The 64,944-nt window shown below is 42.0% G+C and overlaps 7 protein-coding genes, 2 long non-coding RNA genes and 1 other non-coding gene across 26 annotated transcripts; 5 read left to right on the top strand and 5 right to left on the bottom strand.

The window, feature by feature from the left end:
- The first annotated feature begins 4,243 nt into the window (after positions 1-4,243).
- LOC103994089 (RNA-binding protein 1) lies at positions 4,244-12,649 on the top strand. Of its 7 annotated transcripts, none has more exons than XM_065177128.1 (7): positions 4,246-4,474; positions 6,350-6,471; positions 6,549-6,753; positions 6,829-6,890; positions 6,983-7,064; positions 9,475-9,521; positions 12,266-12,649. In XM_065177128.1, exons 1-6 carry the CDS (start codon positions 4,369-4,371, stop codon positions 9,504-9,506), a joined length of 609 nt encoding a protein of 202 aa, XP_065033200.1. In that variant the 5' UTR covers positions 4,246-4,368; the 3' UTR covers positions 9,507-9,521; positions 12,266-12,649. The 7 variants fall into 7 exon arrangements, with proteins under 7 accessions (XP_009412656.2, XP_065033200.1, XP_065033188.1 ...); XM_065177116.1 differs by having other exon boundaries at positions 12,160-12,649; XM_009414406.3 differs by lacking the exon at positions 12,266-12,649 and adding an exon at positions 11,601-11,988.
- Positions 12,650-13,355: 706 nt separating this feature from the next.
- Positions 13,356-20,438, bottom strand: LOC103994124 (pentatricopeptide repeat-containing protein At5g08510). 7 transcript variants are annotated; one of them, XM_065176907.1, is made up of 5 exons: positions 19,457-20,438; positions 17,520-18,674; positions 16,958-17,275; positions 16,835-16,860; positions 13,356-14,426 (listed from the first exon to the last, which is right to left on the bottom strand). In XM_065176907.1, the coding sequence occupies exons 1-2, from the start codon at positions 20,381-20,383 to the stop codon at positions 18,078-18,080; spliced, it is 1,524 nt and encodes a 507-aa protein (XP_065032979.1). In that variant the 5' UTR covers positions 20,384-20,438; the 3' UTR covers positions 13,356-14,426; positions 16,835-16,860; positions 16,958-17,275; positions 17,520-18,077. The 7 variants fall into 7 exon arrangements, with proteins under 7 accessions (XP_065032979.1, XP_009412709.2, XP_065032924.1 ...); XM_009414434.3 differs by having other exon boundaries at positions 13,356-13,761; XM_065176852.1 differs by having other exon boundaries at positions 13,356-13,761; positions 14,231-17,275.
- Positions 20,439-21,353: 915 nt separating this feature from the next.
- LOC135663392 (oligopeptide transporter 7-like) lies at positions 21,354-26,825 on the top strand. The gene is made up of 7 exons (XM_065176827.1): positions 21,354-21,585; positions 21,663-22,165; positions 22,251-22,348; positions 23,748-24,317; positions 24,545-24,800; positions 24,886-25,068; positions 26,051-26,825. Exons 1-7 carry the CDS (start codon positions 21,546-21,548, stop codon positions 26,663-26,665), a joined length of 2,265 nt encoding a protein of 754 aa, XP_065032899.1. The 5' UTR covers positions 21,354-21,545; the 3' UTR covers positions 26,666-26,825.
- LOC135664261 (uncharacterized) lies at positions 22,160-27,195 on the bottom strand. 4 transcript variants are annotated; one of them, XR_010508747.1, is made up of 6 exons: positions 26,868-27,195; positions 24,602-26,676; positions 23,871-24,330; positions 23,699-23,751; positions 23,026-23,139; positions 22,160-22,339 (listed from the first exon to the last, which is right to left on the bottom strand). It is a non-coding gene; the product is annotated as an uncharacterized LOC135664261 (long non-coding RNA). The 4 variants fall into 4 exon arrangements; XR_010508764.1 differs by having other exon boundaries at positions 23,871-24,390; positions 25,990-26,676; XR_010508795.1 differs by having other exon boundaries at positions 25,990-26,676.
- Positions 27,196-27,377: 182 nt separating this feature from the next.
- Positions 27,378-31,503, top strand: LOC135663262 (uncharacterized). The gene is made up of 4 exons (XM_065176802.1): positions 27,378-27,702; positions 27,778-28,053; positions 28,130-28,289; positions 31,134-31,503. Exons 1-4 carry the CDS (start codon positions 27,469-27,471, stop codon positions 31,310-31,312), a joined length of 849 nt encoding a protein of 282 aa, XP_065032874.1. The 5' UTR covers positions 27,378-27,468; the 3' UTR covers positions 31,313-31,503.
- Positions 31,504-32,734: 1,231 nt separating this feature from the next.
- LOC135663115 (protein TILLER ANGLE CONTROL 1-like) lies at positions 32,735-35,283 on the top strand. The gene is made up of 5 exons (XM_065176764.1): positions 32,735-33,177; positions 33,282-33,351; positions 33,435-34,045; positions 34,144-34,256; positions 35,012-35,283. Coding segments are annotated over exons 1-5 (939 nt in total). The 5' UTR covers positions 32,735-33,033; the 3' UTR covers positions 35,013-35,283.
- Positions 35,284-37,518: 2,235 nt separating this feature from the next.
- Positions 37,519-37,591, top strand: TRNAK-CUU (transfer RNA lysine (anticodon CUU)). The gene has a single exon. It is a non-coding gene; the product is annotated as a tRNA-Lys (tRNA).
- A 182-nt stretch (positions 37,592-37,773) lies between these two features.
- On the bottom strand, positions 37,774-39,187 carry LOC135662973 (homeobox-leucine zipper protein HOX6-like). The gene is made up of 2 exons (XM_065176746.1): positions 38,437-39,187; positions 37,774-38,347 (listed from the first exon to the last, which is right to left on the bottom strand). Exons 1-2 carry the CDS (start codon positions 38,806-38,808, stop codon positions 38,012-38,014), a joined length of 708 nt encoding a protein of 235 aa, XP_065032818.1. The 5' UTR covers positions 38,809-39,187; the 3' UTR covers positions 37,774-38,011.
- Positions 39,188-44,534: 5,347 nt separating this feature from the next.
- Positions 44,535-47,717, bottom strand: LOC135662824 (uncharacterized). 2 transcript variants are annotated; one of them, XR_010508037.1, is made up of 2 exons: positions 45,539-47,717; positions 44,535-45,366 (listed from the first exon to the last, which is right to left on the bottom strand). It is a non-coding gene; the product is annotated as an uncharacterized LOC135662824 (long non-coding RNA). The 2 variants fall into 2 exon arrangements; XR_010508051.1 differs by having other exon boundaries at positions 44,535-45,333.
- Positions 47,718-56,334: 8,617 nt separating this feature from the next.
- On the bottom strand, positions 56,335-58,710 carry LOC135662677 (EIN3-binding F-box protein 1-like). The gene is made up of 2 exons (XM_065176697.1): positions 58,542-58,710; positions 56,335-58,437 (listed from the first exon to the last, which is right to left on the bottom strand). The coding sequence occupies exons 1-2, from the start codon at positions 58,564-58,566 to the stop codon at positions 56,570-56,572; spliced, it is 1,893 nt and encodes a 630-aa protein (XP_065032769.1). The 5' UTR covers positions 58,567-58,710; the 3' UTR covers positions 56,335-56,569.
- Positions 58,711-64,944: the final 6,234 nt, after the last annotated feature.

Below are 64,944 nucleotides of genomic sequence, written 5' to 3'. Positions count from 1 at the left end.
TGACCACTTAAGCCTTTATGATTTACTTATGCCTAAAATAACCTATACATTTTCAAAAACATAGTGTATAAGTCCCTCCCGTCAAGTCTGAGTTAACAGACGTTAGACTTTGTATATGTGACATGCTGACTCATAATAAATTATAAATATAATAACAAATATAATTAAAGTTTTAAAAATGATTAAGATCTATATTGTTGAGGAAGAAGAAGCGATGGAGGCCGTAACGACAAACGAAGACATAGAGGTAAAGGTAAAAGAGGCTGGAGGTAGAAGTGAGGGAAAATTATACCACCACCACGTCGTAGGTATGGTGGATGAGGGAGTAAGAGAGGATAAAAATGGGAGGCGATGGGGACGAAGATGCCTAGGAGGAGGAAGAGAGACTACGAGACCATTACGTACATAGCGTCAGATTGATCGACGCACATCTACTTGAGGCATGACTGAAAGCTCATAAGCTCATCGTCAGCACTACAGAAGCTGCGTGCGAACGATGCCTTGCTAGGCAGTAGCGACTTGGTGCTATTGCTGGTGGTCGCTTCTGCTTGAAAATCACGGATCGACATCTCATGTGGAACGGAAAACAAAAACAAAAACAAAACTAGATTTTCCAAAGCTAAGTAATTTGTTGTTGTGCGACGATTGGTGCGCAAGAAAATCATAAAATCAAAAATCGCACATATCATGTGAGAAGTATTACTTAGGGAGATTGTATATCCTTGAAATTTCTATATCTAACGGAGAGGATGAAGGAGAACTCGTATACTTCTCTCTAGCGATGATCTACACGACAGGCACAGTGATGATGCACCTCAAATCGCTATGGGATATCTCTCTCTATGCACACTACAAGGCTTCCGAAGCCAAGGAGGAGAAGAGAAGGTTAAGGAGAATAGGAGGGGTGACCCCTAGAAGTTCTAGCATATGAACTGTGAGGTTTCTCCTATTTATAAAGGTGCATGCAGTTTAACCCATTAATGAATCATATTCTTATTGGATATTAGATCTCTATCCAATTACCTAATCTTATTGGATCTTATCTATAGGATACAAACTAGGGGCTCTGCGGATATCTCAGATCTGCACCTCTACTCGTTGTACCATTTGTTATATGTGTGTGACCCTCTAGGCCTAATATCGAGTTGGCTGTGAGTCGATCCTATTAGAACTCATTCTAACTCAGAACTTCTTATAATACAGTGAATTATTATCTATATAATAATTTACTCGACTTATTGACTATGGACGTACTACGCTATTATGCCATAGTCCCCAAACGATACATAGGATCTAATCGATCAAACATGTTTGTCCTCGGTTACTATGTATCTATAGTCCCTTATCCATCTAATATCCTAGAGATTATATATTGGGCATGGTAATGTCAAGCTTATACAGAATCTTGTCCGAGTCTCGCTCTAATCGGATTCTCCCGGAGAACTCTTTCTCTCTCAATCCGAATGACCCTAGTATGAGATTTTGTTTAAGTGAGCATACATGAGATATGCCTCTTGTGATACCGAGAGTGATGATCTTCTATTGATACTCAATTATCTTCGTAAGGTTGACTGTCATTCCCGAGAACTGGTTATGGCAGATCTAGAACTTTCAAACCTGAAAGTCCGACATCAAAGAATGGAGTACTTATACAAGACATCTATGGTGTCTCAAGTTTAAGTGTCAGACATACAACTAGGACTACGGAATCACTGTCTGACATTAAGTATCATTAACCATCCATTATTTTGTAAGTGGATCAATCAGTGAACTCATTCTCCAATGAGCACCTGCACTATTCCTTTAGTATCTCCACACGAGCGACTATGAGACTAGTTGCCTTCATTATATGGATGAGTATACAGTGCATCGGTCTATCCGATTATCTCGATATCCTTCTCGAGTAACCTATGACCGGGATGATTTAGTGTCTGTGTTTAAAGGTGAATCAATTTCAATATCGTGATCTTATCATAATCCGATTCCCATTACAGAGATTCAAGGACATTACAATATACATTCATATAATATGTGATAAAATATCAGTAATAATAAGCAAAGAGATTGTTGCAACATATCGTAGGTGCCATCACTCATGTGATTGGCTTATAAGGCACTTATAACTAACAACTTCCACGATGATATCTCCTCTCGCCATTGATGAAGGTCTCAAATTTTTTTAAAACTTAAATTACATGCGTCATTGTATTAATGGTTTATTATAAGTGAGCATGTTATATAAGCAGATTCTAATGTATGTTAACTCAGACTTGATGAGACGTGCTTATATACTATGTTTTTTAAAATATATGAGTTATTTTAGACATGAATAAATCATAAAGGCTTAAGTGGTCTATGACCAAAATCATATGTACTAAAATAGATCTTAACATTTTTTTAAACTTAAATTATACTTGTTATTATATTAATAGTTTATTGTGAGTCAATATGTGTAGTCTCTAACATCTATTAACTTAGACTTGACAGGAGGGATCTCTATGTCACGTTTTTTAAAATGTATGAGTTAAGTAAATCATAAGGACTTAAGTAATCTATGACTAAGATCATAGAGGCTAAAATGGACCTTAATCCCATTAATAAATAGATAGACATATTGCTATAGCAATAGAGCATCCTAAGCTACCAAAGATAGCAGCCATCTCAAGCAATTTCCCCATAGATTCTCTGAGCTGACCCAACGTCTATCGGCATGGATATCACACAAATTTATGTCCTCAAACAACCCCCAGCCTCTTGCAATGCGAGCACCGCATTGCAAGAGAAGTTGTGTGCTCTTTTGATACTTCCGAGTCCCAGGGTGATAGCAGCGACGAGGCTTCTTCACTCCGCCAATGGTAGGAGCAGACTTGCGGGCAACCTTAGTAGCAAGTTGTTTCTTAGGAGCCTTCCCTCCCATATGGACTTACGAACCATCTACTTGGGACGAGCCATCTTTGGCTCTCGTCTTTCTCCTTCCCAACCGACGAAGTTTTGAAGCCGAAAACGTCCCTAGCTTTGAACGTTTGATTCATGTTAACTATGCAATGAATCTCCCTAGCATAATTATTTGATATCTCGCATGCATATTACATATGACTAGAACATAAACATTAAAGCTATCATAATTGTACAAAACATCTCATCATGCATGATGTATCCATCTAAGACATAAGTATCAGAACACTTGATGTGCACTAATTAGACAAAAGAATTTTTACTATCTGTATTATATTTGTTCAAAATATGAGTATCAAAACGCCTAATGCGATAAAAATGTTCCGAAATACTCGACCCAATCAATGAGGTAGCAACTTCTCATACATATAACGCATCTATGTGGGATAAAAGCATCCAAAACACTCAACAGTATGAGAATAGTTTTGTTTTATAAGGAACAGTATGAGAAAATAGATGCATACCTTTTTTTGATTTTGAGAAAAAAATATTACTGGATTGAGTCATGACTCTCCAATCACATCCCTATGTTTTTTTTGAATTAGATTTAGATTGGATCAATTTCATCGTATCGGATTGACAACCAAAATTTACCATAATACATATGTATATACATTTCGTCAAAGTAGCAAAGACAAGATCTAATCTAAGAATCTTATTATTATTGTCATAAAAAATCATGATTGTGAATTAAAATTTAAAAAAAATTTAAAAAATCGCTACACTAATGGTTTATGCATAATAATATAAATTTAGTTGAAAAACACATTAACAATATTATAATTAGATTTTGAGATTCAACCCATCATTTTTTTTGAATGTGACAAACAAATAGTTTGATTGGCAAAGATCTTAAACATATGATAAGAATTTGCCATTACAAGAGGGGAACCGAAATCGCTGGGGTTTGGGGTCGAACAGGTGATCTGCATGCCCCATCATCTACGGATGAAGGAGGACAGCTTCTTATCACGTCGGGGTGCAAGATGCTGGGCTGGAACGCCGGGTTTGGGGTCGAACACCTGATATGCACTCCCCATCAGCTCCTGTTAAAGGCGGGCAGCCGCTTATCAGGTCGGGGTGAAAGATGGTGGGCTCAAGTGTAGGGTTTGGGATCGACCAGGTGATAAGCACTCCCCGTCGGCTCTGGCAGGCATCCTCTTGAAGGATGGGGGTGCGAGACCTCGCGGTGGGCAAGGGTTCGCCATCTTAAAAGCTATGCGGTCCGCACCACGCAATATTGTATGCGGTCAAACCCTACTCCTATATAAGTGGGCCTCACAGTAAATAACGAGAATCCGTGGTGTTCTTGGAGCGCACGCCTCCGTCGTCTCAGTCCGAGCTACCGCCTTTCTGCCTCCCTTGGGCGAACCCTAGGCTTGTCGCCTCCTCTCATCCGCCGCCTCCGCGACGATGGCAGACGCATACTGGAGGTACGGCGACGCGCGCCAGCAGGCGGTCGCAGCGGCCATGGCTCCCCCAGCCGCCACCCTTAAGCGGCCGCGTCTGGACTACCACGGTGAGTCTCTTCTCCTGGCGCTCCTCTTTTCTTTTCTTTTCTTTCGATTTGTCTTCTTTTGATGTTTTACCTATGCTACGTATGCGATCGGTTAGGGTTCCGTTTGCTTGCCCTCATTAGGACTCGTCTGTTGGTAATTTAGGCACATCGAAGTAGATCAACCCTGCTGTGCTGTGTTAGGGTCATCCTCGGCGATGATTCGTGAGGTCGCCGTGGTCATTGAAACTAGGGATTTCTTGATTTGTAGAAATGTGTTGTTGTGAGCAGATGCCATATTTAGTTACTATCTTGCGTTGTTTCTTATGGCTCAGGGAGCATTTTGGAAAATTAACAAGTTAGCACGTACACCTGTACCGAAGTAATTTTGTGGTTAGGGTTTGGTACGAGGTTGAATTGCTTCCTGTAGGTCGGCATAAGGAGACGAATGCAATTTTTCACTGCACAATTTTCCCGTTGTAGTCGAACGCAAATTGCTTGATTTCCTACTTGCTTAGGTTCTTTCTGGTATTGGTTATTCAAATTTCCGACTACCGAGATGACAAACTAAATCTAATCACTTTGCGCTGAAACAAAATTTTCCAGAAAAGGGAATCCAGCAAATTCATTACTGGGCTGTCCAATGGTTTTATTTTTTATTGTGCAGGATCTTCTTTGATTTTTTGGTATATACCATAGAGATTTCTGTCTACAGATCTGTTTTCTAAGTAAAGTTGTTTGGAATTATGCACATTAAGCACTGATGTTAATTTCATGACGCCAAAAAAATAAATAAATAAAATGTCACTTTTTTCCCAGAGAAGAAACACTATGTATTACAAAAATGAGTTCATATAGTCCCCAAAAGATCAGATTTAATCAGCAGACTAAGTAATCACTGATGGCTAAGACTCTCACCAACAGGCATCAAGCTTGTTGGTTTTGGCAAGCTAGCCAATTTGCAGTTCTGTTACCTTTCCTATAAACATCTTTATAGACAATGCTACAAAATTTTGAAGCAAACAGACAAATTTTGGTTACATTTAGAATAGACCATGGACGGGTATATTTTTCTGTTCAAAATGTCCACCAAAATTTAGAATCTGATTCCACCATAATAAGTTGAATTCCTTCCTGTAGAGCATGCTTAAGTCCATAGTATACAACGGCAGCCTCACAGTAAAGAGTGCCCCCATTCAACGAAGTACCTACATCCAGAAACTATGCAGTTATCTTCATCATTGTTAATTGTGAATCCTAGACCTCCATCCTAGTGGTGATCTCAAGAACCATAACAGTTAAAGCTTAAACCAGCCATGGTTTTTCCCAACTAACAGAGAGTTGGCTTAGCTCATGGGTGCCTTCAGAGTTGGGGTATATGGAGCTTCATTCGAGTATAAGTAAAAGCTTTATGCACAATAGTATTAGGAGTATGGTTAGCTCCATTGAAGATTCTATTTGTTCTATCTTTCCAAATTAGCCAAAGGCATGTAAGAATAATAGCTTTAACTATAGAAGCAGAAGCATAAGGGCTTCTAAATGGGTCACCCATCTAGGCCCCCTTTTTATCAGAAATTGGCAGTTCAAGCTTAACCCCTAGATTGTGCTCAACAGACCCCCAAATTCTGGCAGCTAAAAGGCAATGAAAAAACACAGTGTCACTTAAGCATGGTTCTTTTGCTCCACCAGATGAACTTTTAACATGTAGGCATCATTTTTGTTCTTTACAAATTTGCAATCATAATGAACAAGAATGAATATCATGTAATCTTACCTAACGTAAAGAGTTGTACTTGACATTTGTTCTACTAGTGCAATTTGCACCTTGAGTGTTATAGAGCTATTACTATTATAATTGATATTTAATGTTCTTATGGACTGATTTTATTTGACTTAAAGATGTACCTAGTGGTTCGGACATGCTTGGTTATTACGTGCTTGAGGATGAAAGAACTGTGAATCATGCAATCAGAGATACTGAATCACTTGGGGCTTCATATGATCGCTACTTACGCGATGGGGTAATTTTAATGGATGTGATATTTTTTTATTCATGTGTTACCATTTTATTGGAGGCTAACTTGAAATTTTCCTCCAGATTTCTTCTTATCCTGCAGGACAGCCTGTTAGGCCTGTGGGTGGAGGAATTAGTAGTCAACCTGTTGATGACCAACGAATGATGACCATTGGGGCCTTGGATGGTCAGGGTGGCAGAAGGCCTGAACCTCCCCTTCCTCCAGATGCCTCAAATACACTATTTGTGGAAGGCCTCCCTGCTGACTGTACACGCCGGGAAGTCTCTCGTATCCTTTTGGCTAATTCTGTCTTGTATGCTATCATGTTTCAGGTTTGTGCTACTCCTTCACTTCCCTTTGCAGACATTTTCCGTCCTTTTGTAGGGTTTGAAGAGGTGAGACTTGTGAACAAGGAATCCAGACAGGTATGTCTCTAACTTCTCATTGGGGAGTTGAGTCTTTGTTATTCACATCAAGCATGAGAAGCCTCAATTCTTTTTGTTCAATGTTATTGCAGCCCAGAGGCGATCCAATTATCTTGTGCTTTGTTGATTTCACTACTGCAGCACAAGCTGCAATTGCACTGGAAGCTCTGCAAGGTGACAAATACATGCTTAATACTTTGATAACTTGCTTGGTTCGATTACAACCATGCTTGATTTCTTGTCTTTCTTACTCTTCCCAGTTTATTATATTATATTACTGCTATGGTCTTCTGCAGTGTTGCATGAGGTACTGTTTTTCAGTACACTGTTGCTTCAAGGTCCCCCTTTCCTGTTTGGTTGGTCAATTCTGTCTAGTATTTCATTGACCTGTCTACTTTATGGTTTAAGTATTTTCTAGATTGCACAAGGAGGAGAAAATGTTCTCATATCTATTGATCTTTTGGTGTTTCAGTTGCAGTAAGTGCAACACAATGGCCTTAAATATGTAGGATTGGCACAAAACATCCTGACTGCTTGTGGTGCCCGAAGCTAACTGTTCTTTTATTTATCAACTTATCTGTGAAGAACTTTTGATCTGATGTGACTGTAAAGAAGATGACAATTTTACCTGTGTGTGCAGTTAGTAACTTGACATGACTGTTATATATGCTAGATTGCCGACTCATTTCCCTCTATCATACAAAGATCAGGGAATGTGGTCAATGGAATTGAATAACAGCTGTCATTCCTTTTCTGGAGTAGATTAAAGCTATTATCTTCTTTTCTGACCATAAATTATATATATTTCACAATTGTGAGTGTCCAGATCATTATAGTGATCATTATTTTGAATTGTTAGTTATACCTTGCAATTGCAAGCAAACACCTTTGTTGATGCTGGGTGATTAATGCAATTTTTGGTGTAGGCTCGATGACCACTAGAAATTCTTTCATTTAGATGGGTTGATTTTATTACACTTGTTTCTACTCATCGTCTCTCAGGTTTGCCTTTTTATTTTTCTTGGGACAGAGAGGAGCCTTCATTGCATGATAGAATTAAACTTCTCATTACTTTGTTTTCTGACATGTTTGATTTTCTAATAACCAAAGCTAAAGGTTCAGTCAGTGAGGGTTGACATCATGGTAAGGTTGCTCCTCTATCATTTAGGTGACAATGTTGGCTGCCTTGTTCAACCATCCTTTTCTACTAGTTAATAAAAGTGCTTAATGCACTGTCATGTCGAGCTTGTTAGAGTATGCTTTAAGTTAAAAGGTTGCTCCTCTGTCATTTAGGTGACAATGTGGCTGCCTTGTGCAATGGACCATCCTTTTCTACTAGCTTGTAACATGCATCGTCAGGTTCAGTATGTCAGAGTATGTTTTAAGCTAATACATTGGAGTTGAAACTGTGAAACTGTCATTAATTGGTTGTTCATTTTGAACTGAGGCTGACAGCACTTGCCTCTCATATCTTTCAACAAACAGAAGGAAATATGATAGTTTCAGATTTTGGGTAAAACTGGAAGAGGCTTTCAAAAGTAGTTTGTAAGATATTGTCCAACTGATTGTTAGTGAAGAAACAGCCTTGAGGGTCGGCAGATGTTGAAGAACTTACGATGCATTAGTGCCTATGTTTTGTCTTCATTGGTTATGCACCTGCAATCACATTCTTTCTAGTGTTACCCTGTAATTTTCCATTCTACGGCAATCCGTTTATCTTCCGTTAACGTATAGCCCCGTCCACAGCGTAAAGTAGTCACGGCTCGATTTTGCAGGTTATAGATTTGACGAAAATGATCGAAAATCAGCCAACTTGAGGCTGCAGTTCGCTCGCTTTCCTGGTCCGAGGTCATTTGGTGGGCCTCGTGGTAGGCAACATTGATAATGGGATTTCCTTTTCCAGGTGACATGCGAAATCTAAGTTTTACTATATCCGCAAGATGTGCTCAAGAAAAGCGTTGTTTTGTTGCGATCTAAACCTGAACTCAATTATTATTTTCCGGTCGTTTTCTTGTAGGTTCTGTCAATACAGGAGGCTTCTGTGACGAGATGCTTAGATAATCCATCTTCAGTGTCCAGTTCGTTAAAATAATTATTATAATAGTCGTAACTGGCATAGTTATAAAGCCGTGTTCCAATTTCACTGCCCGCCTAAGCTTGCTTGTTTGTGTTAAAAGGTGATTACAGGCCATGGACTAAATTACGATTACTTTTAGGGTACTTCGAACGCCAACCTTCTGCTTGATACTTGATATTGGCGACTTGACGGGTTATTATATGGTCATGTAAACTTTTTCATCTGATATATGATTGGAGTTCATCTTCAATTTTATCATCTAATCAGTGACATACGCATATGTTGGGAAATATTGTTCCGGATGTGTGCCACAGTGGTAACTTCATTTCTGATTCCGTTTAGATTTTCGTGGTAGCATCTGGACGGATCACTAAATTTACAGTTTTTTCATGAATTATGCATGTATATACATCTGTGTGGGTTTGTGTGAATCTTTCAAGAGTAATAATTCTTTTGAATTATGGATATTAGTGTTTTATGGTGATATGAAATGCATGGTCTTCTCAGGTACCCAATGCGGTTTGAGACTTGATGTGTAAACCCTGGAACCGGATGTAAGATCCTTGCTTTTGTTCTCCCTTGTTGAGGATTCAGTGCTTAATTCCAGTGTTTGCACAAACCATATTTAGTTACCTTCTATCTCATATCCCAAAGAGGACATATTCCATAAACTGATTCCTTTTGATAGGCGAAGTATCAACATAAACCCTATCAATAATTAGCTAGGATCAATACAAACCATAATTTGTAAGATTGATCAGATTGGATCAATGAGATTAAACTTAAATGAAAAAATAATTTAAAATTGAAGTATAAAAATATAGAATTGGCACGATATCATGAAAAATAATATTACATTTAATGATGAAAAATTCTTATACATCTAATGCACAACCTTTTAAGAATATATGAAATTAAAATGTACTTAAAAGTAAAAGAGAATCATTAGAAAATAGTTATTATATATTTATTATAAAATCACTAAGAAAGAAAATGTTTATCCACAGCAATGAATTTCCATGCAGGTGAAGTATCAGATACTGCAAAGGGACAAGAACAAAATTAACTGTACAGAAATGACACATCTTTTTTTTTTTTAAGAGGTCCAAAGTGCTAGATAATATAAAGTTATCTAGATAATATAAAGTTAAACAAAGAAAACTTTCTTCGAAGAAGAAGTTCATGAAATTATAAGTGAAACTCGTGAAATTTCCCTTCTTTGTTATGACATAACACTTTTCATAAGATGCTATTGGGTTGCTTTTTTGTACTGATTCCTCTCCCAGTGCACTTTCTCTTTTATCTGCAATGGATCATGAATATTGTAGTGTAACAAATAGTTTACCGAGTTGAAGCAACATCTGTTTGTCTCACTATGATAGTAGTATGGTTCTGTTTTGCCTTTCTTCCACTTTGATTTCTTTTCTTTCCACCCGTATCTTCTTTTGATGTATGGCGCCTAGAGTTGGCCAAAATTAGTTAGTGTTGGTTGAGTTTTGATTGATTTTAGTTGATTATGGCTTGATGAGGTCCATCATCTGGACATCACTAATTTGGTCTCAGTGGCTTGTGAGATATTGTCCACTTTGGGTCAGCCTTAATAGGGTTTTGTCATTGGATGTGGATCTCAAGAAGGTGTCTCAAGAGGAGGAGATTAGTGGATACATTTTCTTTTTTGAGGTCTTGGTTCTCCAATTCTAACCAAAAGTGAGACCAAATGTCATCTCAATGGAGCTCCCATTTGGGGAGCCAAATGCATCTCGAACTTGCATGAACCACCATCTGATGAGGTCCATTACCAAGTCAGGCCTAGTGGTGCATGAGGTGTTAAATGCTTTGTGGAAGGCACCTTGAGGGAAAGAGTCGTCTTGGTTCGTTGAGGCTTTTGATTTTCCAACATTCTGATCAATGTGGGAGTAATCTTAACCAATTTGCAGTTAGATCAAGAAATTGCCAATATCAATCATTGGGGTTAGAAATGGGTGCCTGACATGAGGTTATGAATTGAGCTAGCAGGGAACCTTGAATAGAACCTAATCATTGAGGTTAGAAGTGTTGGAACACACGTTGGTGGTGCATGTGATTGCTTTATATGGTTTTATAAGGATACAGGTTTGGGTCCTTTTATGTCAGTTATTCCTGTGACATGGTCCATCTTCTTGTCCATAAAATGCTTTCGTTGAGCTGCTATATTTTCTCATGCTTTTGCCTTAAATCACTCACGAGACAAACTTATTTTCCTAAATACAGTTGTATGATCTAGACAATTTCTTGTCTCATCAACCTCGTATGTTGTGGTTAAATGGTGCACAACGATAACTTACCCACAAGGTAGTTTGGTTAGAGAGCAGAACCCAACTTACACTGTCGGAGATGGACAAACATAAAACATCTGTTTCTGCTGGCACTTAGTCTTGCAAGATAGGTTGATCACAGGTAGCTATCAAGTTGGCCAGGAAATGAGTCTCTTGTTAAGCTAACCATGGAATAGTTTGTTTTTCCTGCATTGCCTAAACTGTTTTGTCGCTTGAATATGTGCACTTAGACTGCTGTTCCAAGTTCCAGCACATGTCTATAAATGTAATCAGGGGTGTGCCGAAAGAGGAGTTATATAGAAGTTGGTGATTTCACAGAATACCAGTGGTTACATCGACAAGTACAGCCTGCGAATGAAACATGAGGAGGCATTTGATATGTAGTTCACTCGATGAAGCTTTGTTATTTACCAAATTAGCTAAATAACTACCAAATCGAGGATGTGATCCTATGAATCTTTTCAGAACGCTAGTGATGCTTCCTTTTGAGAAGCCTAGTGATTGTAGATGTGGAATTAGTTTTGGTGATCTTTGCGATGTATTTAGAACTGTTGTCTAATGTTGTGAGCAAACAGTTGTCTAATGTTTGCTGTATAACTAGATGGCACGGACAGTGATAAACGTGGTGCATCCAGCGATTGTTGCTTTTGTTTGTTTGAAAGAATGACTTCTCATCTAGATGGAATGTATTTGCTTGTGTTTTTAATGGCATTGGTATGTTGTTTCTGAAGCTATCTATCCTTGTCGTAACAATTTTCATCAGCTTTTATTATCCTGTTAATGTTGATCACTTTTAAGATGTGTCGTCTGTTGTTCTTTTCTTTTTCCGTTGAGGCAAGTTGAACTGCAGGATCAACTTCTACAAATTGTGTTTCAGGATTGACTCTTTTGTGCCTTGGCAACAGATAGATATCCTTCGATGGCTGCAAGTTTATATGCGGTGTTGTTTGTTGTTCTCTAATGTTTATTCCTGTTTACGCTAGAATTTTGCAGTTAGGCTATGTCCCCACAAATCGTAGTATGCGACCGGGCAAGTAATTGGTTGATGTTTGCCAAGGCCTTGCACTAGTCTAGTTTCTTGCCATTGCTCGGTTTTTCGCAGCAGGAGCCACGATCCTACATTTGAGCTGTGAGTATGATTCCACTTCTTGATAGTACATTTTAATGGGGGATATTTTAATTTATACATGTGGTTAACCTTCAATGATTAGAACACTATGGCTATCTTGTTTTTTGCAACTAGTTTGGAATGTGAATGATGTGAGCTTCGATAAAAATAAAACAATAGATGTATATAAATGTGTACATGTATATCTTCTTTTCTCTCTTCATATATTATTCATCGTCAAGAAATTAGGGTTTCTCAAGGATGACCAAATCAAGAACCTATGGCTGTGGTTGTATCTAATTGTACAAATAACGAGCAATTTTTTTTTTACTAGATTCATTCTGGACTCCCAGAAGATGTGGAAAAAGAAGTCGTTGATTCTCATGTTATGATAAATTTTTTTTTATAGGCCTCGAATATAAGAAAAATAATAATAAAGTAGAAACATAATAATCATATCAGGCCTCAAATATATGAAAAAATAATAATAAAGAAGAAAATATAATCATATCAAGGCTAATTAGTTAATCTATAATAATAATAAAGAAGAAAATATATGTTCTTCATGTCTTTCTTTCAGGAGAATGATTGATTTTTTTTTTTCAGTCTGGAAAAGAGATTTAGAAACACTCCAAATATTCTCATGTATCGACTTATAAAATTTACAACAAGGAACTTTAAATTAATAAAATTTTATCTAAATAAATTACAACTAAATCATCGAGCACCAGTTGTTTCCACCGTCGAGTTCATATAATTGAAATATAAATAACATTTTTGCTAAATAAAAAGGAAGCTGAAAATTTCTTTTGATAGAGAAATGGAAAAAAAAGGAAACAAAGATAATAAATAACAAACACTAGATTTTAGCTTGAAAAAGAATTCAAAAAAAGGGTGTCCTGATCGCAACTCATCCTAACATGTCCTGGTTGTTGAAGTAAGCGTAGTTAATCTTTGGAACTTAATGAAGTTTCAATATTCTGGTAACACAATAATTTTGATTTATGTTCTATTACATACCAAGGGCAAAATAAATATTCGTATAAAGGATCACCTCGGGACCATCCATCCATAATCCACATATGTCAGTCGGTCCAAAACAACCATGTCGAATGATTCCCCTCACTGCTTCTTTGGTCATCCGGAGCCTCTCTTTTGCCGTCTTTTGTGCCAAGGTACTTTGGAAGCATGCCGCCGCAAAACTTATCGACATCCACAAATGAAAGCGAGGTCGATTAACCCCAGAAGTCCGCATCGCATTAGATCGAGCATGGAAGGACTCCGATTTCATGATTCACCATCATTCTTGTGACTGGTACCAACTTGTGGAAGCTAGAGGCGATCTGCACTGAGACTGCAACAATTCTTTGACTGCAAGAGAGAAACTTCCATTTTAGATGGTAAAATCCAAAGTAAAAGAATTATTAACAGACTAGTAACCATGACGAGCAAAGGTTATATTATCGGAGAAGTCGTGTCTGATAGATGATGTGCAAATGCTCGTGTACTTCTCTAAAGAGGAGTCTCCGATTGCTTAAAACTCATGGCACTTATGGGTAAGACCATCTAAAAAGTGGATTCTATCGTCATCAGCTAAAATATCCCTAATTTCAGTAACAACAGTTCAACAAATTTAGAAACATAAAAAAACAAAATACATTTTTTCCCCTAAAACAACAACACACCTTCATACTATCGAAGTTAATTGCAATACTATCGAATAAAACTCCACACTGAAAAATGACTGCTCATAATGGAACTTAAGAAAAGGTGCTCATAAAATTGGCAAAATAAGGTAATTAGTTTGAATAAATATTGAAGACAAAGGATAATTTACAACCTTCATGTATTGGAGAGAGAAGCAAAGCACTGACTGCTTAAGAGCATGAGGGCATGACTTCTCTTAACAAGGATTTGATGGGAATCCTGTGCCAGATTTTGGAAATCTTTGAAAGTTTGGTCATGGCTTTAAAAACCCATGCAACACATGATCATGGCTTCCACATCTAGCGTGTATCTTTATCTAGATATACCATCTAAAATAGTGAAGTTCCAATAAATTGATAACCCTTTGCAAGTACATTCATGATAATTGACACGTGAGGTAAAAAAATCATACAGGTAAAAAAACTTCACACTATTTTAGCCAATTACGATATCTAAAATGAAAATTACAAAGAAAGTAAATACATCAAAAGCCTGTTTTCCTATATTGCTTGAGCACTTCCAATTCTCGAGTAAACAAGTGGCCGATGAGCAAATTTATATTGTTTTTAACACAAATACAGAAATTCTATTTGTCATTTTCATTTGTCAGAGCCTTCAACATTATCTTGGAAACAAACTTGTAAAACAATAATTTATAGAGCAAGGTCACCATATAGAAATTAGGTAATTTACGCTCCTGTTTCGACATTTACTGCCACATTAACTTCCTTGCTTTCACCATTACAACTATCCAAAAAAAATCAAAATTAAATAAACCATGAACCAAGATGATGTTCTAAGTTCTAACGATGTTCCAGAATTACCTTAATGAAGGTAATGTTTTGGACTAATGACATTATCAATCCCCTTTTTATATATCAATAGTCAATTTAGAGCCTGTATCAAATTTTTGTTCAATCTTATCTTTGACTTTTATATTTGGTCCCTCCATCTTTATGATTATTTGGCCACTTTCTCCTTCAGAAATGTTACATGCAGACACAAGTGTACACTTGAATTTCTTGATATTCTTGGTGCTATCATGGCAATCCACATGGGATATAGTAGCCCACCAAGTTTCATTTTAATATTTTGATGTGCCATGTGATGTCAAGTGGTCAACATGTATAACACATAAGCACCACGATGATGCCACATCATCATCAACCCGACATGAAATCCAAGTTCAGATTTTGTATGCATGAGCAGGATCAGTTTTGTTTTATTGGGGGCTGCAAATTAACATGGCAGAAGTAGCCAGATTAATAACTTTTATTTTAACAATTTCCTAGTCATCAGTGATAAATTGTATCTTGATCGCATGTACGCAGAACTAACAATAGAGGGACCTACAATGTTAAAAAAACATTAATTGTACACGAATAATATTAATCAAAATATTAATTGGACCAATGGCACCATTACTCACTATTATTCCTATTCTTTTTAATCAAATAAACTCTAGGGAAAATGTTAATGTTGATGAACATGGCAATTACAAGACCATATCACAATTTAAACATTGATGAGTACTATTTCTGTAAAAGTTCTTACACAAATGACCATGACATACTTGAATTAATTGTGGAGAAGCTATCTAGAAGATTATTTTGGACTTTTGATTACTCTAGGATGTACATGCGAGCTTGGGGGCTCAGAGAGAGCAGAATAATGGTTAATAGATGCGCATAGACAAATATTATATCAGGCAGAATCATCAACCGTAGATTGGGAAGAGTTCAAGGAGCCATCATGTAGAAGATTTTTGATTTGATGTCTACTGAGGAAATATGAAGTCAAGATAAAGCTAAAAGCAAATGAAGTCAAGAGACCAGAAAGAATTGAAAACAAGTGCAAATGTTTCTATGTAAATGTCAGGGCTGTAATTGTAGAAGAGGACATCACGAAAAGCAACACAACAAGGGTTTCAGTATCTAAAAGTATTGAACTACAAATTGGAGACGAGCACATTAGATAAATTGACCCGAACCAAAACTTACTACAGATGAGTCACAAGGTAAAATGGTGCAACAAAATCAAGAAGTGCTCTCCCAAGAGCCTGTGAGGCATGATTGGCATGAAGCCAAATCCTATATGTGATTCCTACAAACTTGGGTTAGTTCAAGTATTTTTCTCCTCTCTCTTTCTTTGTTGTGATCATCTATCTACCCTCTCATCTTTGTATGTTGGTTTTCAAAACAGTATTCAAAGCTACCACCATAATCCAAAATCATTTTCTAACCACTTATAAGTCTCTAAAACAAAATATCAAACAATTAAAAAAACTCACAACCATGAATTTCAGCATCCATAGAGTTTTTCTAATGCTGATTGAAGCCGACTGATATCTCAAATTTTCGACAAAGCCTCTTGACAGTTCTTATCCTACATCATATTAAACATAGTATTTTATATGCCTATACAACGATAGTTTGTTATTGGTTGGCATAAAGGTATAGATAAAGATGAGGTTTGCATAGCTCATACGAGGACCTGAAACTATTTCTCTAAGACTTTTGTCAGTGGTGATATGTATCATTTTCTTTAGCCTTTTGTAATATGCAAGTAGCATTTTAGTGCATATTCAATTCAAGCAAAATATCATCCAACATCCTATTAGTTATAAAATGTGGAAAAGATGCATCTCTAATTATCATGCAGCTGGAGTTGGATAATGCAAAAAACAAGTAAAATAACCACAAGATTCAGAATTAATTCTGGATATCATGGCATATACCTTCCCTGTCATGTTGTCACTATTGCCTGCAAATGTAAGGAGTCAGTTCCTCTCCTCATTTTAGTTTAATTCTTATATGTTGTTGCTATCATATTTCCTCAAGAAGGAGCTGTTACTTCATACCTTTCCCCTTAACCTCTCCTCTGCTAATGTGATAGCAAAGTTATGACAGCAATGGCAGTTGATGAATGTGACTGTGATGGTGACAAGGAGGTCATAACAATAACAGCAGATGGTGAACACTATAGTAGTGATGTCTTCTCTGTTTCAGTGCTATCGTTGGATCTTTTATGCCTAACCTTCTTCCACGGCTCTCTTCTGTTCCTCCCCCTTGGATGATTGGTTTCTCTGGTAGCAGTTGGCTTCCTGCTCTTGTTAAATATGTTGAAGTTGGCCAGTCTAATTAGCTTTGGTCGAACTCACTGACTTTTTCATCTATATCTGGCAATAAGATGAAGAAATTGACCAAGAACAACTTGGTGTTACGTAATACTGATAGAAATATGGCGATTTGAATTGGATAATACAGTGAAGTACTTTCTTCTCATAAAGGACACACCACCCCATAAATACTTGTCTGATAATTGTGATTCTTTTGAAAGTTTAAAATTTTAAAGCATGTAGTACAATCATTATTGCAATAAAAAATGTTTAAATGACATGAAAAAGTAATCATTCAACTTACCTTAATAGAGAGTCTCGTGTACTATTCATGACAACTTTTTCCTGATTTCAACCTCTATACTACTCCATTAGTAGAATAATTTTTCTTTTCTTGGATAAATGCTAATATCATATAGCTACACGTCAAAAGGTTTCCATCCCCTCTTTGATTAAGACTGGTACCAAATCAATTTCTTGAGCAAACATGAGTTTATATCCAACTGGATGATCCTGTCATGCCTTCTATAAAAAGTTGATAACTCGAGATCCCGCAGAGTTGTCAAAAGTTTCAACCGTTGATCTGAGATTCAGAACACCGTTGTTGCTTTTTATATTCAGGAGGTTCAATAAAATGATTGAAAATGCTTATCAATAGTTGCTTTGCAGTCATTTGGGGTGCTTCTATTATTTTCTTCAACCCATTAAGTCAAACACTAAACAACAAGACCTCCATGACCATAGCCTTCTATTCAGCTTCTTGTGCTCTAAAATTTGATAATGGAACACATTTACGGTTTTGGAGGATTCTGTTCATTTATGTCCTTGAATGGAACACAACCTTATGAATATCCAAATCCCCTTAGCATTCGATCTGGAGATTCAGATTAGGTTTGTAACTAAGGAGTCTCATTCTCATTGTAATCTCATCCAGAAGGGCATATATCTCTTCAAATTGTGAATGCGATTTATCCTCCACGAGGAACTTATGCATATAGCCATCTAACTCAATTATGCTATATCCAGCTGACTTTCTGTGTAGTTTTCCTTTCATCATTTTCCAAATTTTAGCAACAGAATTCCATCTCCCTGATGAAGCATATATATTGGAAAGAATCACAAGGTTTCCTGGGTTCCATGGCTCAAGTTTAAATAGGAACTCGGCAGCAACTTCTGCCAATTGGACGTCACCATGAAAACTGCAAGCACCAAGCAGAGCACCCCATATCACTGAATCTGGCTCCATTGGCATACTTGTTATCAGACTGTAGGCTTCTTTTGTTAGTCCAGCACGCCCTAATAGATCAACCATGCAACCATAATGTTCCAGTTTAGGGGTGATGAAAAAGTCCTTTTCCATGGAATTGAAGATATACTGCCCCTCATCCACCAGTCCTCCATGAGTGCAAGCCAAGAGAACACCTACAAGTGTAATATCATTGGGCAAGATTCCTTTTTCCTAACATCAATGATAAACATGTTAATGATCATTGAACAGAGGTCCAAATAAAACCGCAATAACACCTGCAACAAGTACACTAAGTATACAACAAAGTATTCATCCAAGAACTTTCTTTCATGAATTTTAGAAAAGCAAGAAAAGAAGGTTATTTTATTGCTCTAACATATAATGGCTACGTTTGACAAGTTACTAATAAAACTCTTTCCAATAACGTGAGATTCTTGCCATCTTAATATCATTAGCATTTATGACACTTGAGATTTAATCCCAAATATTACCCTATATATATATATATATATATATACACACACACACATACGTACATATATATACATACATATATACATACATATATATACATATATATGTATATATATACATATATACATACATATATATATTGCAAAGGGCAAGTGGTGAAGAAAGGAAAGCAATATATTGTCAAAGTCTTACTAGCTAACCTAAACAACACATTAAAAAAAAAAAGGAAAGCAATATAAATTGGCTGCATGTCCTTGTGAAACAAGTCATTGAATGCACATATTATAACAAATGGAAGGCAAGTTAAATGATATTTGATTCTTCATTAAAGACTAGTAATCACTTGTAACATATCTCTATCCGTTACGCATCTAAAGACAAAGAAATCTAATTAACAACAAAGGAAAGAATACAACCAATTCAAATGTCACTGAACCACACAATCTTACTTTCTTCTGCTTTAAGTTGAAAAAGACATGGAGTATCTTTTAGAATAAGGCAATGTAGAAGTGGCATACCCTCATTTCATGGAAAAGCTCAAGGCCTTGACACCACATCCCATGCACTGCCAATGCCACTATCATCGAATTCCAAGAGCACAAATTTCTTCTAACACCCATTTCATCGAATACCTTCCTTGCACGATGAATGTTCCCGCACTTTCCATACATCTCCAGTAAAGCATTGCACACGAACACATTCCCTATCAATCCCTTCTCACGTGCATAGTTCTCTATTTTCTCTCCCAGCCCTATCGCCCCAAGGTGGGCGCATGCCGGCAGCACGCTCGCGAGCGTGACCTCGTTAGGCTTCACCTCGGCTTCCTCCCACATCCTCGAGAACGCACGGACGGCCTCCTCATAGCGCCCATTCTGGGCATACCCGGAGACCATGGTCGTCCAAGAGATTACGTTTCTAAAGGGCATCATCTCGAACAACTCCCTGGCCTGGTCCAGCTCGCCCCACCTGGTGTACCCGCCGATCAAGGAGTTCCACATTGCGACGTCCCGGAAGGGCAACTCATCGAACAGGCGGCGGGCGGAGTCGAGGAGGCCGGACTTGGCATAGAAGTCGAGGAGGGAGGTGGCGACGAAGGCGTCGAAAGGGAGACCGGAGAGGAGAAATCGGGCGTGGAGGGCGCGGCCGTGGGCGGGGCGAGCGAAGGCGGTGCAGGCGGAGAAGAGGAAGACGAAGGAGTGGGGGTTGGGGGGCCGACGCATGCGGGCGAAGAGGGCAGCGCAGGGCTCAAACGCGCTCCCGGCGCCGCGGGCGTAGGCCTGGAAGAGCTTGTTGTAGAGGAAGGTGGGCGGGGGGTGGGGATGGGAGAGGAGGAGGGCGTGGGCGTAGGGGAGGTTGGGAACTTGGAGCAGCTTCAGGACGAGGGCTTGGATGTCGTCGAGGCCATTGCGGAGGGTGAAAGCATGGATCTGTTTGATCTGGTTCATCCCACGCCGGGCTCCCCCGAGATGGCCTCTTGCTCGCTTGCTCTCGGGAAGCGTTGGCTACTGATGCAGTGGTTGGAGGATTAACTACGTTATTACCTTTTATATTGGATCATATTAGCATCGTGATTTTTATATTTAAATTTTTATAGGTTAAAAAATAAAATAAACTAAATAATTTTATTTATTCTAACACCGTCTATATAATATGTGACATTATATATTAGATCGATCCAAAAATATTAAGTAAAAAAATAATTTTAATATTCATTTTGTTTCCGACGACTTTTATCAGCAAGAAAATAATTTCAATATCATACGTACAAAAAATGAAAGAAATATTAAAATTATTTTTTTACATATCACTTTCATATCGATCCCGTAATATCATGTATTATGTTTTTCGTCAATACAACTAATGATGTTAAGACAAATAAAATTATTTATTTTATTTTTAGAACTATAAAGATCTCAATATAAATTGTTTTGAAGTATAAGCATCGGATTCAAATACATGTAAAATTCTAACTCACAATAAATCATTAATATAAAAATATTAATAAATAATATATTTATAATTATTTGGAAGAGCGATATACTAATCAAATCTTTATAACTAAATAATTCAACTGAAAGAAATCTTTCTTTTCGATTAGAATTACTTTCGTATAATTAGAAATTCGAGGCAAGAATTTTCACAAGAAGGAACTAAATTCAATAAAATTATATGCATTGACTTCTATCGAAGGACAAGCAAAGGTGGACCCAACTGCACGTTGGTGAACATGTGGAACACATGCATTCCAGATTGCATGCTACCAGCAACGTTGCTATCTATATCATATATTTTCATGATCAATCATTCATCAACTGAGTAGGTAAATTGTGAAAGCATGATTGGAATTATTAAGGCATGCATTCATTAAGTGTATCGAGCAAAAGGTAAATAGAGTAGAATAGGACGGTAGATGCGCCTGCAGTGTGCTGGTTGGTCAAACCCTCTTCCTTCCTGCACACCCTGCAGAACTCATCCGAGACGAAAAAGTAGATCTAGCAGAAATGGGAAGATGCTGATTCCTCTTCCTTCAAGCATATAACTTCCATTTGTTCTTCTCCAGATAGAATCTACAAAGGAGGAGGAGGAAGAAGAACGCAGCTGACCGAAATGGACAGCACTCGAGAAGAAGAGATCTCAGTTTCACTACGTAAGCTTATCGTTTCCCCCTACACCTCTCGTGCCTTCTCTCGTCGAATCCCCTCCTCATTCTACCTCATGATGCAGTCACCCACGAGCTCTCCACCTCTGCGTCATCGGCGAAATCTCCACCGTGGCAAGAGGAGGGAGAGGAGGAGGAGGAGAACTCGCCGATCGAGCAGGTGGCGCTGACTGTGCCTGTGGAAGATGACCCCACGACGCCGGTGCTGACGTTCCGGATGTGGGTCCTGGGAACGGCGTCCTGCGTGCTGCTCTCCTTCCTGAACCAGTTCTTCTGGTACCGGAAGGAGCCGCTGTCCATCACCTCCATCTCGGCGCAGATCGCGGTGGTGCCGCTGGGCCACCTCATGGCCTCCACCATCACCGACCGCGTCTTCTTCAAAGGAAGCCGGTGGGAGTTCACGCTCAACCCGGGGCCCTTCAACATGAAGGAGCACGTCCTCATCACCATCTTCGCCAACTCCGGCGCCGGCAGCGTCTACGCCATCCACGTCGTCACCGCCGTCAAGATATTCTACCAGAAGCACATCACCTTCTTCGTCTCTTTCCTCGTCGTCATCACCACGCAGGCATATATTCTCTTTGCTCCATTGCTCGGGTAGCAGTACTACTGCATGATTCGTTTTGGCTGAGACGTCGCCTCACATGGATCAGGTGTTGGGCTTCGGATGGGCGGGGATATTCCGGCGGTATCTGGTGGAGCCGGCGGCCATGTGGTGGCCCTATAACTTGGTGCAGGTCTCCTTGTTCAGGTAAAGATGACATCAATCACGTCAACTTAACAACCAAATTATTATTTTTATCTAAATATTAATAAATATATTTTATTGTTTTTTTGCTTTGCAAGCTATTTATTATTATTGTCAAACATTGGTCGCCATTGATGAGAGGTCCAACTCTTAATATATGTCTAATATCTGAAAGCAAGTCACACATTCAGCATGTTGTGTTGCGTGAGATCTGTTAACAGGGATAGTTTTATGCAGGAGTACAAGTTAGCATGACCATTATTGATATTGATAGGGATGCACAGATATTGATTCTTGCTTGCAAACCTCATCAATCGTGGGGACATCTGCTATACATTTAAAGTTGAATATTAGCCTCATCTAATAATAATAAGTGGAAAAAATTGTGTTTACACAGATTCTTTTCAAGCTCTCTCTGTTGTCAATCATAAGAAAAGGACACTCCATGAAATCATCCACCTGATGTCAACTGTTGTGTTTTTGATTCACATCTGAAGCTTAATTGTTGGGCTTGATGATAATAATCATTCACATGGCATACAAACTGATCTTACCATGGTATGCTTGTTTACTAAACGGAATCAACTTCGATATGAGTGTAGCAGTAATATAATTGTTAGTGCACCTGAACTGTAAGATCAAAGTGGGAGTATATGACGGCTCAGATCTGAAAAAATTACCTGTGAGTAGATCTGGAAAGAAAGGAAATGGTGGTGTCGGCAGCAGAAAGATCAAACCATAACTCTGGGCAACGGCAATTAAGTAGCAGTACACCCCGTGCTTCCTTAAAGAATCTGAGAAATCACACGAGGGAAACAGAGAACCATGTGATTAAGTGAATATTGACTGGCATCCTTGTTTTTTTTCTTCTTCTCTCTCTCTCTCTCTCTCTCTCTCTCTCTCTCTTGAAAAAGTCAACAACTATGACATGATATTGCTGATGACTGGTTATCAAAATCTTGTTTAATCAAGGCAAAAAGTAGAAGCAATAGCAAATGATTCAGAGATCAATTAGGAATAAAATCTAAGAGTATGAAAAAAATATTTGCCAATTTCTTTATGATAATCCATGACTTAGTCATCTATGATGAAAAATAAAAGCGGAAAATATTTCCCATTAAATAATAAGTTTTTGGATTGTAGAAATGAAAAGAGTTCTTTACTAGTGTTTGGGGTGTAGGAAAAAAAGATGAATTTCGCTTTCATTTTCTGAAGAACACTGAATGAAAATAAAAAAGTTTTCCAGAAGTAGTAGAATTTGTTTTCATTTTGTGAATCTTTTACGAAACATTGTAGAAAGAAATAGGTTTGCTCATGCAACTACTGGGCAGGAGTTTGAGAATTGAGACTTACTGACAAGGTTGCAAGCTACTTCAACTGCTTTCCTTCTATCTGCATGCAGGGCCCTGCACGAAAAAGAAGAAAGGGTCAAAGGTGGCATGACTCGGAACCAGTTCTTCATGGTGGCATTTGTTTGCAGCTTTGCCTACTATGTTTTCCCAGGCTACCTTGTCTCCATGCTCACCTCCCTCTCTTGGGTCTGTTGGATCTTCCCCCAGTCCATCCTTGCCCAGCAGCTGGGTTCTGGTCTCTATGGCCTTGGCATCGGTGCCATTGGCTTGGACTGGTCCACCATCTCCTCATACATAGGTAGCCCCCTTGCCAGCCCTTGGTTTGCCACTGCCAATGTTGCAGCTGGTTTTGTGCTCATCATGTATGTCATCACACCAATTTCATATTGGCTCAACCTCTACAAGGCAAAGACCTTCCCTATCTTCTCGGATGGACTTTTCACATCAACTGGGCAGGGTTACAACATCTCCAGCATCATCGACTCCAACTTCCACCTTGACATTATGGCCTATGAAAAGAATGGTCCACTCTACTTGAGCACATTCTTTGCAGTGACTTATGGTATCGGCTTTGCATCTCTCACAGCTACCATTTCTCATGTTCTTCTCTTTCACGGAAGGTACGAGTCCTCTCTGTGGCACCACCAAAATTGCCCACAAGCCAGTAAGCAGAACTTTTCTAATATCAATTTTCTGCAAATGAAATATTTAAAGCCAAATGTTGTGACCAAACCTAACAAGAATGATAGAATATGAAGATGTATAGAAAACAAAGGAATAGTTTATGACTTATGAGAAAGTGCGGACATTGTACAAACATATAATCTACTTTGCTCCATGCACACAGTGAAATATGGCAAATGAGCAAGTCAGCATTCAAAGAGAAGAAGATGGATATCCATACCAAACTCATGAGCAGATATGACCAGGTGCCCCAGTGGTGGTTTATCGCTGTCCTTATTGCCAACATTGCTCTTACCATCTTTGCATGCGAGTACTACATCGATCAGCTCCAGCTTCCATGGTGGGGTGTATTATTAGCCTGCTTCATCGCCATTTTCTTCACACTCCCCATTGGGATCATCACAGCCACCACAAACCAGGTATTTGCTTGCTGATTTCCTTTATTATGTCCCAAATTCTGGGTTAACTAGCCTGACTGATAATTTCCTGTGTTTGATGAACTAGACACCAGGCTTAAACATTATTACAGAGTATATTATGGGGTACTTGTACCCTGGGCGCCCAGTCGCAAACATGTGCTTTAAAGTATATGGGTACATCAGTATGACACAGGCATTGACATTCTTGCAAGACTTCAAATTGGGGCACTATATGAAGATACCACCCAGAACCATGTTCATGGCTCAGGTTTGTCTATGCTTTAGTCTTTGGTTTAACCGTTCCTTCTTAGACATCAGTTACATAAGCATCTTGGGCCTTGTTTGCTTGAATAAAATACTAAGAAGATGATCTAGGGATAAAACCTTGTGTTCCTAGTCTTGATGTATCTTCCAGGGTTTAACTCTTAATTGCATACCAATCTCAGGTGACCATAAACCTTATTGTTCTAGAGTAAGAATAGCATCAAGATGTTTCCTCATATAGTTAGTTGACAACAAAGGCGTAACAAAAACCAATTAGCAGAAATTTAAAAAGCAGCTAACTTAACAAATTTCTACATTAAAAAAACTACCTCGAGGAAAGATTTTGTGTGTGTGTGTGTGTGTGTAGAGGAAAACCTTTAACTCTTGGACTTGTCAAAGGACAAGCTTTTCCCTTGAAACACAAGTTTGTCCAAGTGCAAACTCTTAACATTCCAGTACTGGCTGCATATATACTCTATTCATCTCATTAAAGCTGATTAAAATTGTATCTTCTTCTTAGCCAACTAAAATATGGTACTCAATGCATAATCACAGTTTCTGCACATGAAAATAGCCTCATAGATATTACATAACAGGAAATAAGCTTGCCACTCCTACTACAATCCTACACCAATTGAAGATCACAGGAAATGAGCTTCTAATAAAGCAGATACAACATATGACCGATACAGTAAGAACATGAAGAAAATGAGCAACATTTACATTGCAAATTAGGAACAGAAAAAGAAAAAGAAAAAGACACCAGCCATGCAGCTTAATTTAATAACTCTACCTATATTTGTTCATTTGAAAGCCTCAATATTTGTGAAAGCAAAGTTAGATCCTCTCTAAGACAACATAAAACTATGTGGCACAGTAAATTATGTCAGCTAGGAAATCTGAAACATCTTTGAGTGAGGCATACCTGTAGAAACCAACTTTTGTTTGGTTGCCACAGACTACTGAGTGTTGGAAAATCAATATAGGTTGTAGGCACTGTAATTGCTGCAATGGTTTATTTGGGTACTGCATGGTGGCTTATGGAGACAATTCCTGACATCTGCAACAAAGAGCTCCTGCCTTCAGACAGTCCATGGACCTGCCCCGGTGACCATGTCTTCTACGATGCCTCTGTCATTTGGGGTCTTATTGGTCCACGCCGGATATTTGGAGACCTCGGCACCTACTCCAACGTCAACTGGTTCTTCCTGGCTGGTGCACTGGCACCTGTGCTCGTCTGGTTTGGACACAAGGCCTTTCCAAACCAGGAATGGATCCGTCTCATAAACATGCCAGTATTGATTGGTGCCACTGGATCCATGCCTCCGGCAACGGCTGTGAATTATATTACATGGATCATTGTCGGCTTCTTGTCAGGCTACGTGGTCTACAGGTACAGGCGAGATTGGTGGCAGCGGCACAATTATGTGCTCTCAGGTGCTCTGGACGCTGGGCTGGCATTCATGGGAGTGTTGCTGTACCTGTGCTTGGGGCTGGAGAACGTCAATCTCAGTTGGCCGGGAAATGACTTGGATGGGTGTCCTCTGGCTTCCTGCCCGACAGCCAAGGGTGTTGTTATTGAAGGTTGCCCAGTCTTTTGATGTTTGTTTAGCTGCAAAACCTTGTGTTGTAGTAAAGTATGCATTCAAGCAACAGTGGAGATAGAAAAGCATTTAATCAAATATGTAAATTGCATACAAATTAGTGAACATGATTTCTCCCTCAACTTATGTGAATCTATGAAATGGCTGCTGTTATTCAGATTTGAAGTGTGTTTAAGCAACAAAAATACTTCCAACTTACCCCAGATCTGAAGCCAATACAGTTCTTTTCCCCAAACTAACAAAATGTTAGGAGGAGATGGGCAGAATACCGGTTGGCAGAACAGAAGGTGATGCTGTTTGACGAGAATCGCACTTCAACTCCGCGTGCACCCACCGGTATGGGCTGCGGGCAGTGTGACATGCGACGTGCTGACGGAGGAGTGCCTCACAGCAGCGAAGCTCTAGCATGGGACGACCATCCCAGCTCGGCATTCCATCAAACATGTGGAGGGCATGGTCGAACCGGCGGAATATTTCTCGTTTGGGTGCATACGTCTGGTTCAAAGAAGGCCCACCTGGACATCAGATTGCGTGCAAGGCTACTTTGATCATACTAATTTATTGTTTTCGGGGGTGGTTGGGGGGGGGCGCTTCACACGTGGCATTACGAGATTTGCTTGAAAAGAGAGTTATTTGTTGTCCACGTGAAATGCGTGCGTTAAATCGAGTCTATCGTAAAGTCGACGTTGTCTGTCTTTATCATGTCACGTGGGCAGCAAGAAATCTCCACAATTACCTCCTGGTCCGCTCTCCTCCCTCGTATCACCACCGACGAGCTCTAAGCCCTCCACCTCATCGTGATGGCTGCCACCGCCACCCTCGGCCTTGTCAACCTCCTTCCGAAGCGTAATGGAAACCGTTCTTCTGGTCTCAAGCCATTCCCTAATCCCCGGCCGCCCTGCCTGGCCCGCCTCCCCTCCGCCCCTCGCCCCCATCTGCCCTCTCCGGCCCTCCCACTCCTCTCCGATGCCCCTTCCATCCTCCCCGCCGCCGCCGCCGTCGCCTTCTCTCTTCCTCTCTTCTTCCACCCTCAGGTTAGCTCCCTGCTTTTGCGCCTCTTTCTTTATCCTTTGATCGCAGTCGAAGTGATGGCTTTTCCTGGTTGGAAGGACGCGCTTGCCCTGGACGGGGAGTTCGGAATCTTGGAAGGGCGGACCTTTGCGTTGGTCCACCCAGTGGTGATGGGCGGCCTGTTCTTCTACACGCTATGGGCAGGGTATTTGGGGTGGCAGTGGCGGCGGGTCCGCACCATCCAAAATGAGATCAATGAGCTCAAGCAGGCGGCCCCAGCTGCCCCCATGACCGTCGCCGCTGGATCTGACGCCGAAGCTTCGCCTCCGGCATCTCCGACTCCTGCGGAGGCAAAGATTCAGCAGCTAACCGAGGTACTTCTCGGTCTTCTTTTTTCAGTCAGAAGATTGGATTTTTAGTCATCCTCGTTGGGATGGTTTGCGTTGTTAGGAGAGGAAGGCGCTGTTGAAGGGCTCATATAGGGAGCGGCACTACAATGCAGGCTCGATACTGCTGGGGTTCGGCGTGTTGGAGGCGGTGGGTGGATGCCTCAATACGTGGATTCGAACAGGGCAGCTCTTCCCGGGCCCTCACTTGTTCGGTGGCGCTGGTGCGTTCCCTCACCTTCTTCCTTACGTTTTGTTGTTTCCCTATCTGCTGGTTTACACTTTGTCCTCCCTTGGAGCTTCTCTTTATAGTGAATGTTTTAAGAACACACCAAAAAATTCGTCTAGTAAACAGATCTTGGTGATTAATTTAAGCTCAAGTATCAGGAAGTGACTAGTTTCTTCTTCTCGACCGAGGTTTACATGATTGAGATTCATGAGGTTTGAGGTTTGAATTGAATAGGATTGCATTGTCATAACCAGTTATAGATCAGATTTCTAACCATCTGATTCTTTATGGAGTTGACCGACATTTAACTGGGAGAGGACTGGAATCAGCAACAGCCGACTGAAGCCAACTAGAATCGAAGTCATTTGGAACTAATTGAGATCATTTCAGTTGATATTTGGTGAAAACTTAGTTTGAACGGCCCGAAAAGATCGAGTAAATTTTCTGTACTGATCAGAGATGTCAGAACTAGAATGGGACCGATACTGATCGGTGTCTGCAGATAATTTCGATTAAATCAAACCAAGTTCCATGCCATAGGACAGAGTTCTACAATCTTCCAACTGTTTGGGAATTTGGTTTTGATGTTGATTGATTCTGAATCATATGTATTTTCTCGAAATAGCCAATCTTGCAAATTGTAGATGACAATATCAACATAAAAGTTCGCGATCGTGTAGCTGTATCATGCATTCTATGTTACACGGATTTCGAAATTCACCTGTGGATCCTTTAGATGTCGATCTGAATGTATCTGATATGCAAGTTCAAGACCCTGCATCTGACCAGTTTACAGTTTACGGTCCTATAATTCAACAAGAAATTGATGTACATGAAGTTCAAGTTGATCAATTTAAATGATGTTTTCTAAAAAAAACCATATTAATATAATATTGTTGCAAAAAAATTCTGATTGCACAAGTTCGAAGTTTGTATGACATCAAATGAACAAACACTCGGAAATTAGGAACAAAGTGATGGGTTGCTATTGTTCTGATGTTGAGTTACCATAGATAATTAACAGAAGATTGATTTTTCAATCATGCTTCAGGAAGGAAATAAGTCAGAGGATCAAAGTGAAGAAAACAAGGATTCTATGTGGACTTGGTTTTCTAGGAGTGAGATCTAGAGATCATACCCATGGCTGTTCGTTTACACCATGGGGGAGCAGAGAAGTTTGGTCTTTTTTATTCCAATAATTTGGCCATCTATTGTATCAAGGGAAAAAAAGACAACCTTTATTTATGCTTTAAATATGTTTGAATTATTTGGAAAATCCTTCAATTCATAACCTTGTGAAACCATATTATAGAGTTATTTAGATTTCCAAAACTTGATTTGGAATTGCTTGACATTTCTTTTACTTATCTATCTCTAGTTTCGGTCTTATTCTTATAACACTACAAGTCAAAATAGGATCCCAAATAACCATTTAAGTAGCCATTAAATGTAAAAAGAAAAGTTCATTAAGAGTAACAAAAATGTAAAAGATAATGACTTGTTGGGAGGACAATCCTGTTGCAAGACCTAGATTACTTTGAGTTCAGATACTCTGTTGTATAGATCGTGAGCACAAGTGCAGCACGCTCCTCCCAATATCCAGACCACCTATCCAGTGGTTTCATGTATCTTAGGGAGATCCGGATAGATGCAGTATGGCAGATGATCGACCTAATCGAGTGTGTCAAATATGCTCCTGCAGTAAATGGTTTCACTGTCCAAGTTCACCCCAACTCCTTGAGCTAAAAGAAAAGATTATTGATTTCCTCGCAAGTCGTCACATAACAGAATTTGTCGATTTAGCAGAGCTTGACGAAACTGAACGAAACACACTGATTTTTATCTTAATCGAAATTTCAACATTGTTTTAGTCAGTAGCACATGGTGAACTTGAGGCGGTAGTCTTAGACACTTTCATGGGGCTTGTGGAATAGGATATTTATAGATACCAGAGACGATCTTTTTTTCTCCAAGGGAGACTGTTGCAAATGAAAGGCATTCAGTTTCATCACAGACGAAAATATATTTTTATCTTTAATTTTGATTAACTATCATTGTTGTGAATGCTGATCAATTTGCTTTTGCTAAGCACTTTTGATTCTAAGTGATCATATCTAGCTTAAACTTAACCCAGCACTTGTAGATGCAGCTGTAAGGAACTCTTCAAATCACTAACAAATGGAAACCGTCATCCATTGTTTTGGAATTTCGACACATGCCAGCTACTGGAAGCACTAAAACAGTTGGGATTTTTCAAAAAATTAGAGCTTTCTTACATTGGAACTTTATATTGATCCAGATATAACGAAGATAAGCAACTTGGTTGTAGTTTAGGGCTCTGAAGAATGAGGTCTCTGAATTTGTTGTCAGTGTAAGGTTCTGAAGAACAAGGTAAATGATAAATAAGATGGTGAGAAGACTTAGTTTATATGTGTAAGTTTGGTTTCACATTGTAAATGTAAAAGATGAAAAGAGAGGTGAATACCCGAAAGGAGTCGAGATTGCTTCAACTATGACAAGGTTAATGCAAAAAGTCATCCATGAATTCCATGATGAACAAAAGACTTGTGCTTCCTTCTGTGGATTTCACCGTGTGGTCAGAAACAGTCAGATGTTAAAGTAGTAGTGATGGGTAATATGGACCATCATGCAAAAGTAGCCTATTCTTAGATACTCCAAGTTGTTCCCATGTCTCATCACATTGAGGGGCCTTTGTTGCTAGTCCTGATTGGAGACATCTCTACTTCTCTGTCGGTATCCAAGGTACAAATTTTAGGATTTTGTGATGGTATTTGTGATCCGTGGATTTCCATGACAACTGTGATTATGTTAATTGCAGGCATAACAGCGCTGTGGGCATTAGCCGCTTCACTTGTGCCGGCAATGCAGAAGGGGAACGATGCAGCGCGGAATCTGCACATTGCGCTCAACACGTTGAACGTCCTACTGTTTGTATCGCAGATCCCGACTGGTATCGACATAGTCTTTAAGGTGTTTGAGTTCACCAACTGGCCTTGAATCGACTCTTCATCTCTCGGCTCTGAGGACATACTCTTGACGATCCATTTAGCTGTGTATCTGTCAGACAGACGAAGCATAGAATGATAGTTTTTTGTCCTCTTGATGATCCCTTTAGCTGTGTACCTGTCAGACTAAGCATAAGATGATTCACGGCCATAAAATATTAGTTTTTTGTTTGTGTGATCAAAGATCAGCTGGGCACAACCACAAATTAATTAGTGATTGGTGTAGATCTTCACAAAAGCAGCAGAATGATACTGCAGACCATCTTGTTGTTGTGTTGTTCAGGTCAGCATCTCAAAAGCTTTTCTTCATAAAAAGGGATCATAATACGGCCCTAAATCAATTGACAGAGAGTTCTCTTTGAATTGACATGGCTGGTTTTGATCACCATAAGCAGGCGATGCGATCTAAGAAAAAGAGAGACTGATCAATGAACGGATTGGGAAGTGTGGAAAGCAAAAACTGATGGTGGATGGCGGAGCGCGTCGCTCTTCCATCATGTTGTTTGGGGTGCCAAAGGCTACACACTACCGAGAAGCAAACAAACATATTCTGCCTTCGTTCTGGCGAGCAGCGCAATAATGGATGGAGCACTGACTCATGCCAACCATTGTCGTCAATGGCGGACCAACAAAACCAGCGATGTAGTGACGTACTCATTGGACGCTTTCGAGCATCCTAAGCAAGTCTGCACCGAAGGGACCCAAGTTTACAGTCTTGGTGTATGCTTCGCTTCAACGAATCGTGTTAATGGCGTACCACAAATTGTATGATGGCTCATATATATCATCCTGTTAATCTGGATAAAATGGGAGTGGATTAAGTCAAATCAGAAAGGAGTGGTGAGATGACAAGAAGGATGGGACGGATGGTTATGGAGTGACCCTTTGTAAGCTTCCCATGGCAGAATCCCCCGTCACAAGATTGGCATTCCATTTAGATGATAACTTCGAAGTAATGCAGCTGAAAACAGTCTCAACATCACTCCTGCATTTGATGATGCAGAAGGCGAGACAGGGTGGAGGCCAACGCCAACAGCCGCTGCTGGTGATCCGTTCATATCCTGACGGCGAAATCAGCGCTAACCTCATTATTGCTGCATTAAACTGTTCATGCTACCTGCATTCTATCTATCTATCTGCATCATCATCATCATCGTCATCATCATCATCAACGTCTCTAGTGCAGTACAGGCTGTAGGGCAAGAAGGAACAGGGATCGTGTCCTCCGCCTTTTGTGCTTTTAGTTGGTGCCTCTCCGAGCTCCTCCCCCACTCGCTGCGCCCCATGCAGGGCGTGGCACAACCGGCCAAAGCCATCTTCTCCTTCACCTCTTCGTGCCTGCCTCTGCTTTGCGTCTCCGTGATCAGGTTCTTCCTCCTTGGGGGGGCCTTCTCTTCTACGGGAGATGCGAATCCGGATCCAACCGGCACAGAAGGATTCGATCCGATAACATGTCGAGCTTGATCACCGAGCCGACATCCAATGGGACGGACCACCGACACATGGCATGTTGACCGAGCCCAAGGACTTTGACCAGGTCCCACCCGTCACATGGCGAAGCGCCGAGGGGTCACACCCCCCATCTGATCGAATCTCTCCGGTTCAATCGAGCCAAATCGGTCCCAACCAAACCGGCAGGACCACCTCCTGTGTAGTATCGCAGCAGGAGTTCCCCAGTTCACTGTTCCTACGTGCCCTTCTTTATAACCCTGTATGGATCTCGGCCCCCCTTCCACACCATCACCACCGTCACGTACACTTGGATCGCCCCCTCCCCCTCCCCAATACCCAGATTCCAAGCTTGCAGTGGGCTTTACACTGGCACTTCCGCGGTTCCCGAGAGAAGAAACAATGAAGGTAAGTGGACAGTTCCCGATCCCGATGCGCTTGCTGATGATTATATATATCTGCTGCTTAACGTTGATCAGCTCGTCGTTTCTTTCGTTTTCGTCGTGGCACAGATCTTCGACTGGATGCATCGCAAGTTGCACCCTTGTAGCGTCAAGTACGCCCAGGTTTCGCAGAAGCGAGGTCCGGGATCTGGTGATTCGCCTTTGGTCCTTCCGTGGGGTTACGAGCACGAGATGATGGCGTCTTTTGGTTTTGATTCGCAGATGTTTTGGGCGAAGACGACGAGGAGAAACGGGAGGTGTTGTTCGAAGGCGTGATGGAGAAGGAAGCGCTACTGCTTCATGATGTCCTCAATGGCATTCTCACCATCGGCACGCTGGGCCACCAGGACAGCTTTGTTTCTCAGCCCTATCCTGCCCAGGAAGATGAACTCCTACAGGAGGAGGAAGAGAATGTGGAGGACGAGGAAAAGGAAGAAGTAAAGGAAGCTGCACCGGCCGTGGCGGCGGCTCGTGAGCCCTTGCCCGCCATTGTCGTCGAGTCGTTCAAGTTCAAGCTACCGGTCGAAGCCGAGGTGAACAGAATGGAGATGGCGGTGCAAGACGTAGAGGAAGCCGAGAAAATCCAGGAGCTGCCACTGCTGAAGGAGGACAAGGAGAAAAGGGAACGTGGAAGGACGACGCTCGCCGACCTGTTTGCTGCCGACGCTTTTGTGGTGAACGATCCGGCCGAGAATGACATCAAGCGAGCCAATGATATCGTCAAGCAACAAGCCAATCCGGAGAGGAAGAAGGCGCAGAGGGATAAGAAAGAAGAGAAGCGGACGCCGGCCACCACCAAAGCCATCACCAACCCCAACAGGAAGCTACAGAAGGTACACCTTTTCCACCGCTCTCCCATGCATGCTTTCCTGTTCCGTGGTAATTACCCTGAGGTTGCGAGTGAGAGTAATTGTTTACTGGTGAATGGCAGCTGATGACGAAGATGCTGAAGAAGAAGATACATCCGGAGATGGCATCAGCGGACACGCAGACTAAGGAGAGAAACAAAGAGGTCTCCGACGGAAGCGGGAGCAGAATCTACTGGTAATCTCCTTCTCTCGGCTTCGCAGTTGCTCTCAGAAACTATAAGGAACAGTCACAGATCTAGATAGAGAGATGGAGAGCGATGATCACGTTGGATCTATACAGATGACTGAATAGGGTTTGCGTTGGATCTCTACAGAAGATTGAATCGGGTTTGAGCAGTGGCTGCGGCTTGCTTGACACGGACCACGGTAACAGTGCTTACCGTTGGCTGCTATAGCGGGCCCCATATATTCGGAGCCAGATCCACAACCTTTTTCCCTAATTCCCTGGCTCGCCCGCGACAACCAAGCAGCGACATTGTGATCCACTTCCTGCTGCTCCCTTCTCTCGACGGCCACGGCAACACAGGGAAAGGGAAAAATGTGACAAGGTTGAGAGGGGTGTGTGTGCGTGATAGAGAGGGAAAGAGAGAGAGAGAGAGAGGAGGGAAACACATAAGCAAGCGATAATAATATCGATTAAAACCAATATGGATGATATCGGGTATAATCGCAATCCACAAAGTTAATCTCCTTAGATTATCAACTTTGATTTGTTTCAAAAAGAAATAATTAGATAATACATCGCTATTTTTTCGACAACAAGTACATGGGGACACGTTGTTTTCAATGTCGTTATTAGGGTCGCCCATCTGAAATTGGACCACATAATAATTGGGTTTCTATATCATGCGTTTGTTGACTAGTAATAGAGATCATAGTACAGCACAATGACATGTCCAGTTGTTCACTCGTCCTTCGTTTTCATTGCAGAAATGGTGCGAGTCTGATGCTCGAATTAGCAGTGCAGTGAGTTCGTGACGGAGATCGTTGATCATCCACTCTAGCCGAGTATTAATCGTATCCATCATCGTAGTAAATGATGCCAAAGTGAAGCAGGAATTATGTGTGACATATTGTGGTACTTTTGTGTTATTTTTATTTTCCAGCTCAATAAATTGTATCATTGTTGTATCCGTCGCTTCAATTTCGTATGACATTTTAGAGAAGAGGAGGTGAACAATTAATATTTGTTTTTAGCTTTATTTCTGCTTAAGTCGACTCGGCCTTCGCCCAACGGGCCCGACTTCAGCCCGTTATATTTTGTGAACCGGGTTCGAACGAACAGAGTGGTTACCTCAAAGCCGCAAAACCCACCCGACCCTCGCCCGCGTCGATCGCGTCCTCCGAAGAGATCGATGGCGATCTCCGTGAGGCTTCGAGTCGGCGCGACCGTCGCCCTGCTCTCTCCGTCCTGCCTCCTTAGATGCGTAAGCTCCCTTCTTCTCTTCGATCGTTCTCCCCTTCGAAGCGATTTTAATGACCTTGCTTCCCTTGATTTGCTTGTTCTCACCGAGGGTTCCATGCTTCTGGCGACGGTTCTTTTCATCTTGATCACTTCGTTAGATGCATCGTCTTTACATATTTCAATATATTGGCAAACATAACTCCGAAGGATTCAGATGATCATCAACTCAGACTATGTGCATATCATGAAAAGAAATAGAAAATTAGCTTAATTTTGAAAATAGAAACCCGACACTGCGTGCTTCTTGACTCCCCTCCGCAACGCCTTGGTGCTGGAGCTCGAAATGGCAGTGGATTGCTACGTTTGGGTCCCCATGGAGGTGGTCAAATGAGTCTCTGATCCTTCAATTTAGGGCCCCTAGGCTTTCCTTGATATTTTTGGCCTAATTGGTGATGGGAACAAGAGTGTTCTAGAGATGTGATCGCCATGAACCAGAGAATCAAAGGAAAGATTGATGGTTGAAGTTAATATCCACGTTTTTAATTAACGAAAAGTGTGGATACTTTATTTATTTAGATATCATGTTTAGAGTTGTGAAATTGATGGTGTTAAATAATTCAACATCGAGTATGAGTATGTTCTGACTAATGTAATTATGTCACATAATATTTAGGATATTTGATGTTCATGTTCATATATATTGCTACTTCATTTTGCTATGCTAAAAGCTGAATTAATGTACAGAGATAGGATTTGGGATTTCTGAATCAAGTTTCAAATTTACTTGATTCCGTAACTTTCTTTTAATCTTGGCGTCGTCTTGTGACAATTATTATGCACATTTTTCCAGCTATATTTGATCTCTAGGAGATTACGAAAACTTCGGAAAATAGTAAAAAAACTTCCGAAAAACTTTCTTTTAATTCCGTAGCTTTCTTTTAATCTTGGCATCCTCTTGTGACAATTATTTTCCTATAATGTGCACATTTTTCCAGCTATAATTGATCTCTAGGAGATTATGAAAACTTAAGAAAATAGTAAAAAGACTTCCGAAAAATCATTTATGGTTGAATGAATCCATTCAAGTTGCGCTACACAGCCCCTCCAGCAAACGGCAGGTTGATAAAGGGCCGGTAGCCAGGCTCGTCGATCACTCCATTGTTCTGATGCTTACACATCATTTTGAGGCCTTTAAACCGGTATTTGATCGATTATTCAAATTCCATAGAAATAGTAGGAATTGGTTCATGACGCAATCAAGCATCTTTTTTGTGTTTCAAAATTTTGCACTTAACGTATGTCTTATTTTTTGGTTCCCCGTTCATTTACAATTTGATTGGAAGTCGAGGCGTATCTTATTGATTGAGGCAAAAATTTGTGTGTATGGTTTGGAGGATGATCATCCAGCCCCAGTTGTTTCATGTTTCTTAATAGGAAATGAGGATTGTGAAAGTTGGGTACTGGTGACATGATAATATTTCGATATCCTCATCTGACAGCAAAAGAGAAATGCTGCCAAATGCATGTAGTTGTGCTTAACTGTCACTTTTGAATCATGTGTTACTGGTGATCAATAATGCCATCTTTTGTCGATTCATCGTAATGCTTTGCCATTGACAAAGTACACAAGTAGAACTGCTGGAACTTGCCAAAACTTTAGTTCCATTCTAGCTTTCATTATCATCATGATTTGGTCCATTTAACTATTTGGTTTTTATATCTACTGTCTCCATACGCTTGTTTCTTTATCCTTGCTAATAGAGCCCTTGAGTGCACCATCTCAGGGGGATTGTTCCTTGATCAAAATAATTCTGATGCTTTTTTAGGTCACATGATCTTTGCACTCTTCAATAAATCCATGTTTCTTTTGCTCTTATTGGAACTCTTATGAGCCTCTTGGGTTTCTATTTGGTTATTCTGTATATGTTGAGATGGCTTCGTTTGTGCAAGCACATAAAACAAATTATGATTGGTATGTTAACTGGAATTGATTTATTTGATGAAATGAATATGTACGGCAGAGTAAATAACAGCCCGTCTAGCTCAGTCGGTAGAGCGCAAGGCTCTTAACCTTGTGGTCGTGGGTTCGAGCCCCACGGTGGGCGTGTTTAACTCTTTTTGATTTAATGCGATTTATTTTTTCTAATATTGGTGAGGTTAGATCAAAAGAATATGTTTTGTCTATAATGGTTCAAATGCATACCTTTTCTCCTACTAGTGTATTTTAGGGTATGTTTCCATGGATCACACAGGCGATCGTCTCGGTGCTGGTCCGGCTGTGCTGAAATGAATCAAATGCTTCCTTAATTGCACTGAATAGCTGTGTATTATCACTACATGTCACTCTATTCATAGAAGTATGCTGATGTACACGACTGTAGATCATCCATAGGGAAGACGAAAAGTTTCGACACAGACACTAGCTATATCCTGCTGAGCTATGTACTGCAGCCTCCTGCTCGCTTCAGCTCTCTTTTTCGTTCTTTGCTACTGCGGGGCTGGTAGCTTTACAGTGGTGGTGGGTTTCATTCGCTCAGCGGCCAAAACTCCCACCACTGTGAATTGTTGCACGACTGGTCCGACGGCCAGCTGGTGGTCAAACAAAACTGTTGCTCGGCCGACGAGGTCAAGGAGGAGATCGCTGGCTGTCCGGCGCACAGGTTTAGTTCGTCCTCGCTGAAGTATCTCGGCTTCTTGTCCTCCTCGTCCGCGCAGACTGCGAACTCCAGATCTGCTTCCTCTTTCAGCGACAGCCTCGAGCTCTGATCCTTTTTTATCTCGGAATCTCGATCGTTTGAGCCCTCGTCGTCTCTGTTGCTTCTCTCCTCTGCCTTGTCTATCAGTTCTGCCAGGTCTTGTAGCTGCGGGTGACGGAGGATGGCTGAGCGGTCGACGGAAGCAGCACGGGAAAAGACGATGATGGTGACACGAGAAGGCGGTGGTGGGTTACCTGCTGGAGCAGCAACTGCTTCTCTTTCTTCAGGGAGTCGAAGCTGGAGAGCAGTGCATCGTAGTCGGCTTTGAGACCGCGGTACTCCCGCTCGAGCTGCTTCGACTTCCACCGCGCCCGCTTGTTCTGGAACCATATGGCGACCTGGCGGGGCTGCAGGCCGAGCTCCCGCGCCAGCTGCAGCTTCTGCCGGGGCTCCAGCTTCGTCTGCGTCTCGAACATGGACTCCATCGACTTGATCTGCTCCTCGCTGAACCTCCTCCTCGTCCTCCTCCTGTCACCCTTGCCCTTGCTGCTCTCCGCCGTCGGGTTCATCCAGCTGCAGCAGTCTCCCTCCTCCGCGGCAGACTGCTCCTCCTCGCTCTCCATCATCTCGCAGGCTGAGCCCTCAGTCAGCCACCAGCAGCAGGGAGAGGAGGTGGGTGGATGGATGGATGGATGGATGTGCTGCTCGATGTCCGCCGCGGATAAATGCTCTTGTAGAAAGCTCGGAGACGAACTGTTCCTGAGGAGCGACTACACCTGTGCGGGATGGATTGCACGCCCGTCTTGTAATTGATTTGATGGAACAACCGATCCAATGGCAGCTGCTGTCGTGGAGAAATCAGCGTCCATACGTCCCTTTCACAGCCGCTTGTTGCTTACGAGCATCCATCTCCCTCTCCCTCTTCTCTTCCCTTCCAAGAACCCTATACTCTTTCGATGTAGTTTAGGATCCATGAACCGTGACCATGTTTGCTTGCTAACGATGACAAAAAGGAGACACCACAAGGACTTTTATAACATAGTTACGGAGGAGACTGTGTGCAGCGTCGGTCGTGACATGGATCAGAGGAAGAAGGGTGTCTCCACCGTCGACCGCGAGGAGGTCGGCTGAACCCTGGATGGGGCGAGACAGGGCGAGACGGACGCGGAGGTGGGGCCAAGTGGGAGAGAGACGCAATCTTGGCAGCCAGCCAGCTGTAAGGGTGGTGGGGAAAGGGGGCGGGGGACGTGTCGGTGGATGCGTGGGTGGACGTGGCAGCAGCCGAGGGGAGTGTGCGGCCGAGCGCCCGTCCACGTCTTGTTTGGTGGGTGGGGCCGGCAGGCCCGCATCCCTCGTTGAAGGGTCGTGAAGAGGAGACGTATAACCTACCACATCGGCAGTAGTTCCTGCGGCAACGACGACACGAAGGAGCGAGCGACCGACCGACTCACCTCGTTCCGTAGGATCGGTATGGGATGGGTTTGGGGGGGAGGGGGGTGCAGAGGAAAGGGAGAGGGCATTCCGGGCGTCGACAGTGGAGGGATTGTCGTGGGGTGGTTCGTCGGGACGCGGGTGGTGGAATTATCTTTCCACGTCCGCACCCTGCACGCGTCGCCGATGGTTGTTGCGTGCCAACTTCGCCTAACGCGGCGGGGCTTCCATGCCCCCACGTCCCGGACTCCTTTTGGAATAAGGAGCCTTGGTGGGGAAGCTCCCCGTCCCAGCGGCGCGCAGCCGACGGGGTTGTTGCCGTGCGCCACGCTGTGTCGACAAGAAAATGTGTAGTGATCTTAACGTATGATCCATAATATCATGTTAACTCTTTCAGGCCAATACAACACCTCACACATTCATTGGCATTAAGGGCATGCTTAGAAGTGGCATGGCATTCCGATAAAGCTGAACTGCACCGATCTGACTGACGTTCTTCGACTCAAACTCAGAGCTCCTCGATTGGCTGCAACTCCAATTTGTTCGATGATATTTTGTAGAGTTAAATTTTTTTTTTAAATAGACATAGAAAACAAATACGTTAGAAAAACCTATATGCAATGATGAATAACATGATAGACGTATCGATACCATAAGACGACACACATGACTGACATGTCGATCATCCAAGGCCACAACAGTTATACATGACTAATATGTGATAATAAGGCTGAGTGGCACATCAGCATCATATGATAATAAATAGCCAACACATCGATCGTTTGTGACCACAACATTCATATGTGGTTAACAAGTGACAATTGGACCAAGTGGTACGTCAACACCATATGATCAACCCATCGACCATCCAAGGGCACACATGTCCAAGACAACGTGTCTATAACTTGGTTCGAGCTAGTCAGGACAAGTGTCAGACTCCAATTTGTTCGATGAGACTTTACAGAGTTATTATTTTTAAAGAAAAAAATTATATATCTAAAATAAATGCCTTAGAAAAATCTATATGTGACGAATAACATGATAGACATATTGATATCATATGACGACACATGACTGATATATCGATCTCTCAAGACCACAACAGTTATACGTGACAAATATGTGACGGTAAAATTGAGTGGCACATCAACATCTTGCGGTAATAAGTAGTCAACATGTCGATCGCTTGCGACCACAACAATCATATGTGGTCAACAAACAATAATTGGACCTAGTGGCATGTTAGCACCATATGATCAACTCATCGACCATCTAAGAGCACACATGTCCAGGACAGCTTGTCTTTAACTTGGATTGAGCCAGTCAGTACGGGTGCGAGACTTGACGGACACAATGCCATGACTTAATCTTAGAATACCGCACCTTCCCCTACGACTACCGATGATCCCAAACGTAACGATCTATAGAGTTATGTATGAAAAGAACATCTCATATGTGTTCCTCAGACTAAATAACTCTCCTCATTAGCACTGTTCGACAAGTCTGAAAGAAATGAAGAGTTTTTATAAGTAAATATATTGACTTGCTTTAATTCTTACCCCTCATAAAAACTTAATAGAAGACCAAAAAAATGCGTATTAATAATCATCAGCTCGATATATTACGTTTGATCTAATCTTATTGAATTTTTTGGGAAGATACAAATTCAAGGGAATATTTTTTTATCTGACGCGATGAACGAAGATCTTGTAACACTAATGTCGAAGTGATTCTTAATGCTCAAGTTAGGATTGATATGATGTGCAAGAAATTACCATTTTATATGATCGAGAGAGAGATTATTGTGTCCTGAGGTGGACTTCTTACACTATTTTGGTCCTGATTTTAGAATTTTTTTGTCGGATCATATATATTTAATCGAGTGAATACTTTCCTATTGTGATTTGTTATTGAGTGATGAACGAACTATCAATTGATGTCATCATATCATTCATTATCTTTGTGACATTAGATATTAGTCCTAATATGTTCTTCATCGATATTGTAATACTTATCAAAATTGTTAATGGAGATATGTAAACTTGTTAGCGAACAGATATGTCGTGGCTGATGAGTCAACACGGCTAGGTCTGCGGATCGATGTCGGGAGCTTCCTGTGAAGTGAGCTAGATGATGAGGTGGCTGCGCCCTCGGGAAGGGGTGCTGGTCGGGATCAGGGCCGATTGACTTCCCTCCTTTGCACGGTGGATTGCGTCCCCTGGGTCGAGACGCTCGCCACTCGCGGGCGATCGTTCGCCTACAAAAATAGTCCTCGCCGGGTGATTCCCAGCTATGGCCCCTCTGACATGCAAGTCGGTAATAGGATCGATTATTTTTCTTTTATTCCCCTCTAGCCAGATGCCGACCAAGGACTTTTATATTATTGTATGAGAGTCGATTGCGTGCAGGTTCGACGTGGCCGTTGACCTTTGAGAGTTGAGATGACACTTCTGACAATCCGTCGTCTCGGGACGCGCGGAGCGACATCAGATGGCGCCGCCCTGGGTTCTCGGGATGGGACATGTTGAACAGCGTCTTAGTATGGATTTTGACGTAGCGTGTAGTTTTAACTTGCGTGTGGCGTGTCTCGAGCCTAAAATCGACCTTATCAAAACTCATACGGGCAATAAAAATTAAAGTGGAGACGATTACAATACCTCAAATATATGACAACACAATCATATAAGCACTTATTTTAAGTATAAAATACATGCGATTTCGATTTCCGATTATATAAAACGATTAATGGCTTGGAAACCTAACACAAAGGATAAAATTGACCGAAGCTCGATTTGCTTCCGATTAAACAATGACAAGAGTTGCGTGTGGCAATGAATGGCGAGACTTTTGACATACCAAATATCACATCAGCGTCGATCATTTCAGGCACTAACGTTTAGTATGCTGACAATGACACTTGAGCTACTTTCCATTTAATCGATCAAGAAAGAGGTAACAAATATGATAAGGAATTCGTGTGTAAAGATGTCGCAATTAATGATGACTAAAGAGTTTATGAACGATCGTTGCATGTGGCCAAATGAATTAGCTACACGCATGGCAATCTCTTCTTCGAGGATGAAGCATATGCTTTGCGAGGCTCAGATCTCTTGGAATATATTCGGTAGAATAATGTTTTCATCACTAAATTGTTCCAAGGATTATGAATATGTAAATAATCTTTTATCGATTAGGATTTATGTGGTCAAAATCTTAATGTCATGATGATGAGAGGGGAGACAGAAAAAACAAACAAACAAAATCTATGATGCTCATAGGCCTATTATCTAATTATCTGAATAACTTGATCGGGCCGGAGACTCTAACCACATAAGTCTTATATAGACTATTTTGATTTATATTTTATAATTAATTTTTTAAATTATCTAGGCCTATTATCTAATATCCGTTTACGTAACAAAGAAAGTAATCATAAATTTTCTTTTCTTCCTTTATAACAAGGAAGACAATCACAAACTCTCTTTTCATCTTTTAAATTATAAACAAACTCTCTTAAACCAAATGCAAATAATTTTTTCTGAACTACGAGGACCTCGGATTACTAACCTAAATATCAAAGAGATCAGGTTGAAAAACTTCTTCCGACTTCAGTCTTCGTACAGGTGGTACCTCGAGAAATTATTATTTCTATCTCAGAGACACCTCGAACATTCCTGCATATATCAATATATATTAAATAGCTTTAGTTTCTTTTTTCTTTTTATATTTCTCAATATTATACTATACCGTAGCACCTCAACGTTTAGAAACCACACGTAGCTCTATCGATGATTGCGTGTGAATTGAGGTGACTAAGACGCATTCGATGGGGCTGTAGCGAGGATCTCTCGTGGCAGGAAGCCGGAAAGCCGCCATCATAACAAGATTTGGTATAAGAGGTTGATCGATGTGTTGCCTCAACTTTAAATAGGTGACTTGTCGACCGGATAGCTCACTCTTGTAGTCTTGTTTGCGGATAACTCAGCATATTTAGTCCCACTTAGAGATGCCACTTGAGATCTAAGAGGGCATACGACATTGCTACATCCATATATAGGAGGAGGGAGGAGCAGCACCATATATAATAAATACAATCTTATCTTTAATAACTCACGTATTTATATTTTTAATATATAATTGAAAACAGAGATTCGAGTAAATGTAAAGTTATGAAATGCTTTATAAATAATAGATTATAATTTAAAATTTTATTAAATATTTTATAACAAAGTTACCCTTCTAATATTTTTAATATTTATTCAAAAATAAATAAATATTTTTATTTAAACAAATATATGTATGTATGTATGTATGTATGTAATCTTGTAAATTTTCGTATGGCCCAAATATACAATAAATAAAATGTATTTTCATATAAATAAATAAATAAATAAATTGATATATTTAAAATTTTAAATAAAATCATAAAATACTTTTAAATTTTTAAAATTACATTAGAATCCCACAAATGCTAATGCTACTATAAGGTTGCATCATTTGAGCTTTTCCAATGCAACATTAAGATTATATAAGATTTAAAAAAAAATATTAAACCCTCCATATACATTTATGTTCCCAAACGAACATTTAGTGTCTCATTAATTGAGTAAAAGATTGAAGATCTCAAAGAGTTTTACGTAGTAAGATATAACTAATTAGGATCCATTTGTGGAACTTCCATGGAAATTGCTTATTGTATCAATAATAAGATCATGCAAAACCCATCATACTTTTATCATATATTTTTTAATCCTTTTCCGAATATTTTATAGCTCCATCGTATTATAAGAATTATTTCTATATTAAAAATTATATTAAATTATCATAATCTTAATTAAGTGAAGCTAATCCCTCAAAGAACTTAAATCACATTCCAATTCCATCAATCACCACATATCAACTCGACGGACAATAACAACAATAACAATGAAATCATAAGTTTCAATTATTTAGAATCGGCTATATGAATCTTCTATCACCATTTAAACCTGTAAGAAGGTAATGACAGAGTGCAAATGCAGTGATTGAAATCACTAACTAGATCTACCATCACTAACTGGATCATGTGGAAATCACTCGATCTACCATCACTAACTAGATCATGTGGAAATGCAATGATTGAAATCACATTTGATGAGGGAATCACCGGAGACCCAACAGCATTACAGTTGGTAACGTTCGCCGTCTGTGGGAACCAGGTCAACCGAAAGGACACCCTCTGATAGAAGCAATAATGGCGACGTGACCTGATTAACATCAGTCACCCTGGATGACGCCTCGCGCCTCGATCGACCCGACAGCACTCGGTCAACTGACCGGAACACCCACTGAGGCGCATTAACACTCTGCTCGGACTTGCCCCTACACGCCACGCCAACGCCACTGCCGGACGTAACCAGAAGTACGACCCTGCTCCCTGCAAACGGTCACATCGGATAACGGTAACCCTTCACTATAAAACCCCTTGCCTGTCGAGGAAGAGGGGGATACACTTCTCCACCGTAAAACACCCTCTACATCATCTAACTTGATCGTCGGAGGGGTCGGGCCGAGCTTCCGACCCAACCTGTGTGCAGGTACAAGGGCGGGGTTGCATCTTTCCGGCGCTGCGGAAAAGCTTCGCTCCTGACCCGACGTCCCGACCGGACCGCCGTAATCAGCCACCTCAGCAAAATCCCCGTGCATTCGGATATGAACCAAGCCGCGTCGGCCCCGATGCCCTAGCATAAAGTTGTTTACATTAACAACATTATCTGCATGAAAAATGTTGCAATAAAACTATCCATCAATGCAAAAAGATTTGGCTAAGGTATAGTCTACATCGTAGTACAACAGGAGAGCATTAAAATGATATTTCAACTCAAACATACAAGAATAAGAGAAGAAATGGTACTCTTAGGAACCCATATAACATGCATTAATTACTTCAGCGGTGAGGAATCCTCGCGACGCTACTTCAATATCATGAACCTGAGGAGGTGGTGGATGATCTGATCCACGCCAAGGAAGATGAGAAAGAAAGGTATGAGTCACCGAGTCCATCATTTCCAATGCTCTTCTCTTCGTGGAACCCCAAAATCAAAGTCAAACATCATCGATTCCCACAAAAGCTTAAGTTGACCTTCAACAAAACATTCAAAATCCATCTCTATCTATAAGAGAGAGAGAGAGAGAGAGAGAGAGAGAAATGTATGAGTCTGTTTAACATTCATAACCTAGATGAAAGGAACGAGAAGAGGATGCAAGCTCGGATGAAGAATGGAAGTGAAGGTTACCGCAAGGAAAGTATTGGGAGTGAAAGGCTGAGGTTTTCTGGTTCCGTGTGGGAGTCTCCGAATCGAAAGCTGCCATCTCTGCCTCCTGTGTGCGAACGAAACCCTAAGCTGTGGTCTGAGCCCCCTCTCTGCCTCTCCCATCCCTCCGTACCTCATTCGGATGGCCACCTTTCCCACACACGTGTTTCCAGATTCATGCTGCGCCTATGCCTTTCCTCCTTCAGCTGCACAAGCAAACTAGGCAATGGGAATGGCAATGACAACTGCTGTTCATGTGATCGTGCATCTTGTTTCCATCAAAGAAGATATCGAGCAGGTTTGCACTTGTAGATTTATGGGAATAAATATGACGTGAAGTCAACATGCGTATGTCAAAGACGACGACGACGACGACGACGACGACACATACATGTCGTGGATTCAGGTTTCAACAAGGCAATATATAGGCAGAAACATGTACTGCCATATAAGGATAAAGGGGGGGTTTCAAGAAGGCAAATGCCATCAACTAATCTCACATTTCCAGCAACTGTGCCCTAATCACCTGTGTATCAAAATGGAAGGGGCACCATATGCTTCCATGTCCAAAGATTCTTCTAGTGTGCTAAGAGGAAAGCATGATGTAGCTAAGAGATAAGCCATATTGTAGCTATCATGGCAGTGGCAGAGTAACATGTAACCACAGATAGAGATAATCTTAGGAACCCTAAACAGTTCCGGCAGACAAGCACGAGAAAATAAGAGAAGAGATGAGCTGAAACGTGCCCCCAAGAAAAAGGGAGAAAAAGAGATCTGAACTCAGTTGACCTGGAAATCTTGCAGGTAACTCAGCATGCAGATTCGCAGGGAGCAAGGAGGAAGGCAGACACGAGAAACCCCTCGGAGGAGGTCATGATGAAAGCTTTTTGGCCTCGTGTCAGGATGAAATCTGGACAAGAAGGTCGCGAAAGAAAGAAAGACAGTCGTAAACCCCCATCATTACGCCAATCTATCTGCTCAACGAGAAGAAAGAAAAGGTGTCAGCCACAGTAAGAGAAGAGGGGAGCCGAAGATAGAGACGCAACCAAGTCGATCGAACGATCGGTGCCGGGGATCGAGAGGTGGAGAGACGGAAGCGATCGTTGGGGGGAATGAAGCCTGGTCCGAGATCTCTTCACATAGATCTGCATAATCTGTAAGAGAAACGAATGACCTCGAGCCAGACAACATTCCCCTCAAGGATAAAGCTTCCTTTTTTCCTTCTCCTTGAGCTGCATGTCCTTCCCTTTCCCGGGTCATCCAGTCTTTGCCGCCTCCTCCTCCTCCTCCTCCTCCTCTCTCCCCCAACACTTCCGCCTCCTTTCATGGGGGAAGGGAGGGCAGTCAAGCTGAGGCAGCAATAGGAGGTGATGATGAAGGAAATGATTACCCTCTCCCGGAATAAGAGATGAGAGAGAGTAGTGGGGTGTGGGTCTGCCATGAACAAAGGAACAGCAACAGAAATAAAGAGAGGAGGCGTATGTGTGGAAAGAGATGGAGTAAAAGACGAGACCGAGCGGCAGACCGCGGCCCTACAGCTGTGCAGTCCTCAGAAATGACCACGAAACCATGCACCCATTCCTCCCCTCTCTCTCTCCGACCCTCTGCACGTGACGCCGGTGAGCCATCCTCCTATAATGAATTCCCACTGCCATGACCGTGGCCTCGAAACTGCTGCCACCGGGTTCACAAACCCTCGCTGTATACATGGACTAATTGCGTCTGGACGACAAGGACGGGGGTTTCGGAGGGAGATGGGAGATGTAAAACATCAGATTTGGATGGAGTGGTTGAGTTGCGCAGACCGAGGCGTACGACAGACGAAGACTTACTGGCCACCACTTTTGTGCTGTGGATTCTTTATATTTGGTACACGCAGTGCAGCTCAGGTTTTATGTTTCTTTATGACTGCACTGCACTGACTGCACCGCATGTGGAGCAAACCCTATCGGCCACTGCGTTGTTACACCTCTCGTCAAGTTCCGACCATCTTGATCGAATGAGTCGGAACCGAAATTGAATCGTTGATTCGAACCGGATTGATCATTGATTAACGATTCAAATGATGGTCTTTAGCAATGGACTTATGATTGTCTTTATAAGTGAATGAAGTTTTCTCACGAATTATTTTGATTTTTTTTACTTTCAATATCATTCAAAGGTGATAAGGATATTTAATTTTATGTTAATTAAGAGTAGGAGTACCAACGGTTTATAAGTTCATCGGGTTACTCTTATTCTTAGAGGCACTTTGTGGAGTTTACGAGCTCCTAAAGGATAAAATTGTGTAGGTACATTCATCGTCCAAAGTGAATAATTTCTTATCGATGTTACACCAATGACCGACTAAATATTAACTTATCAAATTAATGCTAGACGAAGGATCCTAAGCCCTTGGTTCCCCTATAGGAGGGAGCACTGATAAGAACATTTAGTTCTCACGTTAGTTGAAAAGTAGGGGAACTAATAATTCATAAGTTTGTCAGGTCACCCTTATCCTCAAAGACGCTTTTTGGAGCTTATGAAAGAACAAAACCATGAGAGTGTGCCTACTACCTAAAGTAGACAATTTCTCGTGAGCCTACGGGATCGCATTAATGATGATCAAATGTTAATTTATCATATTGACGCTAGAAGAACAATCCTGAGCCCTCAGTTCCCCTATGGTAGAGAGCACTAATAAAGATATTTAGTTTCATATTAGTTGATGAGTAAGGGAACCAATGGCTTATAAGTTCACCGGTTCACCCTTACTCTCAGAGACGTCGAACTCACGAACTTCAAAAGGATAAAACCGTGTGAGTACGCCCATCGCCCAAAGTAAATAATTCTTCATGAACTTACGAGGTCACACTAATGGCTGACCAAATGTTGACTTCTGGAAGGAAGTCCTTGAGCTCTTAGCTCCCTTACGGGAGAAAGCATTGATAAGGACATTTAATCCTACATTAGTTGAGGAGTAGGGAAACCAATAACTCATAAATTTGTCGGGTCATCCTTATCCTCACCCTCAAAGGCATATTTTGGATAAGGATATTTAGTCTCATATTGATTGAGCGGTAGGGAAACAAAGGGCTCATAAGTCCACCAAGTCATTTTTAATCTCAATGATACTTTTTGAAGCTTATGAGTTCTAAAAGAATAAAATCGTTACCTTGAGCCCTAAGCTCCCGGGAGAATAATAATAAAGAGACATATTTTAGAGTTTCAAAAGAGCAAAATCGTATAATATAATTATCGTCTAAAGCAAAGAATTCCTCAGAGCCTATTAAATATTTTATTTATCAAAATTAACCAATTTTATAAGGATGACATAAGATTTAGATAAATTTAATTAAATGATAATATTTCATGCAGCCTATTAAATATGGATTTCGAATTTCTATGAGTTGTTCGAGCCCAAAGACAACCAGTACAAGTTATGGAATTCTGCAGCAGGTGCGCTTGAACGGAGAGGATGAACTTTTTAGGTACTATCTTATGTTCGTAGTTTCACATTGCTTGTGTTCCGTGACAATTTGGCTTTGACTTGCTCGAGTTAGAACTGATACGAGGTATTAATAGATATATTAATAGATATATTAATAGAACGAGTGTAAACTGATAATAGTCAAGATCGATATCAGTCAAGATCTCTGGTGATAACAACCTCAACAACAATCAAGATCTCTCCCAACTACGATATCATAAATCTGTTAAGGAAAATCCTCCGAAATTTTTTCATTCTAAACATTATAAATATAGAGTATTATGTATTATTTCAATCAATATAATTTTTTTTTCTATTTCATTTTTATCATGGTATCAGAGCTTTCGTCATGAAGGCTATTTCTAAACATCTCGCTTGAGTGCAATTGTTTTTGCCGCAGCAGCCCTCGCAGTCGCAGTAGCCCTCTCTACCGTAGCAGTTTGTAGCAGTAATGATCTCCCAAGCTATTGTCCTTTACTTCTTCTTTGCCTCGATAAGCAACATTCTGAACCATTTTCAAGTTTTCAATTATAGAACTGCTGCACAAAGATTGCAGCACGACTGCACAAAGATCTTCTCCCTGGTCATTGTCTCGCTGTAGACTTCTAGTTGCTCCTATATATTGGTACATATCTTTCGTATGTCTTCATCATCTATCTTTGATACTCCCATTACTGTTCCTATAGGGAACCACAGTATTTTTCTACATACAGGACTTATCTTCATAAATGTAGTAACCCTCATTCCCTTCAAATTATCTAAAGGTAGTAACTAGATGTGCTCAATTCTCCAATCTACTATTTGACTATGATCTTTTATGCTATGTCAATGACTCTTTTCGTTGTCCATTGACGATGCTCGATATCCCAGGTGCACCCAGTTTTATACCAAATTCAGTCTACAAATTATGGTTACGCAAGGATCGTCTCGTCTTTTAAGCTATTCAAGCCTCGGTCACTGGATCCCTCGCTCCACTCATTTTTTCATGTGACACTGCTGCCAAGTTGCAAACCACCTTAGCCAATCATTCCCACATTCACCTGTAAATCGTTTTTATCACATCGATCCAAGATCGGGATAGAAGCACCTCTCAATTATAGCTCATTGCGTGATTATCAACTATAATAGATGACATGATACACCCAATAATAATAATAAATTGGAATGAATTGGAGAGAGAATATTTCACTTATACTATAGGAAAAATACTTGAGCCTAGTTTATATATAGACCCATTAATTTTCAGGCTCAAGTTGAACACCCTACTTAACATTGGTCTTCTTGCATGTTCATGAAATTTTTAAATTTCTATACACATAGTTTAGAATTGAGTTGAGAGATTAAGGTGTCCTCCTCCCATCGATAATTGGGTTAGAATAGCTCTAATTCTATCAAGTTTAATTTTGATAGAATCGAAGTTAATTTATTATATGATCAGCAAATGATGTGATTAGTTAAAATAGCTTTAATTTTGGTTTAATTTTTTTTAAATTTAATCATTAATGACTATATAACACTAAGAATTATGGTATTATTGAATCGGATTTGATTGTCTAACACATCAAGAATTTAGATCCGACCTAGACCGGACTTTTGAGCTCATCACAGCGCATGTGTCGAGGAGACAGTAATTCGACGTATGACCCTTCAAAGAATACGTCGGAGGTATGTTTGACAAATATCCTTAAATATTTAAATATATAGAAATGCAGGGATTAGTGGAGCTCGTGCCGACACCCAAGTCAGCATGATCGTGGGACTATCTTTTTGACCGACGTGTCAGGTTGACTTTTTGGGCCGACAGAGATCCGTAACGTGTCAACGTGTTTGAACTCTGTTATCGATGGCTATCCGTTTTGATGTGAGAAAATAGGCATTTATCTCAATTAAACCTGATAAGCAGATAAGATTTCCTCGAGGCAGTTGAGGAAATTTCTCAGTAGTCGAGAAAAATCCTCCATGCTGAATGTGTATAAATGGCTGTCAAGAACTCACTATCAAAATGTATTAGGTAATTATATCTTATACATTTCATAGTTTCTTCTACAATTTCTATCTTTCTATCTTCTTCGCTTAATTTCTATCATGGTATCAGAGCAGTTTGCCTAGAGCAAGCCCTCTTCTCCGGAGTCCAACCATCCCTCTCGTGGCGACGCCTCCGCCCCTCAACCGTAGCCATTCGCTGCAGCCTACTACAGCACTTGCGGCTGCTAATATCAGATCCTAAAGGAAGCACAGTCACGGCCTTTGTTTCTACCGCCGGCTGCTGCTCCCTTGCCAACCGAAGTCTTCCGCTGAAAACTTCGCTGCTCTTCCGGCCACCAAACTCCAATACTGCATTACTGCAACTATCTCCAACCTTGCAGATTTCTCCAGCATCGCTGCAGAAATCGCTGCAAGCTGCAGAGATTTCTTCCACCTCGCTGCAACAATCTCTCCTGCACTCTGAATCGCTGCAGCCTACCAGTGCCTCTGGAAGAAGCCTTCTCTGCAGTTCATCGCGCTGCAGCCTACTCTGCAGTTCATCGCGCTGCAGCCTACTCTGCAGCGCATCGATATGTTTTTCTCCTCCTCCCTTCCTCCTATATCTTTACATCTTCTATAAAGATCACTTGACCCGCCACAAAATATCTGGGATGTCTTCATTTTCCTCTTCCGATATTCTTGTCCCTATTTCTGCAGGGACTCTGAGCACTTCTCAAAGTCTTATCACCATCAATGCTGCAGCACTCATTCCCTTCAAATTATCCAAAGGCGGCAACTACGCATCTTGGCGGGCACAACTTTCTAATCTTTTATTTGGCTATGATCTCTTAGGTTACGTTGATGGCTCTCTCCAGTGTCCACCTGAAATGATCAACATCCCAGGCGAACCCAATCCAGTGCCAAATCCAGCCCACCAACTATGGTTACGTCAAGATCGCCTCATCCTCCAAGCTATTCAAGCTTCCGTTGCTGGATCCATTGCTCCATTGCCCCGCTGATATCCTCATGTACGACTACTGCAGAAGCATGGTGCAAATTACAAACAACTTTGGCAAATCGCTCGCGTACTCGCATGCTCGGACTTCTCTCCAATCTGATGAAAATGAAACAAGAGGGAAGTACTATTGTTGATTATCTACAAAATATCAAAGTTATCATCGATGATTTAGCTTTGATAGGTCATTCTCTCAGCGATGAAGAAGTCCTAATCCATACCCTCAATGGCTTAGGAGGCGAGTACAAAGAACTGACAGCAGCACTTCGGGCACGTGACTCACCAATATCATTCGAAGAACTTTATGATAAGTTGATCGATTATGAGACGTACTTGAAGCGTGATGATAAGTTGCCCGGACCACCTATTACAGCTCAGGTCAATCAAAAATCCAAGAGGAAGAGCAACCAGTACAATAAGCACGTCAACAACGATTTGGCTAAGCTGCCTCCTAGCCTTATGGGGCCCAGACCAAACCCTCCTTACCCATATCAAGGTGGTAACTTTCATAATACTCAGCCGTCGCGTCCTGACTTCACAGGCCGCCAACTAGTTGTTTGCCAACTATGTGATAAAGTTGGACACTCCGCGAAAGTCTGTCGGTCTCGTCCCAGACTCCCTACTCCATCACAGTGGCCTCAGGCGAATTTCATGGCTATTCCAACTCCTACTCAACCTAATTGGATTGTGGATTCGGGCGCCTCTCATCACATCACCTCTGATCTTCAAAACTTGTCCATCCACAACAACTATGATGGAAATGAAGATATCATCATCGGTGACGGTAAAAGAATTCCTATTACTCATTCTGGTTCCTCAACGCTTAGTTCACTTACCACAACCTTTACACTCGATGATGTTTTGTGTGCACCTAATATTAAAAGAAACCTCATTTCCGTTTCTCAATTCTGTAAACAAAATAATACATCAATTGAATTCTTTCCTAACTTTTTTCTTGTCAAGGATTTGAGCACGGGGGCATCCTTGGTCCAAGGCCAGAACAAAGACAACATTTATGAGTGGCCATCCACTTCACAAATTACCCTTCCTACTGCTCACTCCTCAATCGCAGCTCCGGTTGATGTATGGCATCGTCGTCTTGGTCATCCCTCCCCTTTTATTCAGCAAAAATTACTTTCTCGTTATTCTCTTCCTACCTTGAAAAATCAATAGCACTATTAATCATTGTGATGCTTGTCTTTGCAATAAAAGTCATAAACTGCCTTTTGGGACAACCTCCATTTCTTGCTCTAAACCATTTGAAATCATTTATACCGACGTGTGGGGCCCTCCCCCAATTCCTTCTTTTGATAAGTTTCGTTTTTATGTCATTTTTGTAGATTATTTTACTAAGTACACATGGTTATATCCTCTCCATCATAAGTCTGATGTTTCTACTGTATTTACCAACTTTCGAAAGTTGGTCGAGAATTTTTTTCAATCTTCCATTAAAACAGTTTACTCTGATGGTGGAGGCGAATATCAAGCCCTCACATCCTGTCTCTCTGCTTGTGGTATACAACACCTCAAGTCACCCCCACATACTCCCCAATTGGTTGGTTCTGCCGAACGCAAACATCGGCATATCGTTGAAACTGGTCTCTCCCTTCTACATCAAGCATCCATGCCACCATCTTTTTGGTTAGTAGCTTTTCAAACTGCAGTTTATCTCATTAATCGTATGCTCACTCCAGTCTTACAATACCAGTCACCATTTGAAAAATTATTCCACAAACTTTCAAACCTTCATAAACTCAGAGTTTTTGGTTGTTTATGTTATCCATGGCTCCGTCCCTATGCGTCACATAAGCTAACACCACGATCTAAGCCTTGCACTTTTATAGGCTACTCTCTTGAACATAATGCTTTTCGATGCTATGAACCCCAAACTAAAAAGGTCTTTATATCACGTCATGTTATCTTTGAGGAGTCTGTCTTTCCTTTTCAAAATAATCCTACCATGCAAACTACTCCGATAAACATACATCACTGGAATATCCCTCCGATCTCATCACACGAACCTCCAATGACACCGTCCAGTCCTTACTCTCAAGATTCACATACTACTATTACTCCAGTTCAACAACTTCTCACTCCCTCTATTCCTCTACTCCCTTCCTCACAAGTTTCCCCTATTAATGAAGTCATACCCTCGGCAACATTGCCACTGGCTTTACCTTCTCCTAGATCTAGTGACATTGTTGTGCCGACGGTTGACCCGGTCCATGACAGTGACTCGCCCTCGGCTATACCACCAACACAATCTACCACTTCCACCCCCCCTAGACATCCAATGACAACACGCTCCAAAAGTGGTATTTTCAAACCACGTCAAGTCCTTGACTTACATGCTATAACAAATTCCTCCACTGAGGCCAGTGAACCCACTACAATCACTCAAGCTCAAAAATCTTCTCACTGGCGTAAAGCCATGTGTGACGAATATGATGCTCTCCTCCATAACTCTACATGGACCTTAGTACCCTTTCATCACACACAAAATATCATCGGGTGTAAATGGGTCTTTCGAATTAAGCGGAACCCAGACGGATCCGTTGCCAGATACAAAGCACGTCTAGTCGCCAAAGGGTTTCATCAACGACCTGGTGTCGACTTCACAAAGACATTTAGTCCCGTTGTTAAACCCACAACAATCCGTCTTATCCTGAGTTTGGCTATCTCAAAGGGCTGGCACATACGACAATTGGATGTTAACAATGCCTTTTTACAGGGGTCACTTACTGAAGATGTCTTTATGCAACAACCTCCTGGTTTCGTTCATCCTCAATATCCGAGGCATGTCTGCAAACTTCAAAAAGCTATTTATGGACTTCGTCAAGCTCCAAGGGCTTGGTATAACGAACTTGGCTCATTTTTGACCTCAATTGGCTTCATCAATTCAAAGTCTGATACCTCGTTATTCATTTGCCAGCACAATGGAAGCATAATATATCTTTTAGTATATGTGGATGATATTATTGTCACAGGAAATGATCCTTTGAAGACTCAGGCATTTCTAAAGCACTTGGCCGATCGATTCTCCCTCAAAGATCTAGGAACTTTAAGCTACTTTCTGGGAGTGGAAGCAACATTTACATCTTCAGGTCTCTTCCTTTCACAAAGAAAGTATATTCAAGATTTATTATCAAAGGTAAACATGCAGGATGCGAAAGAGGTTACAACTCCTCTCTCTACCAGTGAATCACTTAAATTATGTGATGAAAGTCCTGCTACAGATTCGACTCAGTATCGACAAGTCCTTGGCTCCTTACAGTACTTGGCTCTCACCCGTCCAGATATTTCATTTGCCGTCAATAAGTTATCGCAATTCATGCATCGACCATCTACTATACATTGGTCTGCGGTCAAACGAATTTTGCGGTATCTTAAAGGGACTCTTAATCATGGCATTTTTCTTCGCAAAAATACTTCACTCCATCTCCATGCCTTTGCTGATGCTGATTGGGCAGGGAACTTTGATGATAGAACATCTATGTCCGGATACATTGTCTTCCTTGGAGCTACTCCAATCAGTTGGAGTTCTAAAAAACAAAAGACGGTTGCACGATCTACAACTGAAGCTGAATACCGTGCCGTCGCCACCGCCGTTGCTGAACTCAATTGGGTCACAAATTTGCTCAAGGAACTCAACGTCAACTCCACGGTTATTCCTACAATATATTGTGATAATATTGGAGCTACTTATTTATGTGCCAATCCAGTGTTCCATTCCCGCATGAAACACATAGCCATCGACTTCCATTTTGTGCGAGATCAAGTTGCCAGACATCAACTCCGAGTTTCTCATGTACATACAGGCTCAATCTTGCGGGGGCATGATAAGCAGATAAGATTTCCTCAAGGCAGTTGAGGAAATCTCTCAGTAGTTGAGAAAAATCCTCCATGCTGAATGTGTATAAATGGCTGTCAAGAACTTACTATCAAAATGTATTAGGCAATTATATCTTATACATTTCATAATTTCTTCTACGATTTCTATCTTTCTATCTTCTTCACTTAATTTCTATCAAAACCTTCCTCTATCTAATCATTTATTTGCATAAGCATACAATTGGTGAACTCCCCGAGTCGATAGTGCCGTCACATATTCGTCAGTTATTTTGCCCAAAATGACCCCAGAAAACCAACTCCCGGTCGCTAAACCTGAACCGGAAAAACGCGGCCGGTCCATCCTGAAAATGTTGGGCCCCTCCTCAGTACTCGACTTCGTCGATGTACGGCTTGATGAGATGTATCCTGGACCGGCTAAGTCTCGGGCAACCGGTTAGGTTCAGCCGATTCAGGCAAAGACCGCCGTACTCGTCCAGCGCTTGGAGGGTCCGGTCCGTGATGTCGGCGCAGCCGGCGAGCGAGAGTGACTCGAGGTCGGAGGGGTCCGCCTCCACCAGCTTCTCCACGGCCTCGTCGCCGATGTTGCAACCGCCCAGGTCCAGCTCCACCAGCCTGCCGCACCGCCTCGTGATCACCGACGCCCCGCGGTCCGTCACGCGCCCGCACCCCTTCAGCGCCAGCGACCTCAGCCTCCCCTTGCACTCCCTCGTCACCGCCCATACGCTCCGGTCGCCCAGCCGGGTGCACCCGCTCAGGTCCACCCTCGTGATCTCGTTCCACCCCTTGAGCTGCTTCAGGAAGGAGGTTATGCCTCGGTCGGTGATCGAGCCCATGCGCACGAAGCTGACGTCTGTGACGCTCTTGCAAGCCTGCCCGACCCAGACGACGAAGCCGTCTCCGAGCCCCTCGCACTCTTCCAGCTTCACGGTCTGCAGCGCCGGGCATCGTTGATGAAGAAGAAAACAGGGCTCGCCCTCTTGCTGCTCTGTTCCATGGCCATAGAAGCCGCAATTGACTAGATTTAGCTCCTTCAAGGTATGGCTGCAGTTCTCCAGAGCAAACACCAGGCCTCTGTAGCTGAAAACTCCCCTGAAGTTTTCCAGGTGCAGATTCTCCAGTTTGACCGCTAGTTTCGTGAGCGCCAGCAGACTTAAATCTGTGAGCGACGGGCAGCTCTTCAACGAAACCTTCGTGAGGCCGGCGAAGCTGATGGATGGTGATGCCCTCACGAAGCATCCGTCCGTCAACCCCGCGCAAGCGTCGAGAGAGAGGGCCCTGAGACCGCTCGCCTCTGCGATCCAACTGTAGCCTATCACCGATGAACCCCACACTTTCTCCAGAGACAACAGCTTGATTTCCTTGCGGTGGCATGCGATTGCTTGGACAACCTTGTCGCCTAACTTCATCGACGAGATCTTGAGGGTCTCTAGCTTGGTTTGCAGGACGACGATGGAGAGGATCCCGTGGTCGGTGATGCGAGGACACTGGGCGACGGCGAACGAGTTGAGCAGAGTGGAATGCCTGGAGAAAGCCACCAGCGAGCGGTCGGTGACGCTCGGACATGCGGTGAGCCTCAACGATGCTAGGTTCGGGCATCCGGACGCGATAAGCATCAGGCCACGGTCGGTCACCGAGAATGCATTGGTCAGCTCCAGGTTCTTCAGCGCGCTGCAGTTCTGTGCGATCGCCGCGAGGCCTCGGTCGCTTACTTTGATGCAGTTGTGTAAAGCGAGAGATCGTAGGTCAGTGCAAGCCTGTGCGATGACGAAGAGGCCGACGTCCGAGATGTGACGATGATTCCCCGCATGTTGCAGAGGAGGAAGAGGACAAGATGGAAGCGTCTCCATCACGGATAGATGGGTCAAAACCTCACATGCGTCGATCCCAATGGCCATGGCTGCCAGCCTCCAGTCATTTGCCTCACTCCCCTTGATGCATCTGGACATCTCTTGCCTCGCTTCCGGTAGAAGCACGGCGTTGGCTCCGAACTCAGACCTTCGCATCGAGGCCTGCAGCGCCAACCATTTCCTCGACACCGCAGCGCAGCGACAGCGATCTCTCGGAGCCGGAAGCAAACTAAAGATAAGCAAGAGGCATTCGTCCGGCAGATCGTCGATAAGATCCTGGCACAGGGCTCGATCATCTCTGCTCTCCTTCGCAGGCGACCCTATCTTCCTTCGCTTTCCCGGTCGTCGATGCGAATCACCCATGTCACCGCAACTCCCTTCAACTGTAAGACAATAAATACGTAGGTCTCTTGCTGTTCAGCCAAAACAAGCGACGACCTCATCGTTGACCACCATACAGAGTTCGACAGGACGAGGAAAACCTTACCTTGAGATTCAAGTAGGATGCACATGGCTCAGAAGCAACTCTTAGGATCGAGGGAGGAAGAGGAGAGGACGAGGTGCTCGGGCAGGCGCACGTCTCTGGAGGAGGATGCGGGTAGAGAACCGTAGAAGGAACAGGGGACGGAACATTGAGGCAATGGGCGTTAGGAAAGCCAATGGCCGACGCATACCACATTCCATTCACCTGACCGGAAGTGCCACAAATCAGTCCAAATCTGTCATTCTTCTATTATGGTTCAACGAATCTGTGTGCCCTACTAGTCGTAGACGCCGAACCCACGCGACAGCCCTCCATCAACCATCTCGTTCCCCCATTCTGAAACGTGTCTCACCCAAATTGGCTGTATTCTTCCTCCAGAATGGCCTTTTGGTCGAGAACAGACCTCACCACCGCGCCAAATGACCACAAAAATTAGCTCAGCTGATTCCTATCTCGATTAAGATCCACGGGATCTCCCTTCCCTTCTCCGGTAATGCCCTTTATCTTATTCATGCATGCACTTTGAGAGACATCGTTGGCTAGAGTTGGCAAGACTTACACTTTTAAATCTTGTCATTTGTGATTCCCGTTCATTGAATCCTACTGAAGTGCACGTCTGCGTGTGCAAAATCTATCCTGGATTTTGAACGTGAACTAGTAAGAGTTCATGTTAGTGTTCATGCTACTTTGCTGTCACCAAGCAGGAGGGGGTTGTATGCTTGCCTTCTTCTGGCAAACAAAGGCTAAGAGAAAGAACAGGAAGCATTCCTGCCATGACTAGGGGTTTTGGTGCAAGCAAAAGTAGGATGAACAATGACATGGGCTCTTCCAAGTTGACACTAAAAATCGAGGTTAGATTACGCAGACGAAGACCTTTTCTTATCGTCCGGATTCAATGAACAACAGCAACAAATGGCAAGTCTTAAAGGTTTAACAGCCCATAGAAAGTAGTGAGTTCGCCAGCTCGATCCAACTATGTCTTTCAAAGGTGCATAAGGGGAAGAACCGGAGGGAAAGGAGATCCATGGTGGAAGACACCTACCCCCTTTGGTTAGCTGGATCTTGATCCGGTCGAGGAAGAAACTGGAGCAGCCATATATGAATTCAGTGATAGACATGTTCTAAAAAGGACATGGGAAAGCTTGGAAGATAACTTGGACATGTGCAGTGCATTCGTCAGGGCATGAGGTCAAACAATCTTGCATCTGTGTTCTAACCACACAAACAAAGTTGTAGCAGCTACGGGTTGATGAGAAGCTGGAAACCGAGGCTAAGCACTCAAGCTTGGAGCCGCCTCACGTCACAGTAAAGCTGAAGACCGAGAACACTTGGTTTTTTCTTTACCTAACTAAAGAATACTTATCTTTTTCTCTGATAGGAATGCCAACATATTGGATTGATAATTAAAACATTTTAGATATTTAAGTTTTTTTTTTCAAAACTAGAATTATTAATAATTTGTCACGATTAATATGATTTTTAATTATTACAAGTGAGAGGAATATATATATATATATATTCATATCTCTTATTTTACTCTTGTAAAAGATTACAAAGAAGATGTGTTCTACAAATAATTGTCATTATTTTGCTAATTATGGGTGAAATTTGTTTATAAAACAACATGAAAACATTCGTAAAAAGATTGTTTTATATAATGTTAGTCTCATAAACATCATCAATTATACGGTATTTGGTAATTTAATAGTATAATATTTCCTTTACATTAATTGACTTCACATGTCAAATCTTAATTATAAAAAAAATAACTATATTAATATATTTTATTTAAATTAAATGGACGGCTGAGACGAGTTAGAAGAGACTGTTGTAAGCTTCCAACACAGCATGATACGGGAAGGCTACGGAGATCTGGTACGTACACGTACCTACCGATGCCTCTACAAAACAGGAACTTTGGGGAGCCGTATGCGTCGCTGCACATGGAGACACTTCGATTGCTTTGGTGGTTTCTAGTAATGAGTGTGATGAGACCCGCGACGTGATGTGATGTGATATGGTGTGATTCCCGTCTACCGTTTGCAATCCTCTCTTCGATTTGGCACGACCTCATTTGAAGGCTTCGGCTGTGATAGAAATTTATATATATACAAAATATATATTATATATATATATATAGAGAGAGAGAGAGAGAGAGACAGAAGAGATGGTATGCTTCACCCCTTTCTCACACGTGATGCAAAGTCCTCCTGGACCGCTGTCATCCCCTTGGCATGTGCGGGACGACACGTCATCAATCCGATAACTGCATCGTTCGAGACCAAGCATTTAAATCATTCGGATCCTAATAGGATCCGACCCGTTATAAGTACCCCTCTAAAAGATACGGGGGCAAAGACGATACTTCGAAGGTTGAAAAAGGATAGATGCGTAAAAACGATATAAGGCGAGACTGCGTTCGTCTCGTTTCATATGAGCTATTAATACGACCCACCGCCCTTTCTCTTCTTCTCTGTGGTTGTGGTTTGCGTTATCCTTCTTCGAAATGGCGAGCATACGGCTGAGTGCGCGACTCCTCGTCTCTTAATCTTCCCTTGTTCGGATCGATCCGGTTTGGATTTGGGTTCGGCTTTGCTCCTCGCTCTCTGTTGCTCTTTCTCTCTCTCTCTCTGGATATACGTGGGTGGGGATGCACCTGCACTTGCCGCATAAGATCATGGCGGGGCACGGGAGGCGGAGGGGGGAGGAGGAGGAGGGGATCCGGAAGGGGTGGATGGGGATTAGGGTGGGCGGGGAGGGAGAGCAGCCGCAGCGGTTCGTGGTGCCGGTGGAGTACCTGAGCCACCCGCTCTTCGTGGGGCTACTCAAGGAGGCCGAGGAGGAGTACGGCTTCGACCACCAGGGGGCGATCACCATCCCCTGCCACGTCAAATACTTCCGCCGCGTCCAGAGCATCATCGACCGCGACTGCAACCAGGTTGCCGCCACCGTCAATTACCACCACCACTTTCACCTTTGCTTCAGGGCTTGAACGAGTCCCTGACTCCGGGTGGGTGTTTGTGCCGGGTTTGGAAAGTGTTAATTCCAAGAGAATCCTTCCCTCTCTCTCTCTCTCTCTCTCTCTCTCTAGCCATTAAGACTGGTTTAACGATGACATGATTTGGTGATCAAGTCGAAGAATATTTCTTGCTCATTTTAATTTCGCATGAGCCAATTTCATTCAGCATGGTCATAGTTGAATGTTTCACGTTGCTCCCCCACTGCAAAAGATCAATGTTCACAGTTGCAATGGAACTCGTGTGGCACATTGCAACCTATTTTATGACCACAGAAGGCATCAAAGATCCAAATGCTCCTTTCAGTCCGGGAGACCACATCGCTCACACATCTGCCGATGCGCCTAATCCTGGCCATGGCTACAAGACAAAAGGCTGAAGCTGATATGTTCTTGATGCCTCAGTACGACTGACTCGGTTCATTTCCGAGTCCTTAAACCACATTTTACTTGAATTAATGGTTAGTAAAATTTCTTCCTTTTCTGTCATGAAATTATATTCTGATTACGACAATTTGAGTTGGAAATAGATCATGCTATATTTCTGGGCGTTTTTGGACATTTCGAATGCCATTAGATGATGGTTTGGCACATTGAACTCGTTCGATGACAGCAACACCTCACCGGTGTGCCCACCATGTTCCGCGAATACCGAGCGAGCCAATCCGGTCCATTTCATTGACGTGATTTGTGGTGGTTCTCGATCGTGCCAAAAGGGCGGGCCTAATCGAAATGTGGTTCGCTACCACCTCGATCGATCGGTTCATTCCAGCATACGTTTGGCAACGATTTCGTGGAGCGAGCGGCCTACGACAGTTATGAGCGAGGGGGGATGACTAACAAACAGGGAAGGGAACACAAGATATTGATCGGAGGAATTCGCAGAAGCAGAAGCGGAGTGTGATGTTGTTGGCATCAGTAACAAGGAGCGTTATGCAAATGGGTGTTCGACTTGAAGCTTACTCCCTCCGTTTCAGGAGGGACACCACATCCCTCTCAGAACCGACAACAGCACCGAGGAGGTCGACCAGAAATGTCAGATAGCGCTGAGACCAAATACATCGCGTTCTCTCTGACAAGGAACGATTGCGACGCTGCGCTAACCTCGCCTCGCTGCTCGGCAAGGGTGACGGGGAGAGGGCGCCGATCGTCGACGCTTTGGCTTTGGTCAGCTGTGGTTGGTGCTGTGTTGGCCGTCGAGTTGGATTGACGCCTCGACTTGCATGATAGGTGTTTGTGCTTTTGTCTGTTAGGATTGAATTGAATAGAAACACTCGATAAATCTTTTCTTCGTGATAGGTCGAATCAATTTTGCCAAGTAGAATCACCCAACCATGGTTGCGACAGAATGGTGTAGGAGATCGATAGCAATCATCTACGATATTCCAGAGGAAAAAAGAAGCGCTCGATTGTTACCACAATCGAAACATCCACCGACGTCATTAGGATCGACATACTACTACTTCGATCGATCGACGATATCAATTACAGATCAATCAAGATTGTTGGAAAGAATAACTTCCACAGGTGTCTCGACAACAGAACATGAACAAGGCAGGATCAATCAAGCTTAAATATGGAGACGAGACACTGGAATAGAGAGGTTGAGGTGCTAGGATTGGGAACCTTTGGATCGGGAGGCGAGCATCTGGTTGTAGGCCTCCAGCTCCTCGTAATAGATATCCCAGACGCATCGGACGCATCCGCTCCCGCAGCAATCGCCGGGCAGCGGCTTCTCGGGAGGCGAGGGTTCCGCCTCTGGCTTAGGTTTCTCTTCCATCTTCTCCGCCTTATCGCCATCGTTGTCAACCCTAGCAGATTCCATGGTGGAACAAAAACGAGGAGGAAAAGGAGAAACGATCGGAAACCGCGGAGGACGATGTTGGCGAAGTGGGAAGCGAAGACGAGGAGGAGAGGGGCGGAAGAGGACGAGCCGGGGGACGATTTGGGCACAGACGGCGGCGCGCATCCGATGCGGCCCGGAAGTCCGCACGCCTTTCCCTCTTCGAGGTCGGCAATCGGCCTTCCTTTCCTGCTGGGTGAACCGGGTACAGGGCCCACGCCAGGTGAGTCTGTGCTTTGAGCATCGCGAATCATGATGATCATTCCATCTTGAATGCGTCACCACCGTTGATGCACGTGGTTTCCATTATTTACCGCAACGGCTCGACTGGTTCGATCGGGTTGTCGGATTTGAGTTCAACTAGAATGGAGAAATCTAAACCCGACTCTGATTCGGGTAGGGTTCCACTAATTTGTAGCCCAACCCATATTAAACCCAAATCTTGCCTGATCCGATCTGCAATTTGCCACCATCGTCTCTCGCATTATTATATCAAATAAAATCATAAAGAATATTTAAATCTCATATGAGAGGACAAGTATAACATGTATTGCTTGGGCCTAACATAGTTTTTTTTTTTCTCATAATATTTAAACAACTTATCAACTAACTTAGTTACATTCGAATCCTATCTTTGTCACAGGCGCGCACACACACGCACACACACATATATATAGTTATAATTATATTTTAAATAATATATAATTTGTAAAGTATATACGAGTGTATTTGAGAATATATTTATATTTTTTATATGTATTTGAACAAAAATATTTGAGTAATTGTGTAATTGTGGAATGTGTTGAATCTCGGATTTTGATGATGAAATCAATTGATAGTATTTATCTAATGTGTGTTTGACTGATGCAGGACTAGCTTCGATCAGAATAGACAAATCGATTAAAGTAGAAGGAATCGGACGTTGGGCCGAAGCAAACATGTCAGAAGATTGGACGTCGAGCCGGAGGATCGGTCGACGTGTCAGCAGAAGGTTTCGGTCTGTGAATTCGGGCATCAGGCTAAGAAGATCGGACATTGCGCCAAGAAGATCATAAGTTGTGAGAAGACAACATGCTAATTGGGCAATACGTCGAAGGAAATGACGATGCATCGAAAGAGAGGACGATGCATCGAAAGATCGGACGAAGCGTTGGAAGAACCAATGATAAGCCGGACAACAAAGTATTCGCTTGTAATCGATTATGACTAAATCAAGTTAGTTTAGAGTTTAATTGAGTCCGTTTAGAATGTAATTAGACCAACTCAATTAGGGGCCAATTGGGCCCAAGTTTGGGCTGTGTTGGGCCAAGTGAAAAGGTCCAAACAGTGACCCAACATGTGGCACCGTTGTGGCACAGTCTCCGAGATTGTGTCAGGTGGTGCTATCGCCCAAAAACAATCTCCGAGAGATTGTCAGGCGATGGTACCGCTAGTCCAAGCGATGGTACCACCCAGTGTCAGTGCTGTAGGCGGTGGTACCACCCATACTCGGGAAACCCAGGATGAGATATTTTTAGGCTCCAAGTTTGAATCAACTTGAGGCCTAT

Source organism: Musa acuminata, chromosome BXJ1-1, assembly GCF_036884655.1.
Source record: "Musa acuminata AAA Group cultivar baxijiao chromosome BXJ1-1, Cavendish_Baxijiao_AAA, whole genome shotgun sequence".
NCBI lineage: Eukaryota > Viridiplantae > Streptophyta > Magnoliopsida > Zingiberales > Musaceae > Musa > Musa acuminata.
Note: the sequence above shows the minus strand (reverse complement) of the source record. Positions and strands in the feature narration are given on the sequence as shown.

Excerpts from the sequence above, each read along its gene's own strand:
- LOC103994089 (XM_009414381.3), top strand. The coding sequence starts at position 4,369 with ATGGCAGACGCATACTGGAGGTACGGCGACGCGCGCCAGCAGGCGGTC. Across the intron at positions 4,475-6,349 it reads GCCGCGTCTGGACTACCACG|ATGTACCTAGTGGTTCGGAC; the intron begins GTGAGTCTCTTC and ends TTTGACTTAAAG. Across the intron at positions 6,754-6,828 it reads TACACGCCGGGAAGTCTCTC|ACATTTTCCGTCCTTTTGTA; the intron begins GTATCCTTTTGG and ends TTCCCTTTGCAG.
- LOC103994124 (XM_065176844.1), bottom strand. The coding sequence starts at position 20,383 with ATGAACCAGATCAAACAGATCCATGCTTTCACCCTCCGCAATGGCCTC. Across the intron at positions 18,675-19,456 it reads AGCTTTTCCATGAAATGAGG|GAAAAAGGAATCTTGCCCAA; the intron begins GTATGCCACTTC and ends CATTGATGTTAG.
- LOC135663392 (XM_065176827.1), top strand. The coding sequence starts at position 21,546 with ATGGACAGCACTCGAGAAGAAGAGATCTCAGTTTCACTAC. Across the intron at positions 21,586-21,662 it reads AGAGATCTCAGTTTCACTAC|TCACCCACGAGCTCTCCACC; the intron begins GTAAGCTTATCG and ends CTCATGATGCAG. Across the intron at positions 22,349-23,747 it reads GTGCAGGTCTCCTTGTTCAG|GGCCCTGCACGAAAAAGAAG; the intron begins GTAAAGATGACA and ends ATCTGCATGCAG.
- LOC135663262 (XM_065176802.1), top strand. The coding sequence starts at position 27,469 with ATGGCTGCCACCGCCACCCTCGGCCTTGTCAACCTCCTTCCGAAGCGT. Across the intron at positions 27,703-27,777 it reads CTCTCTTCTTCCACCCTCAG|GACGCGCTTGCCCTGGACGG; the intron begins GTTAGCTCCCTG and ends CCTGGTTGGAAG. Across the intron at positions 28,054-28,129 it reads AGATTCAGCAGCTAACCGAG|GAGAGGAAGGCGCTGTTGAA; the intron begins GTACTTCTCGGT and ends TTGCGTTGTTAG.
- LOC135663115 (XM_065176764.1), top strand. The coding sequence starts at position 33,034 with ATGGATCTCGGCCCCCCTTCCACACCATCACCACCGTCACGTACACTT. Across the intron at positions 33,352-33,434 it reads CCAGGTTTCGCAGAAGCGAG|ATGTTTTGGGCGAAGACGAC; the intron begins GTCCGGGATCTG and ends TTTGATTCGCAG. Across the intron at positions 34,046-34,143 it reads CCAACAGGAAGCTACAGAAG|CTGATGACGAAGATGCTGAA; the intron begins GTACACCTTTTC and ends GGTGAATGGCAG.
- LOC135662973 (XM_065176746.1), bottom strand. The coding sequence starts at position 38,808 with ATGATGGAGAGCGAGGAGGAGCAGTCTGCCGCGGAGGAGGGAGACTGC. Across the intron at positions 38,348-38,436 it reads AGCAGTTGCTGCTCCAGCAG|CTACAAGACCTGGCAGAACT; the intron begins GTAACCCACCAC and ends CGTCACCCGCAG.
- LOC135662677 (XM_065176697.1), bottom strand. The coding sequence starts at position 58,566 with ATGTGCATCCTACTTGAATCTCAAG. Across the intron at positions 58,438-58,541 it reads CATCCTACTTGAATCTCAAG|TTGAAGGGAGTTGCGGTGAC; the intron begins GTAAGGTTTTCC and ends ATTGTCTTACAG.